The sequence below is a fragment of the Trachemys scripta genome, chromosome 9 (genome assembly GCF_013100865.1).
Source record: "Trachemys scripta elegans isolate TJP31775 chromosome 9, CAS_Tse_1.0, whole genome shotgun sequence".
Taxonomy (NCBI): domain Eukaryota; kingdom Metazoa; phylum Chordata; order Testudines; family Emydidae; genus Trachemys; species Trachemys scripta.
This window is the reverse complement of record NC_048306.1, coordinates 23,447,674-23,519,762: the sequence shown is the minus strand read 5'-3', so window position 1 is coordinate 23,519,762 and position 72,089 is coordinate 23,447,674. Positions and strand designations below refer to the sequence as shown.

At 44.3% G+C, this 72,089-nt stretch overlaps 1 protein-coding gene across 5 annotated transcripts; it reads right to left on the bottom strand.

Annotated features, from left to right (window-relative positions):
• Window positions 1–18,795: 18,795 nt before the first annotated feature.
• On the bottom strand, window positions 18,796–57,047 carry LOC117883282 (probable G-protein coupled receptor 83). Of its 5 annotated transcripts, XM_034782451.1 has the most exons (8): window positions 56,903–57,047; window positions 47,960–48,111; window positions 46,809–47,078; window positions 46,071–46,418; window positions 44,644–44,769; window positions 43,743–43,876; window positions 34,762–35,370; window positions 18,797–19,613 (listed from the first exon to the last, which is right to left on the bottom strand). In XM_034782451.1, exons 4-7 carry the CDS (start codon window positions 46,365–46,367, stop codon window positions 34,776–34,778), a joined length of 1,152 nt encoding a protein of 383 aa, XP_034638342.1. In that variant the 5' UTR covers window positions 46,368–46,418; window positions 46,809–47,078; window positions 47,960–48,111; window positions 56,903–57,047; the 3' UTR covers window positions 18,797–19,613; window positions 34,762–34,775. The 5 variants fall into 5 exon arrangements, with proteins under 5 accessions (XP_034638339.1, XP_034638344.1, XP_034638340.1 ...); XM_034782448.1 differs by having other exon boundaries at window positions 18,796–19,613; window positions 46,071–47,078; XM_034782453.1 differs by lacking the exon at window positions 46,809–47,078 and having other exon boundaries at window positions 18,796–19,613.
• Window positions 57,048–72,089: the final 15,042 nt, after the last annotated feature.

The window sequence follows — 72,089 nt, the reverse complement described above, 5'->3', positions numbered from 1 at the left end:
GTTCTCCACATCTACCAAACCAATCTGATTGGCATCCTCTGCTCAGGAATGAATCATGGATCAGGATTCACCAGGGTATGTGCTGGAGGTCAAGATCCCAGAGTATTGGCAGAACTGTTTGTGGGCCCAAGACTGGTCTAGCAAGAAGTGCTGTAAATAAGGAGCAAAATGCTTAGGCAGGGATATAGAGGGACAGCCCATCAAAATGGAACATCAGAATATGTCAGCCTGTCCAGATCCATGTATGGTGGCAGAATTTACCTGGGGTATGCCCACTTCTCCCAGGTTTTAGCCAATTCCCTTTAGTCTTTCACGGTCATGAACATTCTTCTTCTTCTACCCCCTACCCCCACTCCCAAATCTAAAGACACATTTTGTGAGTTTGGCTTCTGAGAAAAATAGGCAGATCTGATTGGTCTTGTCCACCCAAATGTGGGAGGTTACTAATAAGCTTTAACAAACAGAGACCAGCCCTAATAGGAATGCTGTGGCCAGTCAGACCCTCATGTCTGGCCCTGGCAACAAGGCTATGACTCAGAGGCCACCTGAGCTGCGCAAAGGCAGAGGAGTAAACAAAATGGGAGATCTCTAACATGGAGACTATTACTTAAAAAAAGAAAAAAGAAAAAAAGAAAACCCTCCTGAGGTTTAATTTGTCTGTCACGTTGGGAACAAAAACAAACAGCAGGAAATGCAGTTTGTCTGGGCTTCAGGCCATTCCATTCACCTCTGGCTGTAATATAAACTATCTACTGGCTGTGAGGCCAAGCAAAGTGCTGAAGTTGCCATGGTCTCCTACACCACACTATCGTTCAAGGTTTGCTTCCTTCATGAAATGCATTTTCTGGATAATTTCTGATTTGGAGGCGAATGCAAGTGCTTTTAGAACTAAACAGCCCAGGCTGTTTGTGCTCAAGCGTTTGTATCCTCCAAATCAAAGATTGCCACTGCTTTCCTATCTCACTTTTTATCCACAGAGCTCAGAGTGCTTTGCAAAGGTTGTTTAGTATCATTGCCCTCATTCTGCAAGTGGAGAACCTCAGGCACAGAGAGAGGAAGTGACTTGCCCAAAGTCAAACAGCAGGTCAGAGAACCCAGACAGCCTGATTCGCCCCATCATAGGTCCTGCCCCTTAAAAAGGAAAGTGGCTATGGGGAGAAAACACTTTATTTCAGGTTCAAATACTGAGTACATAAGTACAAACTCATAAAACACTAATACTTTCCAGGTATATGACACCTTTAAGCTGAGGAAGTTTATATGATTTAAAATAGCTTTAAAAGTCCCTATGACATGGGGAGGAATTCATCACTATATGGAAACACTAGTGTAAAGAGGGTAAGGTCAACATTTCATGAAGTGGCCACTGGTTTTGAGTACCCAGCTTGAGACATTTAGGGCTGGATTTTTCAGAAGTGCTGAATAGCCACAACCCCAATTAAAGTCAGCGGGAGCAGCTTTAACCTCTGTACCAAGGTTGCCCTTATGCTACAGGCCTGTGCAGCTTCATACACTGAGCAGTGAATGCAGCACATGGGAGCACCTTCACCAGGAGGTATCTGCCACTTGCTGGGGATGGGATTCCCCCTCCTTCTCTTCCCCTGTCTCCTGAATGGGGGAGGAGTAGCTTGTGGAAGATTGTACTTGTAGCTTATTAGTGTCTTAAGTAGCAAATTTGAGAGAACTGATAGCCTACAAGACAATAGAACTTGTGGCAGATGAAAGCAAAGTTAAGGAAGAGGGCACCAAATTGTTCTCATTAATCTCTGAGGATAGGACAACAAGCAATGAATTTAAATTGCAGCAACAGAGGTTGCCTAGGGAGGTTGTGGAATCTCCATCATTGGAGGTTTTTAAGAGCAGGTTAGACAAACACCTGTCAGGGATAGTCTAGATAATACTTAGTCCTACCTTGAGTGAAAGGTACTAGACTAGAATAGAAGACCTCTCGAGGTCCCTTCGAGTTCTACAATTCTATAAAGTAGCCTCTATGACCATTGTTAGCCCAGTGGTTAGAATACTCCCCAGGGAGTTGGGAGACCCTGCCTTAATTCCTCCCTCAGCTTTATGAGGAGAAGGGATTTGAATGGGGATTTCCCATTTCTCAGGTGTGTGACCTAACCACCAGATTATGTGGGTCTCTCTCAATCTCTCTTGTTGAAACCATTACACTTTAATTAAATATTAATTGGACCAGATAAAGCATGTGAATCTCTCTATAGTTCAGTGGCTACAGCGTCTACAGCAATCCCTGTTCAAAGCCTCTTTCCTCAGAAGGGAGAATTGAATTGGGATCTCTACGCCCCAGGTGAGACCCTAACCACTGGGCTAAAGAAGCTGGTCTCCTTCTCTTCCCCAGGCCATTTTTGTGTGGAGTGAGGTAGGCACCTAACTCATTCTTGCAAAAATTGGCTTAGGTGCCTAAACTGCCAGACTCCAGAAGAGGAGTCCTGCCTATGAACTGCTAGCAGCAAAAGGAACCTACCTGCAGTCTTAGACACCTGTGTGAGAGGGGCAGGGCTTAGGACATACTCTTCTTCTCAGCATCTCCCTTAGGTGGCCATCTGCCTAGTGTGATGGCTTTTGTAGATCCCATTCTAAGGTGCTAGTCTCTCCCTATTCATTTTATAGAGAACCTAGGCTTGTGGGTCCCATTGTTGTTCCAGTCATTTTCTAGGTACTTAAAAGTTGTGCATGGCAGTGCTGAGTGTTGCAGAGTCTATGTCCCTTTGAGGATCCTGGCCATAGGTGCTTTTGAAAATTGTACCCATTGAGGTATAGTCATTATATACCAGATTATTATATTAGAACACAAAAGCTATGAGTGTGTGGCTACAGTGCCAGGCCCTAACCTCCCATGGCTGGCTCTCCTAGAAAAGAAACTAGCTATGAGACTTAGGCCTGGTCTACACTATGAGTTTAGGTCGACTTTAGCAGCGTTAAATCGAATTAAGCCTGGACAAGTTCACACGACGAAGCCCTTTCTTTCGACTTAAAGGGCCCTTTAAACCGGTTTCTTTACATCACCTTCGACGAGGGGATTAGTGATAAAATCGGCCTTTGCGGGTCGGAATTGGGGTAGTGTGGACGGAATTCAACGTTATTGGCCTCCGGGAGCTATCCCACAGTGCTTCATTGTGACCGCTCTGGACAGCACTCTCAACTCAGATGCACTGACCAGGTAGACAGGAAAAGACCCGCGAACGTTTGAATTTCATTTCCTGTTTGCCCAGCGTGGAGAGCACAGGTAACCACGCAGAGCTCATCAGCACAGGTAACCGTGATGGAGTCCCAGGATCGCAAAAGAGCTCCAGCATGGACCGAACGGGAGGTACGGGATCTGCTCACCATATGGGGAGATGAATCATTGCTAGCTGAACTCCGTAGCAGTAAAAGAAATGGCAAAGTATTAGAAAAGGTCTCCAAGGCCATGAAGGACCGAGGCCATAACAGGGACACACAGCAGTGCCGCGTGAAAATTAAGGAGCTACGGCAAGCCTACCACAAAGCCAGAGAAGCAAATGGAAGGTCCGGGGCAGAGCCGCAAACTTGCCGCTTCTACGCGGAGCTGCATACCATTCTAGGGGGTGCAGCCACCACTACCCCAACCGTGTGCTTTGACTCCCTCACTGGAGAAACACACAGGGAATAGGGTTCGGGGAACGAGGAAGATGAGGATGGAGGTAATGTAGGTAGCTCACAGCAGCAAGGAAGCGGAGAAACCGGTTTCCCCAACAGCCAGGATATGTTTGTGACCCTGGACCTGGAACCAGTAATCTCCGAACTCACCCAAGACCCTGAGGGCACACAGGGGACCTCTGGTGAGTGTAACTTTGTAAATATTACACATGGTTTAAAAGCAAGCGTGTTTAATGATTAATGATTAATTTGCCCTGGCAATTGCTGCCAGTACAGCTACTGGAAAAGTCTGTTAACATGTATGGGGATGGAGCAGAAATCCTCCAGAGACATCTCCAGAAAGCTCTCCTTCATGTACTCCCAAAGCCTTTGCAAAAGGTTTCTGGAGAGGGCTGCCTTATCCCGTCCGCCATGGTAGGACACTTTACCATACCAGGCCAGTAGCACGTAGTCTGGAATCATTGCATAACAAAGTATGGCAGCTTATGGACCCGGTGTTTGCTGGCATGCAGACAACATCCATTCCTTATCGCTCTTTGTTATCCTCAGGAGAGTGATATCATTCACAGTCACCTGGTTGAAATGGGGTGATTTTATTAAGGGGACATTCAGAGGTGCCCGTTCCTGCTCTTCTGAACAGAAATGTTCCCCGCTGTTAGCCACGCGGTGGGGGGAGGGGTGAAGTGATCATCCCAGAGAATCGTGTGTGTGTGTGGGGGGGGTGGTTTAGTTGGGTTTGTGCTGCATGTTAACCCGGAAACCGCAGCCCCTCCTTTTACATTGAAAACCCATTTTAAATGGCCAACCCAATTCATCCTTGATATGGGAAATGAGGGCGCTGCTGTTTGAAACCATTCCCACATGTTAAGAAGGTTAAAAAAGCCAAAAGACTGTGGCTTACCATGGCTGCCTGCAAGCCGAAATCTGTTGCCTGGCACTGCGTGAGTGATCTCTCATACCAAACCGGCAGGCCCTCACTATAAGAGGAAAAATGCGACCTTGTAACGAAAGAGTGTACCCATTGTTCTCTAAAATATGTCTTTTTTAACCACCTCTCCCTTCTCCTCCACCAGCTGCAAATGTTTCTCCTTCACAGAGGCTAGTGAACATTAGAAAGAGAAAATGGAGGACGCGGGACGATATGTTCACGGAGCTCCAGATGTCCTCCCACGCTGATAGAGCACAGCAGAATGCCTGGAGGCAGTCAATGTCAGACATGAGAAAAGCACAATATGAACGAGAGGAGAGGTGGTGGGCTGAATCGCGGGATGAAAAGAGCAAGTGGCGGGCTGAAGATGATAGGTGGCGTCAGCTTGCAGACAGAAGGCAAGAGTCAATCCTCCATCTGCTGGAGCATCAAACTGATATGCTCCAGCGTATGGTTGAGCTGCAGGAAAGGCAGCAGGAGCAGAGACCGCCACTACAGCCCCTGTGTAACCAACAGCCCTCCTCCCCAAGTTCCATAGCCTCCTCACCCAGACGCCCAGTCACTCCACCCCAGATGATTGTCCAAGCATCAGAAGGCTGGCCTTCAATAAGAGTTAAAGTTTTAAAATGCAGTGTGTCCTTTTCCATCCCTCCTCCCCCACCCATCCCAGGCTACCTTGGCAATTATCCCCCTACTTGTGTGAGGAATTAATAAAGAATGCATGAATGTGAAATAACAATGACTTTATTGCCTCTGCAAGCGGTGCTCAAAGTGGGGGGGGGGGGGGGGGGGGGGTGGGTTGCAGGGAAGAAGAGGGAGGCGGGGGGGGGGGGCGGAGGGTTCGTCAAGGAGAAACAAACAGAAGTTTCACACCGTAGCCTGGCCAGTCACAAAACTCGTTTTCAAAGCTTCTCTGATGCGCACCGCGCCCTGCTGTGCTCCTCTAACCGCCCTGGTGTCTGGCTGCATGTAATCAGCGGCCAGGCGAGTTGCCTCAACCTCCCACCCCGCCATAAATGTCTCCCCCTTACTCTCACAGATATTGTGGAGCGCACAGCAAGCAGCAATAACAATGGGGATATTCTTTTCACTGAGGTCTGAGCGAGTCAGTAAGCTGCGCCAGCGCGCTTTTAAACGTCCAAATGCACATTCCACCACCATTCGGCACTTGCTCAGCCTATAGTTGAACAGGTCCTGACTCCTGTCCAGGCTGCCTGTGTACGGCTTCATGAGCCATGGCATTAAGGGGTAGGCTGGGTCCCCAAGGATCATGATAGGCATTTCAACATCCCCAACGGTTACTTTCTGGTCCGGGAAGAAAGTCCCTTCCTCCAGCTTTCGAAACAGAGCAGAGTGCCTGAAGACGCGAGCATCATGTACCTTTCCTGGCCATCCCACGTTGATGTTAGTGAAACGTCCCTTGTGATCCACCAGGGCTTGCAGCAACATTGAAAAGTACCCCTTGCGGTTTATGTACTCGGTGGCTTGGTGCTCCGGTGCCAAGATAGGGATATGGGTTCCGTCTATGGCCCCACCACAGTTTGGGAATCCCATTTCAGCAAAACCATCCACTATTGCCTGCACGTTGCCCAGAGTCACTACCCTTGATATAACCAGGTCTTTCATTGCCCTGGCAACTTGGATCACAGCAGCCCCCACAGTAGATTTGCCCACTCCAAATTGATTCCCGACTGACCGGTAGCTGTCTGGCGTTGCAAGCTTCCACAGGGCTATCACCACTCGCTTCTCAACTGTGAGGGTTGCTCTCATCCTGGTATTCTGGCGCTTCAGGACAGGGGAAAGCAAGTCACAAAGTTCCGTGAAAGTGCCCTTACGCATGCAAAAGTTTCGCAGCCACTGGGAATCGTCCCACACCTGCAGCACGATGCGGTCCCACCAGTCTGTGCTTGTTTCCCGGGCCCAGAATCAGCGTTCCACGGCATGAACCTGCCCCAGTAACACCATGATTTCCACATTGCTGGGGCCTGTGCCTTGTGAGAGGTCTATGTCCATGTCAATTTCCTCATCACTCTCTTCGCCGCGCTGCAATCGCCTCTTCGGCTGGTCCGGGTTTCGCCTTGGCATGTCCTGGCTCTGCATATACTCCAGGACAATGCGCGTGGTGTTCATAGTGCTCATAATTGCCGCGGTGATCTGAGCGGGCTCCATGATCCCAGTGCTAGCTATGGCGCCTGGTCTGAAAAAAGGCGCGAAACTAGTATCTGACGGACCAGGGGAAGGAAGGAGGGCGGGCCGAGTGACGACATGACGTACAGGTACAGGGAATTAAAATCAAGAAAGGTGGCTGTGCATCAGGGAGAAATACAAACAACTGTCACACAGAATGGTCCCCCCAAAGATTAAACTGAAAACCCTGGGTTTAGCAGGCCGTTGATTTGACGGAGGGAGGGGGAAGCAAATGACTACAGAACAAATCTATTTTTTACATCTTAAGACGACGGTGCAGCATGACTGATAGCCCTCGGCATCTTCTGGGTGCTTGGCAGCAAATACTGGGCGCTTGGCAGTTAGTGTACTAAGACTGATAGCCACATTTTTCCTGTATGATGACAATGGCCTTCAGGCCTATTGCACGATCTGCTGCTCAGGGAAGACTCTGCTAATGTGCAATGATCCAACTTGTAATAGGACGGTTACCAGTCATAATACACCATCTACTGCCAAAAGACAAGGGGCTGGTGCAATGCAGCCCTATGGCTGCCAGCCCCACAGCTGCCAGCACCCAGATCACCGGTGAAGGCTACCAGTCATGCTGCACCATCTACCACCAAAAGGCAGTTAGCTGCTGCTGCTGTGTAGCAATGCAGTCCCACGTCTTGCGGCACCCAGATGACATATGGTGACGGTGAGCTGAGCTGAGCGGGCTCCATGCTTGCCATGGTATGTTGTCTGCACAGGTAACCCAGGTAAAAAGGCGCGACTCTATTGTCTGCCGTTGCTCTGACGGAGGGAGAGGGGCCTGACGACATGTACCCAGAACCTCCCGCGACACTGTTTTGCATCATCCGGGCATTGGGATCTCAACCCAGAATTCCAATGGGCGGCGGAGACTGCGGGAACTGTGGGATAGCTACCCATAGTGCAATGCTCCGGAAGTCGACGCTAGCCTCGGTACTGTGGACGCGGTCCGCCGACTAGAGCACTTAGAGCATTTTATGTGGGGACACACACAATCGGCTGTATACAACCAATTTCTATAAAACCAGCTTCTATTAATTCAACCTAATTTCGTAGTGTAGACATACCCTTACTGATTCAGCTCAAGTGGACGTACCTAGGCTGTTAGAGCCAAAGGCTAGGGGTTCTATAACCACTGCTGATCTGTAGAAGGGGTTGCTATAACATCTATAGAAAATATATACTGAAATAAATATTATCTGCCCTGGTATCTTCATGACAAAGGGGGATTTCCTCACTGCTGTAGATCAGGATCTGTCTTCAGAGAAGCTTGTTTGAGGCAACAATATAATCATGTTAAAACACAGACTTTCAAAAGGTCCTGAAGGGGTAGTCAGCTGGTGTAAATTATGGATAAGTCAAAGGCAGAATGGCTTTCATTTAGTTTTTATGGGCTCCACACAGGTCTCAGCCTCAGGATCACTGAAGTCATTTTCAATTTTCTCTTTCTTAACTCCTACAAATCAAAGTATTTTATCTACTGCTCTGTGTCTCTGCAGGTGGTGGTAATGGTGGGGAACACCTTTAAAATGCCTGTTTTCCTTTCTCAGTGTAGCTATTAGCCTATACATGAGATTCCATCTTCAGAGCCTCCCAGCCACTTCATCTGTTTCCCATCAATAACAATCACTCCCTTGCTTCCATCCACTGAGGGGACCCTTTTCCTTCTCTTCATTAAATGGTAGCATGTGCTGCTCGCTAGGTCTGGCTGGTTGAGCACACCTGTGCTGCTCTGCCTTTTTAAAAGACATGCACTGAGGAGTGAGGTGAGGTTTTTGGAAGTAGTGCTTTATGAGGATTGAGGAGCTATGGGGGATTGCGGGTGTGTGCGCGCGCTTGAGTAGGTGGCTTTGTTTAGGCATAAAAACAGAGGGTTCAGTACCCTTCGTGGAAATGCAAAAGCTAGCGAGGACACCTGAAAGGGGGGTGGGGGGAGAGACACAGACTGTGACAGGCTCTGTTCTTCTAAAAGTGAGACATTGATTTATTCATGATGTTGCTTGTTGGGGCAGCCTCATGTGACTTACCTTGTGTTCTCAGGTATTCCCAGAGGGGCAGTAGTCACAAATACATTTCCATAGGGCAAGGTGCTTTAGTCAGTTCATCTTGATGTTGTTGCTTTCCTCTTGGGGGGGGGGGGAGGAGGGGGAAGGAGTGGAGGCTTCCTCTTTTCTGAAGTTACCTGTCTCTGCTTCACTCAGCTGAGGGAGCAAGCATGTTCCCAAGCCATGTGGGCTGATTAGTGTGTATTTTACATCCGTATGAACATCCCTTCAGGGGTGTATATGTGTGTATGCACGCTCTGGCCATGGATAGTATCTTAGCTACTGAGTCCCTGTGTGGTGTCAGCTAAGTCCCTTGACTGTCAGAGGCCTTGGACTATCCATCTGTGAAATTGAGCAAAGAGCAGACACCTGCCTACTGAGCAGACTGTTTCTAAACTGCATCTCTTATTCATGTCACCACTTCCAGTTTATACACAACCAAGCCCATGCCATACTTGTCAATGTACCCTGTGCTATCGGGGTCATCTGTCTCTACTTGCCCTGATTGAGAGAGGGTATAGCCTTTGATACTTCTTGGCTTTTCTTTGCTCTGTTAGAGAAATGCCACGAAGCTTGAACTGTTTCATGAGCAGATCCTCAACCACTTTATGCACATGAGTTCTGCTCCACAGTGTGCAGTAAATCCTGAAGAGGGTTTAATTTGAATAGGTGTGACCCTAAATACAGCAGAATATAAACTCACTGAAGCTAGCAATAGACCAGACCTGCAAAATGTGAGTCTGGATTTGTTTTATGTTCCTCATAATACATATACCAAACTGGGAGGGGTTGCAAGTGCTTTGGGGGATAGGATTATAATTCAAAATGATCTGGACAAACTGAGAAATGGTCTGAAGTAAATAGGATGAAGTTCAATAAAGGAAAAATGCAAAGTACTCCACTTAGGAAGGGACAATCAGTTGCACACATAAAATGGGAAATGACTGTCTAGGACGGAGCACTGCAGAAAGGGTTCTAGGGTCATAGTGGACCACAAGCGGAATATGAGTCAACAGTGTAACGCTGTTGCAAAAAAAAGAGAACATCATTCTGGGATGTATTAGCAGTAGTGTTGTAAGCAAGACAAGAGAAGTAATTCTTCTGCTCTACACCATGCTGATTAGGCCTCAACTGGAGTATTGTGTCCAGTTCTGGGTGCCACATTTCAAGAAGGATGTGGACAAATTGAAGAAAGTCCAGAGAAGAGCAATAAAAATGATTAAAGGTCTAGAAAACATGACCTCTGAGGGAAGATTGAAAAAACTGGGTTTGTTTAGTCTGGAAAAGAGAAGACTGATATGGGATGTGATAACAGTTTTTCAAGTACATAAAAGGTTGTTACAAAGAGGAGGGATAATAGTTGTTCTTAATCTCTGAGGATAGGACAAAAAGCAATGGCCTTAAATTGCAACAAGGGAGGTTTAGGTTGGACAGTAGGAAAAACTTCCTAACTGTCAGTGTGGTTAATAGGGTGACCAGATGGCAATTGTGAAAAATTGGGACGGGGGGTAATAGGAGTCTGTATAAGAAAAAGACCTAAAAATTAGGACTGTCCCTATAAAATCGGAACATCTGGTCACCCTAGTGGTTAAGCACTGGAATAAATTGCCTAGGGACGTTGTGGAATCTCCATCATTGGAGATTATTAAGAGCAGGTTAGACAAATATCTGCCAGGGATGGTCTAGATACTACTGCCATGAGTGCAGGGGACTGGACTAGATGACCTCTCGAGGTCTCTTCCAGTCCTATGATTCTATGACCCCCTAAGCGTATGGGTGTTCAGATCTGGGATTTTGATTTGTCCTGGTCTTTAGATAGAGGCCAGATGTTAAATTCAGTATATGTTCAGATTCCAGCCATTTCCCCACTACCCACACACATTTGGGGATGTTGGGAGACTACATTTGAATTGGCATTAGAAGATCCTGAATTCTAATCCTGGCCTTGCCACTGACTTGATGGGTGGCCTTGGGCAAATTACATGGTTTCTCTGTGCCTCAGTTTCCACATCTGTGAACTGAAGAATTGCACCATGTAAGTGAGATCAGAATCAGGCCCACAGAATACAATTTTAAATCCCAAAGATAACAGAAGAGGTGTCTGACACTGAGCCTTGTACCTCTCTGTTTATTCCCTACATCAATGTTGGGGATAGGTAGTAGTCACAGAACCTTATCATTTCAGCTGTAGCCACATAAAGTGGTAATCGTAAACCTATAATCCTCCATCTTCACACACAAAATAGTTTACAAGGGCATCAATTAGTTTCTAAACAACTTAAATTGATCTTGGCAGGGATTGATGGATGAGGAACATTGTGACATCTGGGGAATTCTAATGCCTTGAGCCAAACAATTTGAATGTTTATTTCAAGCATGCTTCAGTTGAAAAGTGCATTGCTAAATATTCATGGTCATTATTAACTGTGTTAATCATTGTGCTGTGCCCCTGGAGGATGAGAATAACATTTTTTGCATTATATGCTGCAAACTGTAGGGGACAGCATAGGTCTCCAGAGAATGCCAGTGTTTTCCATTAAATACAATGCATGAGCAATTAATATGTAGGGAAAAAATGAGGCATCATTGTAATCAATTACTTTAACCGATAGAGCAGTTTAACTGCGCAGTGAGATTCTGACACATATGGGAACTTGACTTCAGTGAGCTTTTGTGCCCCATCTGTAAAATGGGCTGAATAATCCTTCCTTTATCCGTCATGTCTAGATTGTGAGCTCCTCGATGGAGGGATTGTTTCTGATTGAGTCTTTGTGCATTGCCCAGCATAATGGGGCTCAGATTTCACAGGGGTATCTAGGTTTTAGCTGTGATATAAATAATGAAAGGGGGAAAGAAATTCAGGGTCCTTTCATTCACACTGTCTTTAGTGGCTCACAGACATAGGTGGTCTATTTAGGGGGAGTCATTCCTACCCACCTCTTAGATGGTCTATGTTTTTATTTGTTTGTTTTGTTTTGTTTTTTTCTGTATTTCTTCTCCCTTATTCTTCTGTAGCTAAGAGAATTTGCATGAAAAAAGGATCTGTTCTGTGAGAATTCTCCTGATCTGGATGCTTATAACTCCCCCCCACCACCAGACAATCATAATGTTCTTTTTAGGAAAATATGAATTAATTTACTTTATTTTTTTTTTCTTGAAATAGCCTTCTGAGATCTGCACCTTGTTTTCATTAGCTGCCCAAGAAGGAAGCAATTTTGCTTGTTACTCCAGCATCTTTCAGTACAGCACAAGCAATATAAATGGAGATGCTTCATCTAAGAGAGCAGACAACAGAACTGAAACAATTACAATTTCCATTTATTTTACACTGACAAGACTTCTAAAAAAAGACGTGCATTTCTTTTTCTTTTCTTTTCAAACCAGAGGATGCAGGTGCCTGTTTCAATGGGACAGATCCTTTATTCCAGTCGTCTGGGGTTGTTAACCCAAAAGCCCCTCACATAGCCAGCCTTCGCTCTAGGCACCTTAAAATGAATAAGTAAACTGATTGAAGGGCATAGTTGCAGCCTGCTTTGGAGAAATTTTGGACATAAATAACATTTGTATTAAGCAGTAACTAGTGCTGCCTTTGCTCAGAGAGACTAGCATTATTTACTGTTATTCTTTACTGAAGCGCTAGCAATGGTTTGGTGCAATACACAGTATACAAAATGAAGATAGTCTCCCCGCAAAAGACCTTACAAACGAAAAGACAGATATGGAGAAGAGGGGATGCACTGTTAAGGGAAACCTGGGAAAAGGAATAGGTTGGAATTGGATCACTTCTTGTGAACATTTAGGAGGAAGTGAGTTCTAGGAGGCACTTTAGCTTATTAACTTGAATGCAAAAGGTCATAATCCTGAATCGGTGTTCATAAGAAAGTGCAGACTTCCAGGATAAGTTCATTCTCTCTACTATGCCTTCTGAGGCACTTAAATGTACAGTAAGCCCATCATTCACTATGGGTAATACCATAACTAGTGGTATTCTTCCACTCTGCTTTCTTGGAAGTTCATCATTACTGACATCCGAAAGAGGGCGAGATGTGTCCCAAGACTGCTGAAAAACATAATCACTGCCCAATGAGCTTATAAACTCAGGCCTGGATGCTGCAAAGTACTTACCTTTTATGTACACGAGTTATCCCAATTTAAATTTGCTGGGATTGCCCATGTTTAAAGTTAAACTCATGCTTAAGTGCTTCGCAGGCTCAGGGCCTTAATCATTATTGAGGATGTTTCTATAACCTGAGAAGTGAATCAAAACCAATGGTCTTTCTTTTATTTAATTTTAAAAAGTACCTCATTGGAGTAGAGCCATGCCCCCAGTTTGTTAAAATCTGTCTGCTGGTGATAGCTCAGGGCAAGGATGAGGCACTGTAGTACAACTTTATGTCAGGGTGTGTGTGTGTGTATGTGTAAGATACTTGGTTGTGTGTGCGTGAGAGAGATCAAATTTCCTCCAGTGGCTTGGCCCACAGAGAGAATAGAGAATTTTATTACTACTATCAACCACTTTAAGGAAGACCTCCTTGTTGTAGAGCAGGGGTTCTCAATCTATTTCTTTCTGTGACCCCTTCCAACATGCTATAAAAATATCATAGTCTACCTGTGCCACAACAACTGTTTTTCTGCACATCCAGTAGCTTAAAAGCCAGAGCCGGCATTAGGAGGTAGTAAGCAGGGGCTCCATGCAGCTAAGTTGCTCAGACTTTGGCTTCAGCCCTGGACGGTGGGACTCAGGCTTTGGCTTCAGCCCCAGACAGCATGGCTCAGGCTTCAGCTATAGCAAGTCTAACACCATCCCTGCTCTCTGGTTTATTTTGGCAGACCCCCTGAAACCTGCTTGCAGCACCTCCCTCCCTTCCCCCCGCAATGCCCCTGCCCGGACCCCTGGTTGAGAACCATTGTTCTAGAGGATCTAGGTTTTCCTTCTGACGGAACAGTGTTCTGTGGTTCTAGCTGTGAATGTTTAGCGCTACTACTCATGATGGCCACTAGGGGCCATATAACAAGGAGGAAAGGATCTGCGTAGACCTTACCCAGCTCAGTGGGAATGTCTGTCTGTAGAGAGTGACATGTAGTCCTGTCGACTGAATGCATCCTTCGACAACTTAATGAAGCAAAAGTCTTCTCATAAGAGCGGCCATACTGGGTCAGATCAAAGGTCCATCTAGCCCAGTATCCTATCTTCTGACAGTGGTCAATGCCAGGTACCCGAAAGGGAATGAACAAAACAGGTAATTGTCAAGAGATCCACCCCCTGTTGCCCATTCCCAACTTCTGGTAAACAGAGACTAGGGAGACCATCCTTGCCCATCCTGGATGATAGCCATTGATGGACCTACCCTCCATGAATTTATCTAGTTCTTTTTTGAGCCCTGTTATAGTCTTGGCCTTCACAACATCCTATGGCAAGGAGTTCCACAGGTTGACTGTGCAATGTTTGAATAAATACTTCCTTTTGTTTGTTTTAAACCTGCTGCCTATTAATTTCATCACATCAAGACTGGATGCCTTTTCGGAGCTATGCTTCAGTCAAACTCAAGTTATTGATCTCAATAATGGATGAATTTCTACGGCCTGTGTTATGCAGGAGGTCACGCTGTATGATTTAATGGTCGTTTCTGGCCTTAACATCTATGAATCTATGATCAGCACCTGCAGTAGCATAGCACCCATTAGTAATGTGCTGGAACACTGTTTCACTACTGACTTGGAGAGAAGAGTGCCACCTATTAGAACAGCATATCCTGCTGCATTTGGATTTTTTGGGGAGGTCTCTTGTCCATATACTATCACTTGTCCATCCCCGCTTAGCAGAACTCATCAGAAATGGGGAGGGGGAGGCAACTTTTTTGTGAAAATGTTTTTAAAAATTTCAGCCAGCTCTAGTGCTTTACAAAGTGACAAGGCCTCAACCCAAGGTGATCTTGCTACAGGCATAGCTCTACTAACAAGCCATGTAATTTAAATCAAGGTGCTAGCCAACAATCTGCGTGATGATGGGCTGTGCATGCTTTAAATTGGATGAAACATTTGCTATTTTACCATTTTAGTCCCGCTTCCCGGAGCCAATCTTTCAGTGTGAATTCAAAAAACGAATGATCAGTTTCCTTATGGAAATGTTCCATATACTCACAAGTAATGTCATTTAGCAGTCTAGCCTTCAGTATGTCTCTCCCTCCCACTCCTCCTGCCCTCGAAACAGTTGGGTGCATTTGCAGAGTGAAGATCCATTAGTGACTTTTGTATTGAGGGGGAAATTATGCATATGTAATATGACAGTGCCAAACACAAAGTGCTACATTATTAGTTAATATATGGAGTTTTAGGACTGGAAAATTTACTAGTAAGGATGAACAAATGCTATAGAAAAGCTGTTTAATTTGCATAAGTTAGGCTGACTGGGTAGGTAAAAGCAGAAAAAGATATTTTAACAAGCAATCTATGCAATGGCATAATTCACAGTGGCTTCTCAATTCCCATCATCACCTTCTGGCTGCTATTGGATAATTTACTTCATGAATCCTTATAAATTCAAGGGGACAGATGATAGTGACAGGGATCAGTTCAGTAGCATTTCTCCTATGGAGATGTTAGTTACCATATAAGAGCCTAATTCATTGTGTCCCTGTGACTTGTGAAGTCATTTACACCAATATAAAAGGGGCAGGGGTTAAGCATTGTGAAAACAGAATGGTAGCATTTTATACCCACTTCACATTCATTTTGCTTGGGTGCAAATGAGCAAACACTAGTGCAAGGCAATGGAGAATCAGGCCCTAAATGTGATGAGCAAAACTACATGAGGTGAGCCAAATTCAGAGCAGGTGAAAGTGTGTTCAACTCTGTTGACATCAGTGGTTTTGCATCTACTTACACTTTATTATTTTTTGGCTATTATTATAGCAACAACTCCATGTACGCACTTTACAGACATGTAGAAGAAAAAGTACCTAGTCACAAAAACTCATGATCTAAATAATATACCCACTCTGAATCTGGCCCATTGTGTATCTAGATTTCAATAAGGAAGAGCACATTTACATGTTTCAGTTAGAATCAATTAGAATCTGACAGTTTGCCACCTCCCCAAATGTGTTAGCATTGATGGCTGTAAAATATACAGACAGTGACTTCCAGGTGAGATTACACTACAGCATAGCTCCTACCATCTCAGCCAATGGGAGAGCAGCTCTCTTCAGACCAAGAGGGTCTCATATGGATTCTCTGCTGGGTTAAAGTACAAACAGTAGCTCCTGCCATTGGGTGGGGACTGCGCTAAGTATGTCCAAGTGTCTGGTCAACAGATGTATAGATGTAACAAACTCCAAAAAGAACTTAAGTTGGAGAGACTGCCCCTCTTCTACAGTGATCCGTGGAGTTGCTTGAACTGGAGCTCCCTCAAAGCTATGGACTGTTACTTAAAATCCCAAACTATGGTATTTGTTTCTCTGCCACACTTGGTCAGACTGAATCACTCACCTCCCAGTAAATACAAGTAAATGTTTTGGATTTTGCGTCACATTTTATCCAACTCCCGGAGTTCTGATGGATATCTGAATCAGATTGAGGATCTTTCCTCCTTCTGCTACTTTAGTCACTCAGTTTGTCATTTAACAAGGCAATTCATAGAGACCGATTGCTCATCTTAACTGGAACAAAAGGTAAATCTCATTACCTAGAAACAAATGCTTTCACACTGTGACAGAATATACCCCTGGCTTCACACCCTATAGGCTACTGTATTAACATTTGTATAAAGCAGGGGTAGGCAACCTATGGCACGTGTGCCGAAGGCGGCACGCGAGCTGATTTTCCGTGGCACTCGCACTGCCCGGGTCCTGGCCACCGGTCCGGGGGGCTCTGCATTTTAATTTAATTTTAAATGAAGCTTCTTAAGCATTTTAAAAATCTTATTTACTTTACATACAACAATAGTTTAGTTATATATTCTAGACTTGTAGAAAGAGACCTTCTAAAAAATGTTAAAATGTATTACTGGCACGTAAAACCTTAAATTAGGGTGAATAAATGAAGACTCGGCACACCACTTCTGAAAGGTTGCCAACCCATGGTATAAAGTATGCCTTATGAGGAATCATTTAAAAACCTCATAATTTGATGATCAGTAATAGCATGGCAAAATGCACGTAGGTGTGTTACATGTGAAGTTATAAACATGAGCTGAGATCATGACTAAACGTATCTTTTTCCAGATAAATGTGGGCAGTGGCCAAACACATTTCTCAGAGACAAAGGCTGACGGACCATTACCTACTAAGTGGCCATTCTTTGGCAGGAAAGGGGTAGGGGAATAAATCTACATCTTAGCAAAGAAACAGCATGGAGTTTCCTTCCACGCAGACTGTCTGTCTCATTGCTCCCAACTGGGGAAATGCTTCTCAAAGAGGGGGGACAGGACTATAATAGAGGTCTATAAATCATGACTGATGTGGAGAAAGTAAATAAGGAAGTGTTACTTACTCCTTCTCATAACACAAGAACTAAGGGTCACCAAATGAAATTAATAGGCAGCAGGTTTAAAACAAACAAAAGGAAATATTTTTCACACAACGCACAATGAACTTGTGGAACTCCTTGCCAGAGGATGTTGTGAAGGCTAAGACTATAACAGGGTTCAAAAAAGAACTAGATAAATTCATGGAGGGTAGGTCCATCAATGGCTATCAGCCAGGAGGGGCAAGGATGGTCTCCCTAGTCTCTGTTTACCAGAAGTTGGGAATGGGCAACAGGGGGTGGATCTCTTGACAATTACCTGTTTTGTTCATTCCCTTTCGGGTACCTGGCATTGACCACTGTCAGAAGATAGGATACTGGGCTAGATGGACCTTTGATCTGACCCAGTATGACTGTTCTTATAAAAAGAAGTGGTAGACACTCCAAGAAACCCCTCTCTCTCTCCCTGCCCATCACATTCTTTGCACCTGAAAAGACAAAGGAAGCAGCTGTTGGACTCTGGGGGAAGGGTCCTGACCTAAAGAGTTCAACAGCTGCTACCTTTGTCTTTTCAGGTGCAAAGAATGTTGCTCTGAAGGCTAGGAAGCTTTGAATCTAATATAATTTTTAAGTTAAGTACCAGTAAGCGTTTTATCTTGTAACCATTTCTGACTTTTATACCTCATTACTTGTACTCACTTAAAATCAGTCTTTGTAGTTAATAAACTTGTTTTAATCTAATTCAGTGTGTTTAAATTGAAGACTCTGGATAACTATTTAAAATAATAAACTGTCATATTATTCCCTTAAAGGAATAACAGGCTTATTATATTTGTACTGTCCAGGAGAGAGCTGGGCAGTACAGGACAAACATTTCTGGGGGAAGATCAGGATTGGGGGTGTATTGAGGTTGCCCTGCTGCATAACCAAGGCTGGTGAGAGCCAAGGTATGGCTGGCAGGCTGTAGTACACACAGACATAGCTGGGAGTGACTTACATGCTGGAGGTTGTTTGTGAGCAGCCCAGATTGGAAGCTACAACAGCAGAGCATTATAAAGGGCACCCCAGGTTACAGGGCATGGGCGACACAGTCCCCTCCCCCCCCACTAGTCTGGATTGTGCCCCAGAATGTCTCACACACATAAAAGGAGATTGTAGAGTACTTTCTATCCAACATTTCACCTACCCTCCAACTTTTCTAATTGGAAAGGATAATTTTACTTTAGATTCTAAGGCTGGGCTTTTCAAAGCAGACAGCCACCCCACTTCCACTGAAAATCAATTAGGTATCTACTCCAATAGGATCCTTTTAAAACTTCTCATGACAGACATCACTAAAATGTGTCGGAAAATGCCAGTGAAAATAAACATCCATATTAATTTCAGCCCCATTTTCAGAACACAAAACTGGGGGAAATTGTGTGACAAACGTTGAATTTTTAATGGCATACACTGAATATAAATTTATTCATTTGAAATCACCCATAATGAGCCATAATTTTGCTAGAAAGTGTCCTGTATGGGGCAATCCGGACTTGCGCCTGGGAGCTGAACTGGGTGATCCCACAGTTTTTGTTTTTTTCTTCCATCTGTAACTTTTAACATTCATAGACAGACTTAGGGATGTGACATCTTTTTATTCATTTCACTTAATACATACAAACTTTCTATTTGTTCTAAGGCCCATTTTCTTTGCACAATTTGACCAACGAGGAACACAGTTTATTTATTAACTAAAAAGCCCAGACTAATGATGAGGAAACATTTCCAGGAACTTTGAACATCAGCTGGGTTCTTGCTGTGCCAGAAGCTCCATGCCATTATGCCCCAGTCACCAAGAGGTAACTAGGAAACATCACACAGTCATGATAGCAAGGAGATGCAGTAAATCTACAGACCAGACGGGATCCTGATGCTTTAATCTCCATTGCTGGCTTTTGAAAAAATAAAAAGTTACATCTGGACAGATCAATAACTCAGACAAGCACAAGACCCTTACTGGAAAGTGAAGGTTGAAAGTCATAATAAAAGGGAAAAACATCTGCTTCCTGCACAGCTCCTGTCAAACATTTTTATAAAGTTCTAAATCATTTAATTGTGATTTGTGAAAAGGTCCAAAAAAAATCAGGGGACAAAGTGAGGAGAACTTTTGAAGGGAATCCCTTGCTCTTTTTATTCCATTTATTTCTCCTCCTAATGGGTGCATCTTTTTAGATTCTCTTCCCTCCTCTCCAAACCCCATGATCAAAAGTGTAATTCTGCTCTTTGATCTCTCCTGTGCTTCCATTGAGTGTTGCTTGACATGGCACTTCCCACCAGAGTTGCAAAATCCATTCATCCTGAGTGAGCAGAAAATAAAAGCTGAAATTGTTAGTGACAAATATTCGCGATTCCCTCCCTCTTCTTCCCCTTTTCATAACAAGAAGACCATATACATAGATTCAAGAACAATACAGACAGGTGAGTTGACAAGTGTTTAGGCTATTGATTAGTTACTGAAATTCTCTTGGAGGTGGAGGCCAAAGACCTGGAGGGTAGATATACTCTTCTCCCAGACATCACTTCTCAGTGAAGCTGTGAACTCGAATATCAGTCATATTGTGTACACGGCTATCACTGAAGCTCAGAGGTTTACAGGACTAGACATTTTGTACATATAACAAGAGCCTCCAGAGATACACTAGATAGGATATAAAATTTAGAAGGGATATAAACTTTCATGTTTCAGGGCATAAACCGATCACTAACTTAGAAAACTTAAGACAAAACTTCCTTTATGGGCAGGTTATTCCATAATTGTCACTTATAGGGTTTTACGCGCCTTCCCCTGAAGCATCTCATACTGGCCACAGGAAACCAGAATAGATAGACCACTAGTCCAACGTCATATGACAATACCTATGTTCCTATCTGCTATAGAGACTCAATAAAGCCTGTCCTAGAGATCAAGCAGTCTTTAAAAGAAACCAACAGTCTCTTAAATAGACAGATTTCCCTATCACAAAGCCAGACCCACATTTTCTATCAGGTTCAACAAGAGGAACTTATTTGTGTGCACATATAATATTGGAAAGCTGCACTTGAGAGTCAGTTCTGTGTCCAATGATGACACCATGTTGTACAAGCAGTTTGGTTCAGGTGAAATGGGAAGTAGAGGTCAGGCTTGGCTAGTGGGAGAGCAAATTGCAAATATTTAGGGCAAATATTGTTTAAATGTATTAAATGCATCTTCATTTCTACATAAGAAAGTGCAAGGAGTGGGGAGGTAGATTTGTCTTTTTGTTTTAATTTGGGGGGAAATTGTGGTGTCAATTTAAAAAAGGGGCTAATAGCAATGACTTGAGCCAGAAATAGATGCTATCCAAGCTTTAGACAGACAGATGATATGCAAATTTCCCTCACTCAGATCTTCCAATAAGCCTCAGTTCTACTTAATCAAATTTAGCCCATGGCATGTCTATTGTGACAATCAGCATGGTTTAGATGCCAATTCTGGACCCCTTGTTATTCCAGTCCTGGTCACACACCATTACCACTGTCCATGAATCTCACTGCAGTTAAGTTCTATTCCAGTCCTCAGACCCCTACACAGCTTTGCCAATGCATCTGTCATAAAATACCTTTGAAATGACTAAGCACAGGCTGCTAATCATGGCAATCTGTGGTGGTTTTGTTACTGGGAAAGATGTCCACTGAGACTAGATTGATAACCTAACTCTCTGAAGTGTCCTAATGAATGTGTGCTGATGTCTGCTTCAATCAGAGCTGGGGTTTGGGTAGGAGTTATTATTGAAAGTGAACTAAACCCTCTTACAAGTTTCATAAGAACATAAGAATGGCCATACTGGGTCAGACCAAAGGTCCATCCAGCTCAGTATCCTATCTTCCAACAGTGGCCAATGCCAGGTGCCCCAGAGGGAATCAACAGAACAGGTAATCATCAAGTGATCCATCTCCTGTCACCCATTCCCTAGACTATCAATCTAGTCTCAGTGGACACCTTTCCCGGTAACAAAACCATTTCCTGAAAACAGAGAATAGGGACACCATCCCTGCCCATCCTAGGTAATAGCCATTGATGGACCTATCCTCCATGAACTTATCTAGTTCTTTTTTTAACCCTGTTATAGTCTTGGCCTTCACAACATCCTCTAGCAAAGAGTTCCATAGACTGACTGTGTATTGTGTGAAGAAGGGAAGAAAGAAAAAAAAGCTCCGCTTATTACAACTTCGATAGCTAAGTGCTGAGCATGAACACTGCCAGGTCAGATCAGAGTGGCACTGCTAAGCTCATGAGAACAAACAGTGCTCTGCTACAGTGCTGGGCACTGGGGCTGTCCAGCCATCCGTTATCTAGGTGGGAAAATAGAGTCTTGAACCATGGCAGAAGGACCTCCCAGTAGCTGGTACTAGTCAGCAGAGAGTGTAGTGTTGAATTCTCTCTCTCTCTTCCCCACAGCCTTCAGTGAAAGCAAGATTGCGCCCAGATACTGCAGTCAGTCCATCCATCCCTGTATCAGACAGATTTTATTTTTCTCAAGGCCTTTTTTAGTTTATTTTAGTATCTCGGTGAGCCTGAAGGCCATGAGCCCTCTTCAGGGAATAGATGCTAAAGAATACAAAGAAACAACATCTACTGAGTGTGTAACAAAACACCACTTCATAAACAACCTGGACTGAATGTTCTGACCTGTAGCTGGGCAAACTGTCAGAAGTGGGTCCAAGAGAACTCCCTCTCCTCCCCCAACAGGCTGTATCTAAGCCCTTCACACACTAGGAGGAGGATTAGGCGCTGAGGCAACAATCAAGAAGACAAGAATATGCTTTATCTTCTGTTGCAGCCCTGGACCAGGTGATGAAAGGTAAAATACTGGATTAATAAGCAAACCACTGGCAAAAAATATCTGCTGTCAAAAGAAAAAGGAGAATGCCAAGGCCTGGAACGATGTGCAGCAGATTCAGGCAGGCAATGTGAGAGAAGAATGAAAAGGATGGAAGGATTTCAATAGGACAAATTCAGAAAGAAAATAATGACACTTTATTCAGAAAGCTGGGACCATATGCCATAGCAGTGAGTGAGGGAATAGGCTTTGTATGTGTTCCGCTCATCTGACTTTCTGCTATATCTGAGCCTTCAAAGCTAGCAGACGATCCCTTAGAGCTTAGCTTCTTTAAAGAGTGTCTGAAATAAATTACATTTGGTTTAATAAATCTGCCTTTGTGTCCTTCAGAGGTTTCCAACTGGGGTTTCATCCAAAGTGTAGGAAGTTCAGAAATGTAGCTTACCTGCTGAAATTACGCCTGTGTCGCTAAATATATGATGTGAGGGCAGGGCCGGTCCACAGCATTTTGGCACCTGAGGTGGGGAGCTCAAATGATGTCCCCATACTCCCTTGCTTGGGCCAAAACTTTGAAAGGTCTCAATTCTGCCTTCTTCCTGTTCTACTCCTCTCATGGTACTGCTCTGCTACCTACCCCAATAAAGGAAAACTAACAACTTAAAATACCTTGTTCAAAAATTTTAAGTAACACTTAACTTTCAAACTCCTGAACAGCAAATGTAACTTTTCTTGTCTACATAGTAAACACTGCCATTTTTATCTGTTTGAATAATCAAAGTGGTGCTTTCCGTGCCTTCTTGGTTGCAAAGATTTGAACTGCTTCCTGCTGAAGGTCTACAGTCTAGAGCTCATGCTCTATTGAGATGGTTGCAAGGCCAACCAGCCTCTCCTGTGTCATTGTGGAGCGTAGATGTGTTTTTATTAACTTCAGCTTGGAGAAGCTACGTTCTCCACTGGCAACTATTACAGGAAGTGTTAGAAGTATGCACAGAGCAACAAAAGCATTTGGAAAGAGGGTGGTCATCTTATTTGTGCACATATATTCCAGAATAGCCTTTGGAGTTGATCCTGCTGAAATGTATCTTGAAAGGGCTTTCAGTTCATCACCTAAATCACTTGCATCAATATTGTGCATGTCATCATATGTCAACACTGTCTCTAGTGTCCTGCATTGCTGGTGTAGGTCTTCTTCAGGTATAGTGAGGAGTTTTGGAATATCATGCAACATCCCAAATATACTGCTGTGTTCCTTGAGCTGCATGAAACGTTCTTGCAACTGACTGTATTGCACAATCTAGTATCTGGTCAAAGAATTCAACTTTGAATTGTTGTTTGGGGTCTCTTATGGAATTATCCCGTGCCTCGTAATCAAAATGTCTTCTTTTCGGTGACACTTGTATTCTTGAATGTGTGGGAAAATAGCTTCAGTGTGAAGTTCCTCTGCCAACTTCTGTGCACTCTTCAGAATGTTTTGAAATCCCTCATCTGACCGGTAAGACTGTAGGTATGACTTTGCTTTGTCCAGTTGCTCCATTGCTCCAGATATATCAAGGTCAACAACTTGGAGTGTCTTGTTTACAACATTTATTTCGAACAGTATGTCATGCCACAACACTAAGCCACACAGAAATTTGAAGTTATGTATGTTTCTGGTGATTCCATTTCCCTCTGTCATTGTTCTCCCATGAACAGTTCTTGTCATAGCATTATCCTCTATAATGGCAATTATGGCATCATCTATCTTCCCAATTTGGTGTTTGACAGGCTTTATCACCTCCACTTGACTTTCCCATCGTGTGCCACTCAGTGGTTTCAGTGTCAGAGAGGATGTTCCCAGATGTGGCTTCAAAATTTGCCATCAATGAGTTGATGCAGAGAAAAATACATAGATGCTTTGAATTACATTAAAAATTTCATCAGCCTCACTAGAAGCTGATGCTGTATCACTGACCACCAAGTTCAATGAATGAGAACTGCATGGGACAAAAAAACCTCGAGGGTTTAACTNGCATATGCAGCAGCACCAGCCCCAGCAACCAGCCCTATCCCTCTGCCAGCCCCCCCTGCAAGGGGGGGGCCGGACAACTCCCTCCACCCTGTCTCTTATGCTTCCCCCCTGCATTCCCCCCACCCTGCCCCCATTCCACCTCTTCCCCCAGTGACCCCGCACTCACCGGCAACGGCGGGAAGTGGAGAAACCCGGCCCCAGCCTGCTCTACTCCGCCAGCTCCCAGCCATGGTGCTCTGCTTCCCGCCACTGGTGAAAGGATCGCCCCCAGCACTTACCAGCAATGGCGGGAAGTGGAGAGATGCGGCCCCAGCCCACTCCGCTTCCCTTGCCCCTGGTCCCAGCCATGTTGCTTGGGTTGGGGAAAGGATCGCCCATGGCTCTCACCGGCGGCGGGAAGCGGAGTGCCACAGCTGGGAGCTGGCAAAGTAGAGCGGGCTTGGGACAGGCTACTCCACTTCCAGCCACTGCCGGTGAGTAGGGAATCCCTTCCCCTAAGCGCCCTCCCCCGAGCGACACAGCTGGGGCCGGGGCGAGGGAAGTGGAGCCAATACCCCGGGCCACTCTGGGCATGGGGGGCCCCCAAAAGTGCCCCCCCACAGTTCCTGCTCCCAGACCCTGGGGGGGGGGGGGAGGCCTGGGGCCCCACACAGCCCCCCATGGGGGTCTGCATAGGGCACCCAAATGGCTAGGGACGGCCCTGGTGGGGACCTATTTATTTGAAACAGTGATTTTGGCTCTTTGTAAACTATATCTTTGCAGTTTGCTTCTGAACTGCTTGTCTGTTTGTTTCCCCTCCTCTGATCTTGATGGGAACAAATCTAAGTATGGTTACATTTGCATCTTCTTCTAGGTCATCAATGAAAAATTCAGTGTAGTTTCCTATAGTGACCCCTGTGATACTTGCTACACTTGGGACTTGAGTCAAAGCCCATTGAAATCAATGAAAATCTTTCCATTTGCATCAGTGGGCTTTGAATCAGGCCTTTGGTACTGTTTCACATTCGAAGGGCTACAATTAATGATTATACTGTTTCTCCTTCATCGGCTAATTTCTGATTCATGGTGGGTTATCTTTATTTAGCTGGCATTTTTCCTGCGTCTTTGTTCGCTATGTAGTGTGACCGTATAACGTGTTTCTGAAATTCAAATATCCTCTGCAGCACATTCCCCATTATCTATTTCATCATTAATTATGCTGAAGGTCATTAGATTCATTTGGCTTGAGCTAGTGTTAATAAATCCATGTTGTTAATTGGTCATTAGACACATCTCTCCTGAATCCTCACATATTGACTCACATCAGCCTGTGTTCCAAAATTTTCCCTGGAACAGACATTTCACCAAACCTTCAATGTGACAGGCTTGCCTTCTAGTGAAACTGGGGTACAGGAGAGGAAGTTCTGGGGTTTCCTTGCCAATGACTAATTCACCAAATCACCCATTTGCCTAGATGATTTATCATTGAGAAGTGTCAAAGGCACAGAACTCAGAACTATATCTACAGAACATGAAAAGGTCAAGATCATATAAACCTCCTTGAACGCCTCTCCCTGCCACCCCAAAACTCCACTTGAAAAGCCTAATAACTACATTACAGAGCTGCCTGCTTCCCTCAACGTCTATGCCCTACTGCACTGTATCAAAGAAGCTCTGTCCCTTGGCCAAGAAGGGGCCACTTGTACTTGGCCAAAACTGGGCACTCAACTCTAAATGAATGGCAATCATGACCAGAGAGAGTTCTTGGATTTGTATCTCTCCATCTTCCCCACCTTAAATAAGTATCCAGGACTCTATCCTGAGAAGTAGTGACTGTGAAATAGATTTGGGCATCATGGCGGATAATCAGGTGACCATGGGCTCCCAGGTCGGCACTGTGGCTAAAAGGACTAATGCAATCCATGGATGCATAAACAGGGGAATCCTGTATTTGGCACTAGTGTGATGGCTGTTGGAATACAGTGTCCTGTTCTGGTGTCCATACATAAAGAAGGATGTTGACAAATTAAAGAGAGTTCAAAGAAGAGCCACAAGAATGATTGAAGGATTAGAAAACTTGCCTTATGGCGATAGATTCAGAGAGCTCAATCAATTTAGCTTAACAAAAATAAGGCTAATGGATGTCTTGATTAGTCTATGAGTACCTACAAGGGGAAAAAAATATTTAATAATTGAATCATCAATCTAGCAAAGAGAGATATAACATGATCCAATAGGTCGAGCTAGACAAACTCAGACTGGAAATAAAGTGTAACCTTTTAACAATGAGGGTATTTAACCATTCCGGCCTTGGAATCTCTGAGCATGGTGGTAATGCCACAGCAGCCCCATTTCAAGTCACTGGAAGTCTGAAAGAAAATATCCAGACCGCTACCAACAGTAAGGGGAGATTATTATTGTTATTATTAAACATTTATATATGATAATGCCTACAGCCCTGCCAATTTGGAGCCCCATTCTGCTAAGTGCTGGACAAACATAGTAAATGACAATCCTGGCCTAAGAGATTCACTTTTGGGTCCAACAGTATCTTGATTTTTTTTATACAAAGTTGATTAAGACCCCAATTCAATAAGGTACTTAAGCACATGATTAGTCCCTCCGGAGTCATATGCTTAAATGTCAGGCGTGTGTTTTAAGTACTTCGTTGATTCAGGCCTTAGTCTGTGTTCTAGCAAGGACAGATTACATGTATTTTTCAGAACTTTAGACCAATAAAAAGGATACATATATTATTATAAAAAGTCTAGTGCATGCAGTTGAGTTTAGTGTAGATACAATTTCTTGCCACTCTGACTTTGCTAGTCAAACCAGCCGGCGTACCCTTTTTCTATCACACATTCTATCGTTAACTTAAATGTGAGAGAATTGCTGCTATCGGTGTCTTTTTTCTTTGCTGTATTAATGGGGATACCTTCAAGTGACAGAGAAGCCTCTCGCAATGGGGAAAGCCTGTTGGGTTCTGAATCTCATCCAGGCTTGGTCCTGCTAGTGAAGGCAGGGGGCTGGACTCGATGACCTTTCAAGGTCCCTTCCAGTTCTAGGAGATGGGATATCTCCATTAATTAATTAATTTTATTAAAAAGGCATCGATAATTACTGTTCCAGACAGCAAAGTAATTATCATGATTTAACAGAGCCAGTGTTTAACATATGCTCGTCTAGGGAAGCAATCTCAGCAATGAAAGAAGAGCTGACCTTGGCAACAGATCCAGGGAAGAGGTGGCCAAGTGTAATGGCAGAGAGCTGGCAAACAAGAGGGAAACAAAGTAGACAACCCACCGGTATGAGGAGGGGTATGTTATTCCTTCAAAAGTAAACATGAAGCAATTCAAAAAAAGTAAGGAATATCAAAAGGGAGCAAGAAAATAAATTTAGAAGAGGCATCAAATGTCTTCCAATACCCATGCAGCTGACAATGATAATAGAATAACTTTCATTCCCATAGAATCTTTTCAGCTGGAAGGGTCCCAAGTCATTTTATTGACTCTGTATAAGGATTACTCACTGAAATGGAAGATGTTTCTGGGTGGACCACAGCAGCCATTCTATGCCAGCAATGTTGCCTAATAGTGTCAAGCAAGAATAGTAAAGAATAACTTCTGTAGTTTAATCTACAAGAGGACTTCAGGGCAGGCACAACATAATCATGGGAATTTGAATTTGATCAGAGGACTGAGGCCAACACCCCACTGTCTACAAAGAGTGCTCATATGCTCTTTTAAGAACCACAACTAGTCAGATCCCCAGTTCTATATTTCACATGAAAGATGTCAATATTTGTGTTGTTGCTATGATTATTTTATAGTACCCCAAAGCATGATAGGAACTTTTACAGAACATATAGAAAGAGATGGTCCCTTCTCTAAAGAACTTAGATCTCATATTAGATATAATGTGATCAGTGGGGATAACAAACTGTAGAGAGGGATGGGGAAAGAAATTACAATGGTTACAACAAGGTGCTCAGATACCAAGGTTAACCACTTTAGGCGGATGCGCATCTTGGTGGGTTATTTTAAAGGGTATCTGAACATATTTAATAGTCATATATTAATTGGCTTTGGGGAGATTTTCAAAGGCACACATGGTAGTTAAAATCTCAACTCCCATTGACTTTTGGTTGTTGTGACACTCTACACCCCAAGGGAGCATCCTATAGCCCCCATATTCATCATTTGTATAGAACTGTGATATTGCATATAAAGCATGCCATGTAAGGTACCATGGGAAAGGTTATGATCTGCTGAAACCTACTGTTCCATCTAAATATGTATATCATTAATCCATATGAAGTTTTGAGAATGTGTTGTATGGTTGTCACTAAAATATGCTGTGAGTTGGGGAATTGCCCAGATATTAGAACCCCAGAGACTAGGACACAAGAGTTGGGGGAATTTGGCTGGTGCCTTTCTCTGTGTGATTCATGAGTGGCTCTGGGAGCATTCATGCAATCTAGCTGGGTGTGGGGCTCCACCTGTGGTCGTGCTGAGTGATAACAGCACCTGGAGGGGTTTGCTGCTTGTCACTAGCAAAGCATTGTGAGAGACAGCCCAGGCTGGAGAGTTAAGGGGGTACTGCAGTCCCACAGTCCCAAGCTGCACCCAGGGGATCCCATCACAGAAATGTTTGCTTAGATTAGTCTGTATTCACACAATCTTGTTTCTGTGCCATGATGGAGGACTGAAAGACACTAAAGAATAACAAATAATGAACATGTTTGTCAGGTATGGATTTTCAGAAGAATAATCCGGTGTTAAAAATCAGCAAAATGTTCAGGATATGTGAATGTTTTCACGTGGTGGTCATCTGAATATTTGTAGTAATAACAAGACCTCATTAATCACAGTGAACCCAAACTTCTTGCCTGCATTAACAAAAATATTCATTAACTGGTATTTTTATCATTCAATTAGCACTGTGTCCATATCAGAAGATAAAGGAATATTCTGTGCTTTATTTGTAGGTATGGTGCATCTCAGTCCCTCCTATTCTCTGCTTGTGGCACATAATGGTTTTGTCTCCTGAAGGCTTGGTTTAATTTCCGTTTTGGATTTAGCACACATGTGCTGTGCAGTGTTGGTGGCCTGGGATACAGGAGATCAGACTACCTGATGTGCTGGTCCCTTTTGGCCTTGAATTCTATGACTTTGTGGTGTGCAAGCAATGTTGTCCGCTGGGATCCAGTGATCTTAGACCTTGCCTTCCAAGGAGTTCTTTCAGGTCACGCTTGAGAGAAAATACAGATGTTCCTTCTAATTTTACTACTGCAGCATATGGCAAAAGCCCCTCCCTTTGCCTGTTGGGAAAATATTCTTCCATTTTGTTTTCAGCTATGACTTTGCATTGTGATCAGTGAGGTAATTAGTTTGTGGTGTGATAGATTTTATACACAACTGGGCAGTTGGGCCATCCCGTGAACTTTTCTTCTGGGAGTTTAAAACAAACAAAACTATCTTTGCTAATATAAAAACATTATCTGCTTCATCCTCTATCTGCCATATTCTCCTTTTTTAATAACACTTCCTAATGAAACTCTCATTCGGGATTTATAATTTAGCAGATTGCACTTGAAACCTGGGCACTTCACTGATACAATCTTGAAGGCTGTTTATTAAGAGTCTTCAGCAGGCAGACTTACTAAGAGGGAGAACAAAGATGAACTGCCATTTAAAGAACCTTGTGCAAGAGATAGATGTTGAGCCCTGTCACTATCAGCTGAATTAAACAGCCCCAAGGCCTGTGATAAAATATATTCCCAACCAGAAGACTATGATATGGGGGTCAGCTACTGGAAAAGGATTCTTTGGACAGTAGAAGGCATTTGCCCAGTTTGGGGGCCTTAGAAAAGCTTTAGGTCAAATGCTTAAGGTGTGTGTGTGGGAGGGGGGGAGGGGGAATCAGTTTTCTAGTTCTGGCTCTACTCTTCCACTCTATTACCTGAAGAATCCTCATCTACTTTCTCTATCTTCGGTTTTAAACCACCCATTACCATATCTTATCTGTCACTAGAGCAATTTCCTTTGCTGATTACATTGTCAAATTGGTCAAATGATATATGACCTCTGAAGGCTCCAAGCTAGTGGATTCAAACAATAGGTTTTGCAGGGTGTGATTTCAGAACTAGAAAGATAACTTTTTTGTTCTATGGTTACAAATTAAATAGATAAGAATCAAAAGGAGAAAAGTCCCCAGGTTTGGAGAATGAACTGGTGTCAGGAAAACGGAGCCCTCTCCAGATATTCTATGTCTCTGTCTCTGGTTAGCATTGTCCCTCTCTTCTACCAGTATATTTCATTCTGTTCCCTACCCTTCCCCAATCTAAAGGGAGAGGCTTCTTCTTCCAAAAAGAATTGCCTTTAAAAATATTTCTGATATACCCATTTTATGCATGCGACCCACCATACATTTTCAAGCTGTGAGCTCAACTCTGATGCTACTAAAAATTGAAAGCCTGTTTATTAGAAGTTATCTGTCTGGTTTATTGCAGGGGTTGCTCTCGATCACATTCTAGTTCCAAAGTCAAGAAACAGGGCAATGGCAGAGCTTGGATTAAAACTCAGGTCATCTTACTTCCAGGGATGTACCCTGTCTATCCACTGGACCATACTACCTCCTCTGTGGTTACAATACATTACTGGCTAAGGCTATGTCCATGGAGGATGCTGTGGTTCAGACTGATCTGCACTTTTTGGCCTAGTACAATATAATTCCCCCGTTATTGCCTTATTGATACTAGGTAAAATGGGATGTTTGCCAGAGCAAGTCTTCAGTTTAATGCATTTGTCTACCCCCTTCTTGAATAAAAAGTTCAAAAACCTATTCCCAGTAGTTAACAGAAGTGAATTGGTATTTGCCAGCGTAAGTTTCCTGCTGTGAGACACTTAGTTTACTGCAGCCTGTCTTCCTGCTCTGTTGTCTGCTAAATGAGTCCTTAATGTCGTTTTGAAATGTCTTAGTATTTCTTGGAATAATTCTTTTTTCACTGACGTTCACATAAGAAAAGCATCTCTCTCAGAGAACAATGTATTTCTCTGAGCCTAGGGACTTGGGAACAGAACTTAATTGCCTCGGGCGGGGTTTATCTGCATTGGGCAGTAAGTATTTGTATGTAGGACCAAATAAAAAAAAAATTACCCTTAATACCTGCCTACACTGAGAAAAATGTCTGTATTTGTTATTGGTACTTAGATACACTATGGTAGTGCCTAGAGGTCCCAATCGAGATCTGGGCCCAATTGACAAAGGCACTGTATAAATGAATAGCAAGGGACAGTCCCTGCCCAAAGAGCTTGGAGTCTAAATAGACAAGACAGACAGAGTCATAAAGAGGGGAAGTCCCTTGCCTGAGGCCAACTAGCAGATTGGAAATAGAAACCAAGTCTCCTGACTCAGGGTGAAGGACCTGTCCGCTGAACCACGCTGCCTCTAGGTGTCAGACAGGCAAAAATGTTTTCCTTCTTTTTGAATGCTCTTAAATCTTTTTCTTCTTTCCTGACTCTGTCACCCTGTGTCTCCCTCTCCTTTCCTGTCTCTGTAGTTCCCTCTAGCTAATGGAGTTGCTTCAGCATAGTTAGATTAATCTTTCCAAGGAAAAAATAAAATCCTCACTGTTGCTGTGCTCCTGTAAACTCGGTTGTTTAACTGAGACTATGATGTAACAGGCAGTAACGCTATAGAGTAATATAACTGTTAAGTTAATAAATGTTACAGTCCTGAGAAAACATTCATGGCCTCTAGCTTAGTGCCAGTGTAAATCCATTCACTCAATTAATGTTGTTATAAAAAATCCCAAACTATAACAAATCAAACTAGGACCTGATATTAAAGTGCAGTTCCACTCTGAAAAGTTGCTATGTAATAATGACCCACAGTCCATGGACATGCTCACTGTGTGTGTGTTCTGTGTTATATCTGCTAATGTTGCTGCCCAAATCAGTTCTGTCTGCTTTTACTCTTGTTAGATATGCAGAGCTAACGTTGCAGTGGGAGAGTGAGCTGGATTCATAGATGTGAAGGCCAGAAGGGGCCATTAGATCATCTAGTCACCTCCTGCATAACACAGGCCACAGAAATTCATCCATTATTGAGACCAAAAACTTGAGTTTGACTGAAGCATAGCTCCCAGAAAGGCATCCAGTCTTGATGTGAAGATTTCAAGAGATGGAGAATCTCCACTTCCCTTGGCTGTTTGTTTTAAGGAAGTGGCTCTCAAACTTTTGTACTGGTGACTCCTTTCACAGAGCAAGTCTCTGAGTGCGACCGCCCCCTTATAAATTAAAAACACTTTTTTATATATTTAACACTATTATAAATGCTGGAGGCAAAGCGGGATTTGGGGTGGAGGTCGACAGCTCCCGACCCCCCATGTAATAACCTTGCAACCCCCTGAGGGGTCCGGACCCCCAGTTTGAGAACCCCTGTTCTAATGGTTAATCACCCTCTCTATTAAATATTTGTTCCCTATTTCTAATTAGAGTAGGGCTGGCTTTAACTTCTAGCCATTGGCCTTGTTATGCCTTTTTCCACTAGATTAAAGATCCTTTTAGTACCTGGTATGTTTCTTCCCCTGAAGGTACTCATACACTGATCAGTTCATCTCTTGTTCTTCTTTTTGTCAAACTAAAGAGATTGAACTCCTTGAATCGCACAGAAAAGCATTTTTCCTGCTCTCAAATTATTTTTGTGGCTCTTCTCTGCACTTTCTTCGTTCTATTATTTCAACATCTTTCTTAAAAGGTTGACACCAGAGCTTGTTGCTGGATTCCATTTAACTATTTGCAGTTATGAAAATACCTATGCACTTTCCACAAGAGTTGGAGTGGAAATCTCAGCATCTGCCCAAATTCCTACACAGCTTGGATTCCATTCTGGTTCCTGCATCATTTTTAAAGTCAATTCTAATTGCAGGGATAAACTGTCCTCTTCAGTTATACCTATTGGAGATAATGCCCAAAGTCACATAGCAAGTCAGTGCCAGAGCTGCTCAGGCTCTGTCTTCAATTCACTGGTCCTGTCTTCAATTCACTGTTGCATTGATGTCCTGGTGAAATTCTACCTCTGATAAATATATCCTGGTTACCTAAATTTCCCTGCAGTTTCAATGGATCCTTCCTCACTTTCTGGTGTAACCTGTTGGCAGTGGTGTTATTAGCTGTTAAATGGCTGCCATGTTCCATCGCAAAGGTGGCTGGACCTCAATAGTGGGTGAAGTTATCCATATAATATGCACATTTCTGTTAGCTTTCAAGGGGCTTAGAGATCATTAGACATAAAAAACCAGCATATAAGGCTATTTTATTTGTCAGGATTGTGACATGGATATCTGTGGCATTCTATGAATAATAAATGTATTCATGTCAATAGCAGATACATGACATAGCTTCCTATTTCCACAGGAGTTTGGCCAGGCTCTGCTTTGTCACCATCATTGTTTAGTATTAGTATGAATTGGTTGATGGAGAAGCTTGAGGTAGCGGTGCTGGAATGGGGGGGAGGGAAGGGGCCATGCCCCGCCCTTCCTCTTCCCCCAAGGCCCTGCCCTCCCTGGACAAGCTGGAAGCCAGAACTAGGCCGGGGAGCCCGGCTCCTCCACCTGCCCGGGGTGAGTGGGGTCCGAGAGCAGCCCCTGGCCTGTGTCTCTGCCCCCTGGCCTCCCCACCCATGGCAGATGGAGGGTCTACAGCCCCCCCCACAGCTGCCCGCATGGCTCTTATCATGGCCCAGCTGTGCTCTTCGGCCCCCAAGTCCTCACCCCCAGGCCAGGCCGGAAGCCAGAGTGGGGTAAGAGCCATGCGTGCAGCTGAGGGGAGCTGCAGGCCTCGCGGTCCCCCTACTTTTAGGAAGCATCTGTCGCCCCTGGCTTGAGGAGACATCTGTCAGTGGCAGTGAGCTGAACACTATTCTGCTTCAAATAGGAATGGAGAATAACTGACTAGGCAGTGATACTGCTGCAAAAGACCTGGGAGTTATAATGGATCCAAATGGAATATGAGTCAATGTGATGTAGTTGTGAAAAAGGCTAATATCATTCTGGGGTGTGTAACCAGGAGTATTGTATTTAAGACAAAGGGGGTAATTGGCCCGCGTCACTCAGTCCTGGTGAGGGCCTCAGCTTGGAGTACTGTGTCCAATTCTGGGAGCCACACTTTAAGAAAGATGTGAACATACTGAAGTGAGTCCAGAGGAAAGCAACAAAAATGATAAAAGAGGAAAGACTGAAAAAACTGGGCATGTTTAGTCTTGAGTCAGACAAAGAAGCTCCTCTCTTGTCCTCATTTCACCACACACTCTCCCCTAGACAAAGCAGGGAAGCCTTTGTAACTCACCTGGCGGCTCCTGATTGGCCATTGCCTGACCCTTCAAGCTGCTGGAGGATCAAGTCTTGTTACTATCTGAGCCTGAGTGGCTTATCTAGACAGGTGGATGCCAGGCCAGTGATACCCACAGCAGGGGACAGTGAAGGCCTGGCATACCACATCACATCTCCCTTTTCATGTTATGCCTCTGGATCAACAATATCCATAATCTCTCAATTCCTGGCATACTTAACTCCTCTACTAAAACTCCCCCCCAACCTGTTGACACGAATAATGCATCATAAATAAAGCCCTTTGCCACCAAACCTTTTGAACTCACCTTGAATGTCCAACTCACAAATCTGTGTTGACTGTCTGCACATTTGTGGTGGAGCGAATGCTCTGTGAGGAAGGCCTCTGCTTGTACCTGGCTTGCTCGATCCATGCCTCTCGATAGGCCATGATCACAGCTGGCAACACATTGTCTTGTGTTTGTGGGACCTTCTGGCACATGCTGAGTAAGGACTTGAGCTCTGAGCGGAAGCTTTCGTTCAGCCAGCAGTAAATGAAAGGGTTATAGCAAGTGCTGCTCATGGCAAACCAGTGCAGAGCAAAATAGAGGGAGTTTTTGGTCTTGATGCCAAGGCTGGAGATGAGCACTACATAACAGTTGAGTGGGAACCAGCAGACAGCAAAGACCACCACAACCAACACCAGCATCTTGATACTCTTCTTCTTGTTCTTGTGGTGGGTGATGTACTGCTGCGTGGTGATGTCCCCAATGGCATTGCGCAGCCACAGCTTCTTGGCCAGGTGTGTGTAGGTGATGGTGATGATCAAAAGGGGCAACAGGTAGAGGAGGAGGAAGGTGGAAAGGTCCAAGTATTTCCACACCAGTTCTGCAGGCTCAGGAAAATCAGGAAGACACAAACTCCGGACAGTAGCTTCCCTTTCAAAACAAAAAAGTATTTTTTTATAGTATGTGGCCACAAAAACCTTCAAGCAAATTCCTGCATTTCCCAAACCAGCGTGGGACTTTCAGGCCACAATATAAATGGCCTGTCTGCTGCACTTGTGGATATCAAAGAGTTAGTATTGCCACCACTGCTTCCATAGGACCCAAATCTGCTAGCCTTGTGTACATTGAACCATACCTTAATATGCAAGTAGCCTCATTGCAATCAATGTGACTACTCCCATAGTAAAATACTACCAGATGGAAGGATGGCAGAACCTGGCTCATAGTAACTAATATCCTTCAAAAGGGGAAGAAGTACCTTCCCACCTCTGTCTTTCATGTCACCCCACTTCCAACCCCCCTCCCCTGACTAGAAAAAAAATAAATTACAGATGTGACTACTTATAGATACTATAACAGTGTAACTGCAAGATGTTTGTGTGCATTCTTTATTACCCCGGGCCTTATATTTGTGACACTTTTCCTTCTCCATATCCCCCTCTGTTTGTGTGTATATGCCACTTGTGTCTTCTTTTGAGCTCCTTGGGACAGAAAACATAACTTTGTCTGTCGAGCATCTTACACTTACTAGTGCTGTAAATAATAAATGATAATTGAGGGGTGGGAAAGGCTAACTGTGCAGGACAGGTTATGAAACTGAATACACAGTATGCAGAAGTGTAAAAATAGTGTGTGTTTGTGTGTATGCACGCGCACGTGGAGGGGAGTGCTGTATAATTTTGATTGTGGTATGTTTGGGCGGAGCTGCAGAAAAGTAACAAAACGCTACTTCTCTAAGGCTTTGCAGCCAATGATCTCCAAGCAGATATTAATCAAACCCTCATCACCAGGGCCGACTCCAGGCACCAGCAAATGAAGCAGGTGCCTGGGACGGCCAATGGGAAGGGGCGGCATGTCCGGTCTTCGGTGACAATTCGGCGGCGGGTCCCTCAGTCCCTCTCGGAGCAAAGGACCCGCTGCCGAATTGCTGCCGAAGACTGAAGCGGTGCGATTGAGCTGCTGCCTAAGTGCTGCCGATCGCAGCTTTTTTTTCTTTTTTTTTTTAATTTCCTTTGCCGCTTGGGGCAGCAAAAAAGCCTGAGCCGGCCCTGCTCGTCAACCCTCTGTGTTAAAGGAATATAACTATCCCTGTATTGTAATTCTGTTTATGAATATTTTACACTTCTATAGGCCTCTTTCTCCATCGCTTTCAAAGTGCTTGGCAAAGCTGGGTAAACATGATTATCACCATTTTATAGAAAAGGTAACTGATACAGAGAGGCTAATGGGACTACATCAAGAATTAATATGGCCCATGCTGCTTAATTAAAATACAGGTCCATATGTGTATCATACATGTGTAAATTAGTATTATTAAGCACAATAATAATATTCATACTATCTACTTTTACACTAAGATAAAAGTGCTAATGGTGATCTATGGTATAAACTGATTACTTGTTGGTGTCACAGCATAGTACTGCACACTAGGACGTTTATACTTTCCTCTGAAGCATCCACCATTGGCCACTATTGGATGGGCCATTAGTCTGTTGCATTATGATACAAAGGGAGGGCAGTTCCAGTACAATCATTCTAGTGTTTTCACAAAGTGGAAGATGTTAGGTTCTCATCCTGACCAAGGAGAGCAGCATTTCAGAAAAGTGTTAGACTAAATCAGGTCCTTGTATCCTAATGGGCTTTTTTGTCATCATGGTGCGCGCTCCCTTGTATTGAGGTCCACATTCCTGTTGTCAAGAGTGAATGACATGCTTTGTGTGGGTTTTTTCCTGAAGTATTGCATTATTCTAAACAAGAAAGGCGTATTAACGAAAACTGAAATCTTCTCTTGGAAGCCATTGCTGAGAAATGGGCAGTTTTGTTTGTCATGGCATGAGATGGGTCCTCACGTCCTCTCAATAAGGTAAGAGAAACCCTTGTGACCCATTTTTTATAAACAAGATATCAAAGGCTGTCTTAAAGCAAGTAACTGCAAAGAAAAGAGAGTTCCCTAAAGGAAGGACAAAGCAAGGACAAAGCCCCATCAGACCATTCTTAGGAACACTATACAACCCTCCTAGTCATCTCCCCCACACAGACCCCAAAGGGACAAACAGAAGGCAGGAGTGTCTCTCTGTAATATCCCAAGCTGTGGGCTCCACCTAATGACTCCCCATGCTTCCCCAAGCTCACAGGTGTTGCCTGTTAGTTGCCTATCATATAGGATCAGGTTATCTATTAATATAAGTTAAACAATTTCTCAGTGCCCCCCACCAGAAGGGACTGAACATTCCATCGACCAAAAATAAGTACATGTAGCTGGAACTAATGAACTATTAAGGGAGGTGGTGACACACACATTTATTTCCTGGGGGTGTTTTAAACCCATCTTTTTCTGTCTCTCTCCCCTTCTGCTTTGTCTCTCCCTACCCATCTTCTTCCTACCTCCGTCTGTACTCAGTTGCAGTCACTGCAGGCTTCTTAATCCCTGTCAGACGACTTTATTCTCTACACTTTGATTAATATCTTTAATATCCTGTTGTCAACCTCCTGCATTGACTATTATGCCATTAATAGAAGACCCTCCAGAACTGATTTCTGTGAATGTGGGATGACTGCAATCCTCAGGGGAGGTGACAAATGTCAGGTGTGTAACTAGAAGGATTTTGGATTTTTAGGGCTTGGAAACTTTTGATAATAAGGAAGTAGATGCAAATAGAGAAAGCAAACTTTGAGACAGTCCTTTCTGGCCTTAAATTCTCTGTCACGGTTTAGGGCAACTGCACTCACAGGTGCTGACTTTCCAATGTGTGAGGGGTGCTCAACCCCAGGTTCTGCCGCAGGCCCTGCCCCCACTCCATCCCTCCCCCCAAGGCCCCACCCCTGCCTCTTCCTGCCCTGCCCTACCCACCTCTTCCTGCTCTGTTCTGCCCCCTCCTCCGAGCATGCCATGTTCTCACTCCTCCCTCTCCTCCCCGAAACAGCTGATTGTGGTGGGTGGGAGGCATGGGGAGGGAGCAGGAGGCGCTGAATGGTGCGGCCCACCAGCAGGCAGAAGGTGCTGGGGGGAGAGAGAGGTGCTGATGGAGGGCTGCTGGTGAGTGCTCAGCACCCACCATTTTTCCCAGCCCCAGAGCACCCACAAAGTCAGTGCCTATGACTGCACTTGGATTCCCCCTCAGTGGTCCTGCCAGGGCATCCACTCTCTGCTTCCAGCTACCCAAGTGTTCTCTCTCTTGAGTGGAAACAAGCGTGTCTCTCCCTTCTGACTGGGGTTTTCCCAGGCTGGACAGTTCCATTGCCTTCACTCTGTCATTCCCAGCATGGACAGGTTACCTTAGGACACCTACTTGCCTTCTCTTCAGAGATGGACAATACTGTAATTGCTACAGACATAAATTCAGTTCTTTCTAGTCAAGCCTATTTTATTCTTACAGTACAAAGCATTACAGAGAAAACATATTAAAATAAATAAAAGGACCTAATAAGCTTACTAGAGTTCATCCTCACTTTATAAATTAAATTAATGGAGATATCCTATCTCCTAGAACTGGAAGGGACCTTGAAAGGTCATCAAGTCCAGCCCCCGGCCTTCACTAGCAGGACCAAGTACTGATTTTGCCCTAGATCCCTAAGTGGCCATCTCAAGGATTGAACTCACAACCCTGGGTTTAACAGGCTAATGCTCAAACCACTGAGCTATCTCTCCCCCCTTTCTTTTGAGCTCTGGCAAGTGCATCTTTTAATACCCCACCCTAGGGGCATCCTTCTTGTTACAAGTTCAACAGAGCTTCAACTCACAACAAGTCCACTCAGAACACGTTCCGTTCCCTTTTTATACAGTTCAGAAGTCTTAGAACTGGAGTTTCTGGAGGCAGCTAGTAAGTATACAAAGGATCTCTCCCTCCCCAGGGCATATCTTCAAAAGGTTGGCTTCGGAGGGGAAGAATTTGCATTCCTCTCACCTCAATGTATTTCCTAAGGAAATCCACTTCCAACACATTGTTCCAAAAAGATCTTTGAGCTTTCTCATACCTTCCAGAGATTGCATTAATCTTGTCCTTCTGCTAAAGAAGTTCCATACAATCTCACAACAGTACATAAACATTTGCATTTGTAATACAACAAACTCCAGAGGTGCTAACTTTAATTCAATAAGGTTTCACTTAATTCAGTAAAGTTTCTCTTAGTTCTGTAAGGCTTGTTCAGAATATTACAGGCCATTATCAATTCATATCATTAAAATGGGGTCATGACCCACTTTGGGTCCCAACCCACCGTTTGAGAACTGCTGATCTAGTCTAACCTCCTGCATATCACCACCACCACCCAGCAGCCAAATACTAAACCTAACAAATGAAATTAGACTTAGGTATTACAGCCCTCAGGAGCCTAAACTATTATGTGCCACAGGAAGAGATGATCCTGGAAAGCAAACTGCATGCCACACTTCAGAGGAAGGCAATTCTTCCCCCCCCCCCCCCCCCGTCACTGCCAATTTGATCCAGGGAAAAATTCCTTCACAGCCCCACATTTAGTGATCAGTTAGACCCTGATCATATAACCCGAATCTGTGCTCTGACCTACCTTTCTTACAGATACCACCAAACCCACTCACCAGCAGCTGGCACTTGTTGGGGTTACTAGGCCTGCCTGAGTCAGAGTTCTTCCATGTTTAAACTCTGTCCTTCCATGTTTAACTCTAATCCACCTTAACAGCCAAGGACAGGAATTGGAATGTGTAAACAGCTAGTTAGCAATTACGACCTTGCTCATTTCAGGTACCAAACAATAATGATGAGGTTTGCATATTTCTAGCTGGAGAAGGGGTAATAAACTAAGGGTAAACAGGACCAAATAACTGTTTAGAGAGAAGTTACTAACAAGCTAGATTTATAGCCCTAGAATGATTTAGTTGCTTAAATGTATAAACATGCCTTTGGTAGAGAGGGGAGGGGGAGTAGGGAGGTGGTAGGAAGGGGGAGAGAGGGGGGGCTTAGTTGTAAAATGTATAAAGAAGAGAGAAACTGGTTTTGCTGGTGTGCTCGATTTGAGACTTGCCTGTCTCCCTGCACCACTTTGAGATCTCAAATAAACTTTGATTGTTTCTCCACCCCGGTATGTTTATTGGCGTGAAGCACTCCGGGCAACGAACCTCACTGTTGCTGTCCTCGGGCCCCTGTGCCGGCAACACACTTATACAGAACAGTTATGCACATCTGGAATTAGCACTATAAATAGCCAGGCTTATCAGGCAGTCAGCGCACAGAGCAAGCACCCAACCTGATGTCTCTCCTGATAAATATCCAAATCTGCTAGTGAGAGCAAGGGTGGGGAACATCAGTTGCGGGAAGCAGGAGGTTCGAATTGTATTGTAAAGGAGTGTGAGGTGGGGTTATCCCATCACAAGAACTCTGAGATGGATGACTATCCTCATAGTTCACAGTTCTCTGAGTATTATCATCCAGGTACTTATCTCCAGGGATTTCTAGAAGAATGCAGGAATGCATAGTAAAAGGTTGTAGACCCTTTGTGAAAGAGCTGTTGTGAGAGCAAAACCAGGCATACCACAGTATTTTAATAAATCTATGGCCATCAAGGAACTCGGTGGTTCCCACAGTGCTGCACACTATGGCCACTTAGAACTTGCTGTTGACAGAACTTGTATCCTGCTCCAAAAACCTAGCCCACTACCACTTAAGAATCTCCAGAACTCGTTAGCAGTATATGTCTGCGACACATAGTGGTGCAGTTCTGATTCTGTCCAATGCCATCCAGAGGGCGATGATGCACATAATCCCTAACCAGTTCTTTACACTATCAAAAACTCCAGTCCCAACCCAAGGCAATGTTTCCCCTCACTGAGCTGTCTAATGTGTCAATGGAAGAGCAGAGATAGGGGCAAATGTAACAGTCTGAGCAGCATTTGTTCATTCATAAGCAACATATTTATACATTAAACATAGCTGCAAAGCAGTGCAACCCTTGTGTGGTCTAACCAGCAAGGACATTGTATAAATCAGTAAGATACTGCCCAGGCAAATAAAATGCAAGCACAAGTAAGAAAGAGAATGCAATACAATATACTACACGTTAACTTTATATATATCATCTTAAATATGAATTCCTCCCTCCCCAAAAGGGAGTGAGAAATTAAGAGGCGAGGCAAGGGAAAACAAATGGGCACTTGTATTAAAGGTTTTCTAGACAACATTCTTAATATAATAGTTTTGATGTAATAGCATTGTGTCCTCTCTCTTTTGCTGTCCATTCATAGGAGGGAAGTAGCTGTGAGCCAAGGAAGAAAGCCAAGGCTATCTTGTGTGGTTTTTGCACAGATAAGTCAGAGGGCTCTGTAAGCAAGATGAAAATCTTTCTAATGCTGATTATTATAGCCTCCACATTCTTCTCCTTGCGACTGAAATCTCAAGCAGACAATATTGCTCGCTGTGATACTATCAATTCTGAATTGCTCCAGTGGGGTTCTTCTGGATTTTTACCGACCAGCAGTATTGAATGAGAACATGGGGAAAAAATAAACCTGGTTTGTTTTCATGCATCTTATATGGCTGCATCTATCCCGAAGAGACCTTCTTTCTTTATTGGTTAGGAAGAGAGTCTCATTAGCTGGTGCCAATAGTAGACTAAGGCAGTACCTATGATCTTGACCCTGCCCCAGAGACAATGATCCCTGGATCCATCACCCCATCCTGCCCCCATGATACAATGTTTTGATGTCAGGATCCTAAAACCACAAGTCCTCAATAGCTTCTGCCCATCTATGTTGGCTATATTGCAGGTATCACCCTGAGTTTGATTTACATGCCTTTTGCTGGCACTGATCCATGCTACTTTGTGGGCACTGGGGTCAGAAATCTCTCATATAAAGGGAGAAGAAGTAGTTTAAGGCTTAACTAAGAAGAGACAACTGCTGGGTCTGGGCTTCCGCATGGTAGACTAGATAACTATCTTGAAATTTAACGCAAGATAGCTGTCTTTGGACTCCCCCTTCCCTTCCCTCCCCCAATGGAGCAAGAAGAGAAACATTTATGGATTTTGCTATGCCAAACTCCAGCTCAGAATCTTCACCTTCTTGTGGAACTTTGTGAATCTTCCTCTGAATGTGAAGTTTCACTCAATCGCCTTCACGTTTGCCAAGCAAACAGCACTCTTCACCTCCTCTTCACAGCGAAATAACCAAAGCAAAGTGGCATTAACAAGAAAGGTTTTGTTTTCCTGCAGAATCACCAGGCTGCCTTAAAAAGCACTGCCATGTGTTATGGTGCCGCTGCTTCTATTTTGATGTATTGTGTTTAAGTGTTTGTCAGAGGTGCCTAACGTGTTGAGCGAGGCTCCTCTTGTTTAGATTTATCAAACAAACAGGGCCGGCTCCAGGCACCAGCCTGGCAAGCACGTGCTTGGGGCGGCCGCTTCGGAGAGGGGCGGCACGTCCAGGTATTCGGCGGCAATTCGGCGAATGATCTCCAAGCAGAGAATGATCTCCTCCCGCCGAATTGCCGCCGCAGATCGCAACCGCGACTTTTTTTTTTTGGCTGCTTGGGGCGGCCAAAACCCTGGAGCCGGCCCTGCAAACAAATAAAACCAAAGATGCTGAAGTGAGATGATCTCGCTCACTGAGTAAATCAACTCCTGTGGCTCAGTTTGCAGAGGTTTGCACTCCTGCTGATCAGCAAGGGAAGTCGTTGTTGTGTAATGTAGTGACCCTAGATAGCTCTATGCACGGCTTAGACACGGATAGCTTTGCCTATGTAAGTACCAGACGTGTGTGCTGTGGTTTTGAAAGTTTGCTTCCTGCCTCTTTCACCTTCCCTCACAAGAATATAGGGATGGCAGGGGTGTCCTGTTTATGAACAAAAAAGTGAATGGGGAAAACAGTTGCATTCTAGCTAAAATAGCCTTCCAGGAGTGAATCTAGTGCTGCGAGAAACCACACAGTACCTCGAAGTCTTTTAGAGATGATAGAAAACCATGGGCCCGAGCACTTGTGCTCACTAAAGTTCCAAAGGCCCCAAGGTTCACAGTGGACCAGCTGTCTTGACCAGACTCCATTTTGTGTAATCACATTGGTCCAGATCCTCAAAGGTATTTAGGTACCTAACAACCATTAAAATCCATGATAGTTAGATGCCTAAACGCCTTTGAGAATCTGGGTCATTCTGTCTATATAAAAGTCCCCGTGCATTGTCAATTGGACACAGTGATCATCACTTCTTGGGCTAACCTATCCTGCTTTATGTCAGCTGCAGCTTCCCACCTAAAGAAGTAATTACATTTCAGTAGTAAGGGAAGTGATTCTTTTAAATGACTGTGTAACGTGCCATGGGGGCAGAGGAGCAACTTACCGGTAGTTGTACTGGAAAAGCTTCTGATAGATTGCGTGGGGCAGGGAGAAGCAGGTTGCCATCAGCCAGATAACAGAAATACTCAGCGCTCCTCTTGTTAGTGACATCCTTTGCTTTAGTGGGTTCAGAATAACCTGCAATGGAGACTTCACAGTGACCATCATCTCACCGGGAAAGAAAAGTCCCTTCATTGTTACCTGTGACTGATATTTTTCTTCACGTTCCAATGCTTTTAAGAAAATCACTGAATACTTACAGAAATGCCTAACTAATTAGAGTGATCTAGAGAAAACTGAAACGTAGAACTCTACAAATGGTACCAAAGAGTACCTTCAAGTCAATTTTTTTCTGGTTTGTCTTGAAAGTACGTCATACCTTAAACCATGAGTGAGCAGTAACAATTGTGTAAGATTATCTCCACTTGAAAGGATGTTTATTCTAAATAAATCAAATTAAGAAATGCCTCACACTGTAACTGAGGCAACAGAGCACACCTGGCTTGGGTAATATGAATTTTCACACAAGGTGAAGTGAGCACTTTATTTTTTGACATTATTTGTGGAGAATTTCAGGATCTGAAGATCACTAATTGCCTGATATCAATGGAAGTTTTCTACAGGGAAGGGACATTGTTTGTATGTTCCTATTCTTTTCTCTCTACATTTTGTAATGAATGTAGTGCTCACAAAAATGACAGGCTGATACCAATGGCTGTAGGCCAGAATAACACAGGCAGATGCTATATAAACTCCCCTGTCAGCTCTGACAATGCCCCCTCTTGTGACACCCCATTTTATTTCAGTTCTGGACTCCCCTTTGCTTACCCATGGTTAGATAGGGGATACAGTGGTTTGGAGAATCTGTGCCAAAGGAATCTTACAACAGTCTGGGGATTCTGTACCTGATGTCTGTCCAGAGCTATGGCTGTCAGGGTGAGTGTGGAGACATGAAGAGAGCAGTACTGCACGAAGCGGCTGATATGACACATGGCCTTTCCAAAGACCCACGTGCTGTTCACAAACCGAACCTGCAGGGAATGTAACAAACCAGCAAAACCATCAGCAGGGCACAGTGGTTCATGTACCTGAGCCAAACAAATAGAGGCGCTCTTGAGACTGCATCTGGAGAGCTCATGAACATACATAGCCTTATGGTGCTCTCTGTCACTTGGGGCTGGTTTCCTTTGAAGCCCAAGAAAACTATTGTCAACTTTAGACATTGAAACTCCTTGGTAATTGTTTATAAATAAAACTACGACTTAGAGACAAAGGTTGCGGAAGTCATGGAATGCGTGACTTCCAGCGACCTCTGTGACTTCAGCCTGTGGCAGTCGGGAACTGCACGGTCCCCTGCCACCCACAGGGGCCGGGAGCCGAAGGGGTACCCCCCCCCCCGCCTCTGGCGGCCCCTGGAGCTCCAAGCCGCCGCAGGTGGTGGGGGTACCCTGCAATTTCTGGCTGCAGCAGGGGAACCCCTGGGCTCCTGGCTGCAGTGGGCAGTGGGGGCCCCCCAAGCTCGCAGGTGGCAGGGGAACCCCTGGGCTCCCAAGCACTGCGGGCCCCCAGAGCAGTGGGCGGTGGGGGCACCCCGTAGCCCCCAGCTGCTGTAGACTGTCGGGGCCCCCCCCAACTCTCAGCCATTGGTGGTGGGGAACCCTGGTGCTCCAACACCCAACCTGCGGAGGGAGCCCCCAGAGCTCCTAGCCGCCCCATAGCTGCCCCGCAGAAAGCCATTTTGACTCACATATTTTTAGTAAAAGTCACAGACAGGCCACGGCTTCTGTGAATTTCCCTTTATTGCTTGTGACATGCCCGTGACTTTTACTAAAAATATCCCTGACAAAATCTTAGCCTTATTTATAAAGGTTAAGACTGAAATTCCAGACATTTTGCCAAATAGCAACTTCTAGGAGCTTCACATCCAGTTTAGAGCCTTCTACAGGCTTGAGCCTGTAAATCACACCCCACTTGTGAATACATCCAAAATAATTCCAATGGAGGAGTCTATACAAGCACTCACTCCATATCGCATGGAAGCTCTACTGCACTCTGGTGGTTCAATGGAAAGGACTAGGAGGTGATGTTGTTGGAGCTAATTTTGGATTTGGAAAGACTAAGTAGGGAAGGGGGGGAGGGGGAGGAAAGACCCCTCTTTTGCTTACCTGGCAGAGCTGCTGTCTATGGGCCATGACTCTGCCCAGTTCAAGTCTTAGCCCCAGAAGCATGCACTGAGTGAGTGCAGCCACCAGATGAAGCACTCTGCTGGATGGCCAAGCCCATGCCTAGCTCCGTTTTCGGCAGACATAGCAGCACGGCTTGTGGCACTTACCAGAGTGAAAGGAGTGTTGAGCAGAGTGATCATGATATCGGACACTGCCAGGTTGACAATGAAGAGACTGGTGGCTGAGTGCGTCCTCTTGTTCTTGATCACCACGTGGCAGACCAGCATGTTGCCAAACAGGGATATGATGATGATAACTGAGTATGCCATAATTAGAAGAGCTTTCACTGTCGGCTTCTGGGACTCTGGTTCATACTTGGCCAGCTCAGCAAACTTCTCCCACTCAACAATCCGACTGTCTGTCCAATTGAAGGCTGTCCTGTTGGCTGCCTGGTAGATTGACATGAGATTGGCCAAGGAAGAGCTATGGTCGAACTCCTCCAAAACTCCTGTGACCTGGGGAAAGTAGGGAAATGACTGATGTAGGGGGCGAGTCATTGTGGTTTCCAACTGGGTTAAGCTAAGAGCAGACACAGTTTAAGTTGCAGCTCCAGGAAGCGTGGTTAGTGATTGTTTGACTCTGGAGATGCTGCTCCTCTATGAGGCTAGAGGGCATGCAGTCAGCATTAGAAAAGCCAGCCTTTAAAATGTAAAGTTAGAGAGCGGCTACAGGGCACAATAAATTCTTCTGTGCAGTCAGAAAGGCAGTAGGGTCTTGTTTAACTCTGATGTGCAGCGTGGAAAGGAGTTGTGAGGAACTGCAGACTCAGAACTCTTTCATGTGGTAAAAATTGCATTAGCCACTAAGACAGGATGGAAAAAAATCCAAAACTACATGAAGCAAACCTGTAACAAACTCTCAGGTCAATGCTAATCTTGGATAGCATTTGGCACTGTCCTACTCCCACTTCAGCTTCTCTCCTTGTTCTCAGCTGTACTTATGGTTCTTTCACCCTTCTGAGATACTGTTGTGTTCATCCTCATTTCTTTATTTCTAACCACCTTACTCTTTTCTGTTGAAATGAAATGCACAGCCATTTCCAGGACTGTCCGTAAGTGCACAAATAGCTGTTATCTTCATCTAACCACGATAATTGTCCAGAGGGTATTCAGAATCTGTGAATTATATCAGAAGAACATTATAGGCTATTTTCTCTTCCACACAATAGCTGTGAATTCTACTTCCACTCTTTCATTTTTGATGGTAAATGATCTTTTCAGCTAGAGGCCTATTGATATCATATACAAATAAACTATTATGTAGACACAGAAGGACTTGAACATTCCTCTGGACTCAAAAGTTTAACTCCTAATACCTTCTGAGCCCCCCTCTAAGAGGACATCCAGATATTTTTGGCAACTGACCTGCAATTAGCAGAAAGCAATACATTTTTTGTATGCTACTGACTAACAAGGGTGGCATGGCATAAAGATGTTGTTAGCAGGAATTACTTAACTATATCCCACCATCATGTATATGTTATAGAGAGAGAGAGAGAGCAAAAAGTGTTACATGCTGTGACAGGTTGGACCCCTTGGGAAGTCACCTGATGTGCTGAGATACCACTGAGTCTACCTGTTCTGCCAGCCTGGGCCCCTTTAACCGGGCTTGCTGAGCCAGGCTCTTAAAACCTTCTCTAACACACACACACAGGCAGGGCCATACTCAGCTGCAGATCAGCTCAGGGAAGACTCAGCTTAAGGGACTTGCTCCAGCACTCAGATGTCCACCTCCCTTGGAGTACAAACCCCAAATTATATGAAATTTGCCTCTTTCCTCAATGTGGAGGAGGGTGTATACAACTTCTCCTCCCCCACCCAGTTAGAAATTACATAAACTGGGTTATATTATAAACCAGAAATATTAACTATAGCAGGTGTATTTTAAGTAGTTAAAGAGGTAGCAGACAGAACAAGGCAGAGTACTAAGAAAATAAAACAGAGCACGTAAACTAAGCTTAATACACTAAAGAAGCTGGTTACATATAAATTCTCACCCTAAATGTGGTTCTAATAATCTTCTTCACAGGCCAGATGCCCTTCCAGCCTGGGCCCAGTTCTTTCCCCCAGTTCAGCCTTAGTTGTTTCCAGCAGTCATCTTAGGTGGGGTAGCAGGGGAGAACTGATGACCTTGGATTACCTCACTATACTTTGTTCCAAACAAAACAAAACAAAAAACATTTTACATAAGTATTCAAAGTACCCTTCATTAAAACTTTAGAAAAACAAAAGTGTGGAAAGGCAGGGGCACAAGAGGGGGAAAGAGGTGGAAAGAAACCAATTAAGCCTGTCAGGTCAGTTTAAAGTACAGGCTACCAGCAGCAAATTAAGTAAACTGAGAGAAAGGAGAAGGAAAAGAAGAAAAGAATATAGTTAGCACTGAACCAAGAGTAGGCTCCCCGGGTTGAAACAGTTGGGAACCCATACCCCCAGGTTCTCGTCCTAGCTCTGGGAGAGGAGTGGGGGGTTGTTACCTGCTCCTGCAAACCCTGCCATTTTTTACTTTGAAACCTTTTCTTTTTTTCTCCACTCCCCCAGGACCAAGTCCCAGCTCCTGTCTCTAAAGGAGGTCTGTTAACTTTGCTTTTGATTTTAAACCCTGTTGTGCCAAATTATTTTTAACCACCCCTAACGACTTTACAACCCTTCAGCAGCCCTTGCTGAAACAGCACCAAACTTGAAAGATTACTGGCAGCTTCCCATAATGCTGCACTTACTTTAAACCTCTCACAAGTGGACTGAAGTGCCTCCTTTTCCTGGAAGCCATTCAGTCCCAATGGGCAGGGACCTTCTTTTACTACCCATATACCAAAGGAGGGTGGGCTCCTTAGCCACCCCCCATCCCTCTGGGTCCCCTAACACTTCCTCCATTTTCTTTTTAATCTCATCCCAGGCTGACCCCTGCACCTGGTATGGGCCCTGGTTCTTCCTTATTCATTTATTCAAAAAATCCTTTACCCTGGCTTGCCAGAACCCACAAACTACCATCACGAGAGTTCACTATACCCCTCCAAGCAGCTGCGCGGATTGTTGGGGAGGGGGACTTACAGGCTGCCACTCACCTATCCGATGTGATGCATCCGAGTTAACGGCACCAAGATGTTAGGGGGGTTATTTTTTTACCCTCTCACTTTCCTGGTCCTTCTTGCATGAACAGAGAGCAACAATACACGAAGTTCAAAGGTGCAAATAATTTGATGTTTATTGGGGTGAACTTTCAGCAAGCATGATTCCAGTTTCCTTCCTTAGTGTCCTCCTTCCCAGCTCTGACACCAAGAGCCTTGCCTGTGTCCCTGTTCCTGTTCCCATTCCCCTCCTTAGCAAAACATGATCCCATTCCCCCCTCCCCCTGCTTACTTCCTGATTGACTGCAAACTATATAGTAAAACTTAAGTTTTGCTTAGCTATACCTTAACCAATCATTTTACTGAAATTTAACTAACCAATCCTAACATACTGTAACATGGTTATTTAACCAATTATAGCCCACCACCTTAATTGGTTTACACCCAACAAAATTAATTATACAGCAGACAAAAACAATTACAGAACCAGTCAGAGATTATACAAACAAATAATAGAAAAGTAGAAACTACAGTAATAAAACAATACAAAAATAATAATTTTACATTCCAGCTATTAATAAGTAAGTTCTTGCCAGACAGGATGCTATTAAACTAAGTTTCCTTTTACATCTTCTAGTCTCTTCCCTTTCTCTAAAGGTAATAGAAACATTAGGACAAAATTGTATTTCTAACAGCCCAATAGCACCTTATTTCCATGTAACTAGTTAAAAATGTAAAAATATAACCATACACTTCCCAGTTTATGGCTGGCCTCAGCCTAAGAACCAGGCCTCAAACTGTCACACAAAAAAGGCCCTTACACATACAAAAAGTAATTTAAATTCTCTTTTATACCTCTATAACTAGCTAAGTAATAAAAATACACCTAAATTTTTAAAGTATAGGCCTTTGCAAACAGGCCTAAATATCTATATCCTAACACTTTGTTTCCTAGTTTGACCCTCCTTCCCTTACAGTGGAAAGTGACAAGTCGTCCTAGGTAATGTTTTAGTATCAGGTGACAAGACAACCTGACTCTGTAGGGCCCTTGTAGCCATTCTCCACAGGCTGACCCACAGGTTCACAGGAAGACTAAGCTCTTTTAGAACAGGAGTTCACGGCTGCTACTCTGTAAGCTCTTTTACAGTCCATTGTCCTTGATGGGCCATCCACCATGTCTGGCTTTTCCATTGTTGTACCTGAAGTGTTGGCAATGGGCATCACCCAAAGTAGCACAGTTGAAATACTGCTACATAGTCAGTATCCCTAACTTCAGATACAGAAATGATACATGCATACAAATAGGATAATCGCATTCAGTAAATCATAACCTTTCCAATGATATCTCACATGAGCCATCTTGCATAAAGTACATCTCAGTTATGTCATATTCATTATCATAAGCATATTTTCATAAAGAATATGGAATGACACGTCACACATGCTACTTAAAAGTTGCATCAGTGTTATTTTGCATATCCCTCTGCCTGTGAAACCAGATGCCTTCACTATTGTAAGTGCAACTCAACAGGCCTCAGAGGGAAAGGAAACCTTTGAAAAATTCCTAAAATAGCACACTTTTAAGGACTGTACACCTCACAAGCTTCCAGGGCTAAGCCTTAAACCATTGGGCAAGAGAGATTTCTGGCTTTCTAATGGTACAAAGACCAACTCGTGTACTTTAAACATGTCACCTAATTATTGCCAGTGTTGTGTCAGGGTAACCTGCAAAGAAGGAAACACTTCTTTGGCAGGTTGATTTTTCTTTTTCTAAAAGTGGTAGCTGTTTGAAGCTGTTCAAAGGTTTGTAGGTGGGGAAATATTCTCTCTCTCTCTCTCTCTCTCTCTCTCTCTCACACACACACACACACACACACACACACACACACACACTATAGCCCTATATTTTTTCAGGTGGTCTGGTAAGAGGCAATAGGGTGAGCAATTCGTACACTCACTGAATGATCCACTCCCCCAGCCACAATATTCCAAGTTAGACATGCAGGTATAATGGGTGGTGATTTGAGTGAATTCAAATGGCCAGTCTCTATAGGTAATTCTCCCTTCCAGGTGGTCCTTCCATTTCAACCATGAAGCAGAGTGTGAGATCAGTTCATGGGGGAAGTTTACCCTGTGCTATATCTGCTTGGAGGATAAGCAGGTGATTCGGTCAGGCCTGCCAATCTGGCATCTTTCACCACCCACTGAACTCAGTGAAAAATGTTAAGGAGAAATGTGCTCCCACACAGAGACTGTAAATCTCAAATACAATCAATAAACGCCTGTGGAAAGCAAAAATTCTAAAGCTTTGCATCCATTTTGTTGTTTCCAATAAATGTTGCCCCTAGTTGGGTTGAGGGAGGGGAATTTATTCCCCAGTGTTTCCGACCCTTTCACCAAATTGACCAAACCTACAGTCTTGTATTTCTACTGTTGTCTGCCAGTGCTGGGGGACACCCCAATACCCAAGTTCTGTGTTGTTCCCAGAGGATGATATTTCTTGCTCATTGTATACACTATCCTTTCAATGCAGCATAAGCACAGGGCACTGACTTACCCTCCTCCCCACCTCCCAGAACTGTTTTATCAGTAATAGAAATCACTGTGATAGCACCTTATATTTGCTTGGTGCTCTACAACTGTGGACCCAAATGCTGCAAGCAGGGCCGACAAGAGGGGGGGGAAGCCAGTGCAAATTACCGGGGCCCGACAGTCCAGAAGGGGGCCTGGGGCCCAACTCCCCCCTCCCCCCGTCGCCTTACCGGGGCCCGGCAGTCCGGAAGGGGGCCCGGGGCCTGGCTTCCCCCCTCTTTTGTCGGCCCTGTTTAGCCAGTCCGCCCTTGCTGGGGGGCCTGAAAATTTTTTTTCACCAGGGCCCGAACCCACTCTCGACAGCCCTGGCTGCAAGGAGCTCTACAGGGGCTGACCCTATGCCTACTGTGATGTTGTGTACACCCCACATAGGACAGGAAGGGGTTACAGTGGCCAGGGAGGCTAATTAACTCCACAGGTGGGGCTTGTATAAAGCCAGTTAGCTGGCAACAGAAGGAGGCTGCTGGGAAGTAGGATGTAGTCACTCCCTGAGCAGAGGGAATGGGGAGGCTGGCAAACTTAGAGAGGGGGGAAGTCATTAAGGTAGGTGAAGGCTCAGGGGACTAGCCACAAGGAATAGGAGTGCAGACCTTGGCTGCTGACCAGAGGGCCCCTGAGCTGGAACCTGGAGTAGAGGATGGGTTTCCCTACCAGCCACTGGGAATGTGGCACCAACTAGGCAGGGGACAGCAGATTGCCTGGGACAGTTTGTTCTTGAAAGACTTTGTTATGTGTTCCCCTTCCGGGGGTAGTGTATGGTGACCCAGCTAGAGTCATGAAAAGGAGGCTGCAGTTCCTAGAGTGAGAGGTGTCCCTAGAGCGAGGATATGACAGGAGAGACACCACCAGAGAAGGGTTCAATACCTGGCCAGAGCTCATTCCCAAGATAACCAGGAGGAGGCACCACTAATGGTGAGTCACCTTATGGTACCTACACAGAACTCCATGCAGCATTGGGCTGGAGATAACAGGAGATGTTCCCTGCCCTGAAAAAACACATGCTTTAAGCTAGATAAGACACAGGATAACAGCAGAGGGAAGGTGGGTTGTGAGGATTACTGATGAATGAAGGACTGCTGGAAGAAGTGCATTAGAAGGAGGGATATGAAAGAAGAACATGGGCGTACATGGCAGATGAGAAGAAGACCCTCTAGCATGTGAGGTAACATGATGGAAGACAGGAAGCCAAGACTGGGAGGAGAGAAAGAATACAACAAGGCAATATTTGGGATAGTATTAATTTTTCATGGTCCTGTCCCAGCTCCTAAAAGCCTAAACCTTGCAGGCTAGTTAAAGAGCCCTGAACTCCTTTTGGGTGTCATGGTACAACATTAGGACACCGCTTGGGTGAATCATACACATTATCACAGCCAAGAAGAAAACCAGGACTCTGTCTTTTATAGGCAGCAGCTCTGCCAGGTGAGCCAAGAGACAGTCTATCGTAGACCAACCTGGTAGGAGCTGTGCTTAGTCTCATCCAGAACTTTCCCTTTGTATAGCTTTCAGACCCAGGGTTGGACTGTGTTGTGTGTGTGGGGTGGGGAGGCTTCTGCTTGAGGCACTCTGATGCACAGCTGCTTGGCCCCTCTGCCACTGAAGGACTGTATGTAATGGAGCTCTGTGTTGTCCTGTCCCACTCCTGGAATACACCCCCCTTCCGTGTGGGGTGGGGAAGTAGCTGGTAGGGAAAGCAGTAACGCCGCAACTGCCAGCAGAAAGTTCCCCTATATGAGGGAAATTCCCACTGTCCTTTTCCAGCCTCTTGGAGGCCATGGCACAAACAGGCCTCTGTGAACTGGAGAATCTGGCCCTCAGTCTCTGCCAATGGTTTGACTCATGGATTTGTCAACAAGTGTGAGCTGTAACCAGGGCCCATGCTACCATTAAGGCAAACTAGGCTGTTGCCTAGAGCGCCAAGATTTGGGGGCGCCAAAAAGCGGTGCCCCAATTTTTTTTTACAGCGTTCCTACGCCTCCTCCCCGAGCACGCGGTCACCACTCAACTTCTCCCACCTCCCAGGCTTGCAGCGCCAATCAGCTGTTTGGCGCTGCAAGCTTGGAAGGGGAGGAGAATTAGAGTGGGGGCGGTGTGCTCAGGGAGAGGGTGAGCTGGGGTGGGGACCTGCCGCATGGGGGGGGGGCTGGCGGGGGGGGGGGGGGGCCTCCGGGGGGGGGGGGGGGCGGTCGCGGGGGTGGGGGTTCGGGGGGCGCAAGATGGAAGTTTCGCCTAGGGCGTGAAACTTCCTTTGCACCGGCCCTGGCTGTAACATTCCCATTAGGGCTTGTAATAATGGTGAGGTCTGAAAATCCCACCCATAAGCAAGAGGGAAATTCAAAGAAGCCGGCTAACGTGAGGGGAAAGAGAAGCTGGTACTGCTTAGAAAGACACTGCCCAACCTCAGTCTTGTTCTCAGTGGCATTTATTATTTTAATAGGAAGGAGGATGACTAGCCCAGTGGCTGAACCATGAAACTTACAAGGAGACCTCAGAGTGGTCCATATTCACCAAAGGGCTACACTGGAACCTCCCCAGGGAAACAGGCTGCAGTAGTACAACTTATCTGCAACTTCAATAGGTATTGTAGGGGCTCTGTATAGGTCCAGAACAGTGACAAAGGTGGGCAATGCTGGCTGAAAAGGGGGCATGGCTTTCTCTACGTCTGAAACACCTCCATCTTCCCCCTTAATCCCTTGATATCTTCCCCCTTTCTCCTTAGTGTTGGCCTGAGTTTCTGGAAGGTCTTTTAGGACAGTGTTAAGGATGGTCCATAAAACAAATGGATACAAATACAGGTCTTGGAAGAAAGTATCAAAGGCTAGGTCTACACTACCGGGGGGGGTCGACCCAAGATATACAACTTCAGCTATGTGAATAGCGTAGCTGAAGTTGCGTATTTTAGGTAGCCTTACCTGGCTGTGACGATGGCGGCGAGTCGACCGCTGCCGCGCCGCCGTCGACTCCGCTTCCGGCTCTTGCCGCGGTGTATTTCCGGAGTTGACGGCAGAGCCATCGGGGATCGATTTTATTGTGTCTTCACTAGACGCGATAAGTCGATCCCCAATAGATCGATTGCTACCCGCCGGATCGGCGGGTAGTGAAGACATGCCCCAAGAGATTAAAGGAAGCATGAATCCTGAAAACAGCTCATTGAATGCACTTTCCCACCTGTTAAATCGTTCACAAGAGAGAAAGATGGGCTATAGGAGAAATCCAAGAGCTTTTAGCTGCTGAAGTATAGCAGGAGTAATCAAACAGAAAAAAACATCTGATTTACTGAACACTGAAATAATACTGGGGGTGTGATTAGCCTTTGACTGTGGTGGTTATGCTTCTGCATGACACAAGAGCCAGGGCACATTCAATGAAACTGAAAGGCAGCAGGTGTCAAACAGAAAAGAAGATACTTTTTTTTTTTTTTTTTTACAAAAGGCATAATTAGCCCATGAAATTCATGTAACAAGATATCTTTGAAGCCAAGAGCTTAGCAGGATTCTAAAAGGAGTGGGCGTCTATATGGATAACGAGAATATCCAGATTTACATTCAGTAAGGATTTTACAGAGTGTGGAAAGGATATAAACCCTGTAGTAACTTTAATTTAGTCAATTCCTTGTTGTCATATTCAGCATCACTCTGCTCCCCTTTAGGCCACCACTATGTCTGACCTTTCCCTTCCTTCCCCATCTTCCTTTCTCTCTCTTTCTTCCCCTCTTTGAGAGTTACTCCTTCCTTTGCATTCCGTTCCTGCAGCAATTCCCAGCTCTTCTAGGGTGACCAGATATCCTGATTTTATAGGAACAGTCCGGATTTTTGGGTCTTTTTCTTATATAGGCTCCTATTACCCCCCATCCACTTGCTGTCTGGTCACCCTAATCTGGCCTGCAGGTCATATGTTTGACAGCCCTCCTGAAAGTGATGGGGGTTAGGAGGAAACTTCGCCTGAGGACAGGTTATTCTATAAGAATGGAATTTTTAAAAGTATCCAAGTGATTAGGCACGTGAGCCCTACTGAGTCAGTAGCACTTGGGTGTCTAATTCATTTAAGTAGGTTGGAAAATCCCACCCTAACTGGCCATTAGAGAGTTTCTTCCAGTGTCATTTGAAGTAACCAGTACTGGCTGCTGTTGGAGACTGCGTACTACAGGTCTGATCTGGGATGGAAATTCCTATTTGTGTGTGTTTAAGCTAAACCTAGATTGTGCTCCTGTCATAACTGAAACATTCTGTTTCTATGTCTGAAGGGACCTTGCGTAGCAGGCAGGTTTTTGTACATTAGCTCATAGTTCTATAGATATAGATATTAACTGGAGGAAAACTGAAGTAGCCAACTTCAGATAAACTTTTACATGTTTCTTTTATGGGGCATCACCATCTCTTTTGAATGTATCTCTAGCTGTTTAAAAACATCTTTTTTGTTTAAACAAGCATCTTCACAGTCACAGGCTGCCAGTTAAATCCCATTCTGAGCATATAAGTATTACTGAAGCTCAGCTGTTCCTCCATTGCTTTGTCAACCCAGGATAAAAGCAAATAAACTATTTAATAAAATCAGATATTAAAAGTACAAATTATGCACAGGCTACAGGCAAACTCTAATTAACTAGGAGAACAAATGACCTTGTCTTTAACTTATTTCTCATTCTGCCCTCCACTTACATTTGCTTAATTTTGTACAGAAATCCCCAAGAATTACTACGTCAGCTTTAAAAGGCAATTTCTTTAAGTACTGTCACAAAAGTGTCTCGAATTCAAAAAATAAGGTCAGCAACAGAAATCCTCTAACAATCACAGCACTATCTCCTGGATTTCTCTCTTTCCATTTAGGAATTTATTTAGGGATCTGCAAAGAAGCGATCAGTGATCTGTTTGTATAAAACGCTTTCCATTCAAAGGGTCTCTTCAGAGAGCATAGAAAATTCACACCCGGGGAAGTATTGCAATCTAGTGACATACTCTCTCTCTTTCACACACACACACGCCTGGATAGTTTTTGCAGTCTAGTCACACGCACACTCACAAAATGTTCCAATCGAGTGAAATGCCGGCCAACACTCCCGTGTGAACAGTGCAATCGAACCACAGACACACACACACACACACACACACACACAAACCCCTCGGAGATTGCAAGCTAGCGGCACACACACTGTACATTTTTTTTAAAGTGTGGGATAAAAATGCCGACTGACTACACGAGAAGCTAAATTCACAGAGCTGCTGCACTGAGCCAAGTGCAGCAACATAACGTTCGTCCTCCCTTATTTAACTTCGCTTCTTTACCCACCTGCTGCAGCGAGAGGTCTCGCAGCCACCCCGCAGCTCCTTCAGAAACCGCCGCCTGGCCGGGAGGGGCGGCCCTCCGTCGGTCCTGCTACTTTGCAAGAGGCTCGCTGCAGCCCAGGGATTTCCCTCTTTCCTCCGCGCTCGCCCGCAGCACCAGGCTGGAGCCTGTTGCACTCACACGTGGTGCCTACTGCCCGCTCCCCCTCAGCGGGCCCCACGAGCGACGCTGGCCGGCCAATCAGAGGCAGCAGCGGGCAACTAGGGTGGGGGGGCAATGACTGCTCTCATTCACAAAACAATTGGTCTGGTCCCCCGCCCTGGGTGGCACTGCCGATCTGCAGCGCCCAGCTGAGCTGGCGGTGCGGATGCCACAGCAGCAAACCCAGCCGAGCAGATTGCAGCCCCAGGGGCACGTTGAGTGCCTTGAGCAAGGACTGTATACCGATTGCCAAGCTGCCCGCCTGTCCCGCTTTCTCGCTACCTTCTCGGATGGAGCCCATCAATATGGCATCTCGCTGCTTAAATTACATTGACCTTTTTTTTGGATGGGTTATTTAGGCAGGTCGCTTTGCTTCTTCATGCTTCCGTTTCCCCAGCTGTGCTAAAGATACTCACCTTCCTTGGTAAAGTGCCTTGAGATCTGTGGATTACATGTTCTGCATAACAGCTAGGTATTATTAGTTTGCAAAATCAATCGTACAATCAACCCCTGGAGAAATCAGACCGTAAGCAGGTCCTGCTTCCCCCCTAAAGTGAATAGCTTAATTCCAGTTTGCCTGGAGATGGGCATGCAGAAGTGACCTTCTCAGGCAGGTAAAGGAAGAACACAGGGAGGCACATCATTCTGAAGGAGGTACTGGAATCAAGGCAGGAGGAAGAGACTGCCAGTTGGACTGACTTATTCTGAACTCTTCAAACTAGTGATAAAGCACTACTTCCAAGCAAAGGGAATTGGACTGAAATGCAAGCCACCATATGTTCTCTTTTTTTAAAATAGAGATAAGAAAATCCACAATGTAGCTCACTGTACGTGCAATATACACCAGCTAGAGGTGATTTTAATACTGGTTGTATTAGAGTTCTTGCTTGTAATATTACATTACTTATGCACTTCTACTCAGCCTATGGTTGTATTATTCAGCTAAACACCAAAGGAACCAATCTATGTATTTAACTAAAAAAACCCATCATCGTTTAGGGATTCTTTTGTTTGTTTCAGTGCCAGATGTCTGCATAGTGCTTTATAGACTAATAAAGACACAGCCATGTGACAAGGAAGGTACAATATGGGCTTGTCTTCCCTAGCAGTTTCACTAGAATCATGGCCCAAGTGTTCCTGTTAATGTTTGCACAGCAATTTGCCAATGCAAGGTGCTGTCTAAATGCTCAGTATTGTTATTATTATGTCATAAAATGTACGGATTAGAAAATGAGAGATTAGATACCCCTGCTAACACAAACAAACAAACCTGTACTGTAGTTCCTTTAGAATCTGAATTTTATTGGGGGTAAGAGATGTTAAGCAGAGGAACAAGGACTGAGTGTTCATTTCAAACAAGAGATTTGATCTCTACCAAAATCAATGAAGCCACATGAAACAAGTAATACCTTGGTTCCCTTCTGCCAAGAGGTGCGAGATCAGATATCCCCTGATGCTGATGACAAAGGATTGATCTGTCCCACCAATCAATTTAAAAGCCAAGGTTCTCCAAGCCCAGCTAATATGAAATGTAAGCAGCTGTGTTGCTTATTTGAAAGGAAATTCTCTAAAAGCCTGATTCAAAGCCCAGAGAACTCCATGGGAATCTTTCCATTGACTTTGCTAGGCTTTAGATTGTGTCCAAAACCAGAAAAGTTCATAGTGATGTGAAAAATTTAGTTACCCAGCTAGGAGTCTGGGTTATAATCATAGTGTTCGCAAAAAGAAGAACAGGAGTACTTGTGGCACCTTAGAGACTAACAAATTTATTAGAGCATAAGCTTTCGTGGACTACAGCCCACTTCTTCGGATGCATATAGAATGGAACATATATTGAGGAGATATATATACACACATACAGAGAGCATAAACAGGTGGGAGTTGTCTTACAAGTACTCCTGTTCTTTTTGCGGATACAGACTAACACGGCTGTTACTCTGAAACCAATCATAGTGTTGAAAATTGCCAGCAGCAAAGATTTAGGCAACACACTTCAAGGTCAGATTGAATGGGCTGTTAGCCTAGAGTGTTTTGTGATGGTGTGAAGCACTTGTGTTATATAGAAAATTTGGAAACACAATAGGAAAAAAACCCTTCAAGCCTAAACATTTTGGTTTAAGACCTTTAGTGGATATTTTTTATTTTTAGTTGCAGATTGTTCCTACTCCTAGGAACTCATTTTCCTGTTTCGGAGGCTCTTGTTATCTGATTCTGGTATCTGAATAAAATAAAGTCTAGACAAGGATTTCAAGAGGCAGTTTGAAAGTGGTGGTGCTTTTCAGATTTTCCTTCCTACCATGTGCATTTTTCTTACCTTGATGTAGTTTCAGTGTTCTATATGATAGCCCAGTTCATTATTTTTACAAGATTTTAACCATCAGGTAAAATCTACTACGACAGTATAAATTTATGGCTGGCATTAGTATTGCCTTTCCTTTCTTATTTAATACCATATGATACTCCTGATTGCACTTCAAACTTGATCCCCAAAGCTGTTCAGTGTCACAAAGGGAACTGAAAGATGACAATCCCTTTCCCTCTACAGCACAAATAGCCAAAATATGGGAAGGTGCTATTCGACAAGCTACAAACATGGATTTGACTCCTGGCAGGATGGATAAGATGAGCTGTAGTGCCTTGGCAAGTGACCTTCTGGGGAACACCAAGTGAAAATGGTGATATTCTTCCATAAGACACTCAGATAATATAGATGGCTATAAATCCTTGCGGCCAGTCCATGCTTGACATTGTTGGCTATGGATTTTTCATTGTATCTACAGTCTCATTTAGAAAATACAGAGTCCAGAGAGAGGATAAAAAAGAGTGTGTGTTCCAAAGTGTCCTAAGATTTCATTTTCCTTTGACAAATTCTGCACCATTCCCAGCCAGCCAGCTGGATTCCTTAGAGCAACAGTGCTAGCTAAACAGATGCAACTCCAAAGTAGAAATTGGTCAATTGTCTTTATGGTTAGCAGCAGAAAATAAACACTCCCACATGAAGAAGTGTTAATATAACTCATTAAAGAATGGGGCTGTGAGCCCCTGAAGGGCTGCTAGATTTCTCTGAGGAGAATCAGGGCTATTGAGCTCAGATCAGAACTAGAGTGCAGGGCAGGCAGAGTGTTTTCCTTTAAAATTAGTATTCCATAAGTGACTTTGGTGTTGGTGAAATGTGCTGGTCTGATGTCCCTATAGATCTAAGTCCTTTGTAAATCTTTACTGGAATATCATTAGTTTAAGCTTCTCTTGCACTATCTCCAGCCAATATTCTTCATCTTGACTCTGGAGAGTACCTCTGTGAGTAGGCAGGTCTCCAGCAAGATCGGTTTCCAGCCTCATTCATGTTTTTTTATATAGGAATTGAATTAATTCCATATCTGACAGGTATAAAGAAGGCAATTTGTGGGTTTATCATCTCAATGATATTTTTGGTTAGTCTTTTTTTTTTTCCATCTGTTCTCTGATTGTGATATTCAGGGGCATCTGAGTACTCCATTCATATTTTTCCTGCCTACTACATTTCGCTCTTAACATTCTAGGGGTTTATAACCATGTGTAAATTCAGGGGTGAAATCTGAAGAGTTCATAGTAACCAAGTTACAACTTAACCCCAGGCTGTCTATCTCTAGGAGCAATTATTTAATTACATATGTGTGCTCTGGCACCTTGTGAAGTACACATACAACACTAACTATTTATAAATTAAAATCCCATATATTAAAATCAGTGCATCTTACATTTCTTGGTACCTTACTGGTTTATGAAATTCATTTTTCCCCCAAATTGAGTACTCTTTCCTGAATTGGGGCCTTGGTATCTAGAAAGTAGCTACCTTTGCAAACCGCAAGCCAGGGCAAGATGATATTTCAAAGCACTTAATCATGCTCTTAACTTTAGAGCGCTTGTTTACGTTCCATTCAAGTTAATGCTTAAGCATGTGCTTAAGAAGTGGGCTGTAGTCCACGAAAGCTTATGCTCTAATAAATTTGTTAGTCTCTAAGGTGCCACAAGTACTCCTGTTCTTCTTTTTTCCTGAATTGAGGGTCTACAACTGTTTGCAATCTCAAATAAGGGAATAAAATCCATTTTAATCAAGGTAATAGTCAAAGAATGACCAGTTTGAGTTCATGTATCCTTTGAAATTATCTGATCTTAAATGAAACACTTTCAATTGTATTTATGCAGTGTTGTTGTAGCCACGTCGGTCCCAGGATATAGATATGTCTCTCTAACCAACAGAAGTTGGTCCAATAAAAGACTACCTCACCCACCTTGTCTCTCTTAAATTGTATTTGGCTTTTAAAGTTCTGTTGAAATTAAAGGGTGTGATGCTGTATGATTGAAATAGGACCATTTATATCATTAAGATTGCCGCTGTTAGACAATTGCAACAAATCTTGTACAAACCACATCATGCAAGGTGTCAATGGAAAAGTTAGGATTTGCTAAGTATGAGTATCCTGTTTATATACATGTATACTTTTTATATCTGAAGTAATAAATATTGACTATGTACTGGCATCATTCATATGTGTTGAATTCCTTGGATAACAACCATCAGGTAAAATCTACATTGAAGCCAGTCAGCTATGTGATTGATGGCCCATTAAAGACACTTAACTCTCACAATGGGCTATAGAAGAAACTCATCCTTCCGAGTACTCTTCCTGTGGATGCCTTACCACGGATATGGGCAATGGCTGCTCCTGTGAGTCAGCAAGCCATGTAAGGACATGTGATATGTTCATGTGACCCTGGACTCCATATTGTGCCAGTAACTTTCCACAAACTGGGCTGTGAGCTTTGTTTGAAACAGAAAATTTCCAGGCACATGGCCAAGGGTATAAAAGAGCCCTGGAATGACTCCTTTTTGCCTCTTTCCTGCTCTGATTCTCTGGACTGTGGATTTACAACTAAAAGGAGCACATTGAACTATGGACTGAGTACCTTCCAATCTTTTGGAAGTTACCAGAGACTTTACAAGCCAGCAGTCTATAACATCATTTCTACAAACTGGATATAAGAATATTGCAGTTATTGTATGTATATGATCCATTAACCATTTAACTCTCCTTCTTTTATTTTATTAATAAAACCTTTAGATTTTAGTTACTAAAGGATTGGCAGCAGCGTGGGTAGGATCTGAGTTATATATTGACCCGGGCTGTGTGGTTGATCTCTTGAGATCAGAACACTTTCTTTGATGAAATTGGTTTTCAGTAACCACCTATCATAGAGCCAGTGTTTGGGTGGTGAAAGTAGGGTTGGAATGCCTAAGGAGATTGCATTTTTGACTTCTTGTTAACCAGTGTGGTGACACAGAAGTTTACTGGCTTGGTGTAATCTTATGATAGAATAACCTTCAGTTTGTGGTGAATCTACCCTATTTCTCATCAGTTTGTCCTGAATCTGGCATCCACAGCTGTGACCCACCAAGGCACGGTGACAATAGGGAACTATCCCTCTTTTAAATGGTAGCTGAATTTAATTTGCAGATTTAAACTGAATAATTTCTGCCTTGATGGATGCAAAATACATCCCTCCTCTTCTTTATGCACTCCATGGAATATTCTGTTCATCAGTCTACCCCATTTTTGCTTTCATTTTGACTGCCATTTGCCTATTTTATTACCACATTGAATTAAATACTCATTTCTGGGGCTTCCAATATATCTTGTTACTGAGCAGGTTGGTTGGTTCCCCCCCCCCAGTAAAAAAATTACTTGGTTGGCTTTTGTGCATATTTTGTGGGTGTTGCTCACAGTATCCACCTGTTTCTGTGGAGCCTTTGCAAACCATAGATATCAAAGTCATCCGGTAGTTACCTTCATTTGTTGTTTTAAACTGTAGTGCGTATGGGTGATTAGATACTATAGAGAAGGGTGCATTAGAAATACCGCAGATACATAGATGTTGTAGTTTGGCGTTTCAAGAGGGCTTTCTTTTGCACCATAACTTTGAACTTTAAAATATCAATATCATCATCAAACAGAATTCAAAGTGTGTAGCTAGCAAACTAAAGTGTCTAAATGTACACCTATACACTCTGACTGCATGCAAGGGAAAAGTAGGGTGACCCAGGTGTCCCGATTTTGTAGGGACAGTTCCGATTTGGGGGACTTTTTCTTATATAGGCACCTATTACCCCCACCCTCTGTTCCGATTTTTCACACTTGCCCTCTGGACACCCTAGGGACAAATGATCTACCAGGGGATCATTATAATCCCCTTTGAGGTACCCCAAGTTGGGCACCCAAAGACTGACGCACTGAAAATCACTAATGAAAATTGGACGAATCCGAGTTCACACAGGAAATCAGTGGCAGAGCCATACGATGACTCCATATCTCCAGAACCCCAAGTCAGTGTCTTCTCCACAAGACTATTTTCCTTCTGGATCTTATTTCACCTGAATTTAGATCACTGAGTTTAGATTAAAAGCGCTTGTTACTGACTGAAAAACTGATCAATGCAGTCAAACCAGTTGTAGCCATGTATTTGAATGGGAACAGTGCCTTTCAACTCGCTATTTCAGACTGAAGTCTGCCATTAGCATATATTTTTAACAGCCTTTATATTGCTCACTAGGGAGTAGGAGAAGGGGTCAATTTCAATAGCCTTCAAACAAGAAAAGGCAAACAATAAAATAGCAATTATGCTTGATTTTCTTTGGACAGTTTCAATATGTGGTTAGTATTCAGAACACAAGTGACAAATGTGATTGTTTGCTGCCAATAATGGAACATCAGAGAGGATGGAAAAGAATAGCTTTGAAAATGGGCTAGAAGTCAGAGAACTGGTTGTAGTAAGTAAAGGCCTAATGAAGGCCCAGTATTAGGCCTGAACCAAACTAAAGTAATGGTCAAGACTTTGCTAACATAAAGCAAAATTAAGCTGTGAGCAAGAGGCAGGCCCTGCTCACAGAAGCTGGCAAGAAAAGGGCTGATGTTGCATAAATATATATTCACCTAGCAAAGTTAAACATGGTACCAAGATACACTGTACCGGAACATTCCACAGATAACATGGAACAGGCCGACCCATCCCAATGACAGGGGCAAAAGGGTAAAATGATGGATAGAGTTGTTTTGATCAAACCAACATGTACAAGGTGAGAGGCGGCACCTTGCTATGTAGAGGGGTTGCACCTCAATACGTCAGGAGTGATGTGTAACTTGTTTGTACCTGTGTATAAAAATGTATCCCTGGGGTGGTGTCTTTGTCCAGCTGAGGGGGCAGTGGAAAGTCCCGCCACTGAGCTGAGTCCATTGCCGAGCGGCACTTTCTAGCAGTATGCCCGGTAGACTAAGTAATCTACGGGGAACTGAAATTGTGTCAGGGTCGCAATAAACCTGGCCGAGGTGCCTTTCTACCTTACTAGACTCTGTGGTTATTGGGGGTTCTCGTCGGGTTTGCTGTGTCAGCTATCTGCAGAGCTGGGGCAGCACACAAAGGGAACACACGCACGCAGCCGAGTGATATCAACAGGAGAAAGAAGAAGCACCACACCGGTAGCCTCTCACAACACTGGTGTCCTTTCAGATAGATCCGCTGTAGATCTGCTCCTCATTCTGCGTTCTTTCATTCTTCTTTCATTGAAGGCCTGATCCTGAAGACACTTGTGCATAGGCTTAACATGATGCACTGGAGCAGCCATATTGAATCATATGGGACTACTCACATGTGTAGGTATTTGCAGAACTGGGGGGGGGGTCCTAATTTTCTTTCCTCTATTGTTTAGATTTCTGGGGTGAAATCTTGTGAGTTTTGCGATGACTTTCAATTCAGTTAGGATTTCACCACTGAAACTTAACCTCAGATCCAGAACTCTGTGCTTGGTCTGCATGGCTGGTCTGGGCAGATACAGAGAGGAATAGAAATTTGCCTTTCCTTCCTAGTCTGCTTTGTGGTTGTTATCAATAAAAATGTTGGTGAACATACACACAGACCCAGATACAATACCAGTGTGAAGAAAAGGACAAAAACAAGAAAAAATTACAATGCCTTTTTTTTTTTAATCAAACCACTAAATAAATAGATCAGGAAAAATAAGATTCTCTCCTCAATTCAGACTTCACATTTACTGTTCATTCAAGCCCTACTGATCACTGATATCTTTCATTTGTAAAAGTAGCTGCTGAACTTTGACCACCATGAAGGAAATCATCATTTTGTCATTTATTTGATATGCGACTCTCATAAGAAGCTTCTCCTATGAGGCTTTAATAATCAGAATGTTGGCTGTTTCCATCATCTCCAAATGAATTGCTTTGCATGTGAAAGAGCAGTTGCAATCCCAGTGTGGATTCAGCGCTGGCCTTAGGGAAAATGGTACCCTGACCTGTGTGAACATTTGGCGCTCTTTCTTTGAGTCCAGATGCACAGGGGTTGGGCAAACAGGGGAACAGCTCCCCATATAGTGGCCCCTCCCGCTGTGGCTGGGGAATGATGGGACAGGAAACTCTGTGTGTGCGTGTGTGTGTGTGTGTGTTTGTGTGTGTGTGCATGCACACGCATGCACAGAGCTTCCTGCAGCTGAAGGAGGTTCCCAGAGGTGGGTCTGACCTGGCCCCAGGAGCAGCCCATGCAGGGGAAGAAGAAGTCCCATCCCTCCTCAGCCCAGCCGGGATTAGCAGCTGGAGCACGACACAAGGTACAAGCCCCCATCTGGGGCACCCCCAGCCCTGCCCCTTTCCAGCTCTGGGCCTAGTGCTCCCTTTAGGGGCCGTGGGCTGGCTGGAGTGGGGGTGGAGTTGATCACAGTGCCCCCCTGACCACGGCACCCTGGGCAGTCACTCATGTCATCCACCCGTAAGGCAGCCCTTTGTGGATTTTTGTCTTTGTACCTTGCAGTGCTGTAGGATGCCATTATAAGTGCAGAGTGGAAATTTATTTCCCTGTCTGTAATCTAAGATGCAACATGTTGCTGGCCAGAATTTGAGTATTTTTGGAATGAGTAAATAATTGCCCAAACATTCAGCCATGTACATCTACAATTGCCCATGTAAATATGAGTGGACCTTGGCCCTGATCCTGCAAGTGCTTGTTCATGGGCTTCCCTTTACACCTGTGAGTTATCCCATTGAACTCAGCGGGTCTAGGTGTATGTGAAATACCAGCTGAACCTCTTCTCAGAGGGGTGCAAATCAGTAGTTCCATTGACATTCATGGAGTTACACTGGGATAAAACTAGTGCGTCAGAGGAGAATCAGGCCCATTGACTTTAATGGAAGTCAGACAGATTGCCCCTTAGTGATACATGTTGCTTCCTAATCTTAGAGAGACAAGGTGGGGGAGGTAATATATTTTATTGGACCAACTCCTGTTGGTGAAAGAGACAAGCTTTTGAGCTACACAGAGCTCTTCTAAATCAAAGATATTATCTTGCCCACCTTGGCTCTCTAGTATGCTGGGACCCAGGCAGCTACAAGAATACTGCTTCCCAAGCTTGTCTTGTTTATATTTTGTCTGCACAGATAGCTGCTCTGCCTAGGATCCACCTGCCTTCCCCTGTTCCGTACATATCCGCTATTTCTGGGATGGCTCAGAAAGGCGTCAATGAAGGAAGAGGCAGACTTCCCATGGCTGGGTTCAGTTCTCCTGGGTGGAAGAAAAGGGAAAGTTTAGGCCAACAGAAAGCGTCAGGAGAGCATCCTAATTGCCAACTCTGCGTCAATAACTCCTCAGCCATTCCTCACTTCTTGTCTCTTAAAGGGCATAAGAAAAATGATAGGTGAGATCTCGCCCCTCTGGACCTGAAGGGCTCCTGTTCTCCGGGCTGCATTTTTAATTCCATTGCTGAACAGCAGGAAATAGCTTACTCATCAGAAACTCAGGCAAATAGCTTCAACTTGCTGCATTATGAGCATGAGAACCAGTGGCATCCAGGAAGCGGCTTTCATCTACCTCTCGTCATTTAGACTTGGTGAGGGGAAGAAGGTGTGTGATTACTTGGCACATGGTGTATAGCATATTGCAAACACCTAATGAGGAGGCCTAACATAGTACAGTAAATCTGACTTCTTTCACAGTGTTGTTTAGTGATCACAGCAGGGGACTAGGAACCAGGATACTTGTTTTCTGCTTCTGACTCTTCCCCTAATTCTCCATATAACCTTAGGAAACTCACATGGCTCAGGCAGAGGCAAAGAATATGTGTAATTTGCACAAATTGCCAACCCACTTTTCTCCCTTTTATTCTCCTAAAAACATACATTCTCCCATCCCATCAATGAGCTCCCCAAACTATTTCTATCATGGCGTGAGAACTAAGTAGGATACAAATGACAGAACAAAATTGTGTTAATATCCCTTTGTTCCTGGCATGGCTCAATACACACTGAATCCTTGCATATAGAACAGTTACTGTTTATGAGAAGAAGGGAGGAAACCCCCCACACACACACCTTTCTTAAACAGTATAACTTCCTCTGTTCATGATTGTGTTTCTCAGACACGGGTCATAGAGAAGCCACCATGCTTTTGTTGCTCATTAGCATGTATGATTCTTTTCCTGGGAGGTTGCTGCGGAGTTTGATTGCTCTTAATTTCCATTTTGTAGCTAACAGCACATAATGACAGAAGGGGGCAGGCTTCTTTCAATAGTATATATTTGGCTGCAGAAGCTGGGTAACTGTACTGATTGCCAATAACAAACAAAATAGTCAAATGAGTACATGATGTGCAGAAAGGGTGATGTTGAGTCATCTATATACATCAGGACACCCAGGGCCACCTGGTGGCGGGGGCAAGTGGGTCAATTTGCCCCAGGCCTTCAGTGCTGCCGGAGCCGCGGAGCGACTGAAGGCCCCCCCGCCGCCGAAATGCCGCCGAAGACCCGGACCGCCACCGGGTGAGTACAAGCGCCGTAGCTCCCCCGCTTTGCCCCAGGCCCCCTGAATCCTCTGGGCGGCCCTGAGGACACCTTTCCGTTGCTGTGTGTGTTTCCTCACCCCAGAAAGAGCAGATCTGCAGCCGCCAAATTGTGTATTGCTTTCAGCCTTCCTGTGGCTGTGAAACCACAGAAACAACAGAGAACGAAAACTCACAAGTTCAACTGTAATCTAGTACCAGGGCTCAGTCCTACAAGGTCATGAGTCCTATGGCCCCGAACCAGCAAAGAGTTTATAAGGACCTCCTTAACTTTGTGTGCACGAGTAATCCCATTGATTTATGGGATTTCAACTGATTTCATGGAGATATTCACATGGTTAAAGATAAGCATATCCTTCAGTGCTTTGCTGGACTCCTCTGCAGTGAAGACCGATGCAAAGAATTCATTTAGTTTCTTCACAATGGACTTGTCTTTCTTGAGTACTCCTTTAGCATCTCAGTTGTCCAGTGACACCACTCGCTGACAGGCTTCCTGCTTCTGAGATGCTTAAAAAACCCTTGCTGTTAATTTTTGTGTCTTCTGCTAGTTGCTCTTCAAATTCTTTTTAGGCCTGCCTTATTGTATTTGACTTGCCAGAGTTTATGCTCCTTTCTATTTTCCTCACCAGGATTTGACTTCCAATTTTTAGAGCATCTCTTTGTCTCTAACCACCTCTTTTATTCTCTTATTCAACCATGGTGCCCTTCTTTTGGTCCTCTTACTGTTTTTTTTTTTTAATGTATTTAAATATGGGGTATACATTTAATTTGGCTGCTATTATGGTGTTTTTAAAAGTCGCTATGAAGCTTGCAGGCATTTCACTTTTGTGGCTGTTCCTTTTAATTTCCATTTAACTAGCCTCCTCATTTTTGTATAGTTCCCCCCCCCCTTTTTTTTTTAAATGAAATGCTACTATGGTGGGTTTCTTTGGTATTTCCTCCTCATAAGGATGTTCAATTTAATTATATAATGGTTGCTATTACTGAGCAGTTCAGCTATATTGACCTCTTGGACCAGATCCTTTGCGTCAGTTAGGATTAAATCAAGAATTGCCTCTTCCCTTAGGGGTTCCAGGACGAGTTGCTCCAAGAAGCGGTCAGTAATGGTGTCTAGAAATTTCATCTCAATTATTATTGAGTTTTCTCTTTTTGTTGCCTCTCTGGTCTCTCTGCATATTTCATAATCACTATCACCATCCCATCCTGGTCAGGTGCTCGGTAGTATATTTCTATACCTATACTCGTATTATCATGCTAATAGGTTTTACAGTAAGTGTTCAGCTCTAAATGAAATAAGGTGTTACCTGAACTGTTCAAGGACATACAACAGCTATGAGTAGAATAAGGGCCTTACTGTCAATCAAACCCTAACCCCGCCCCTTGACCCCTTAATCCCCGCCCCTTGACCCCTCGGTCCCTCCCACCTGTCACCGGAAAGTCCCACCCCATGGGGGTATTACTTCCGGGGTCAAGGTGCCACCTGACCAGAAGCAAGGTGTGTCATGTGACCCCTCTAAGAACTCCCCCCACCACCCTCTACCAATCAGGAGGGGTTTCGTGCCAAAAGGACCGCCCTGAGAGGAGATTTTGACCAATCAGGGTGACTTCCGGGGCGGGGGTGACCCGTCTGGAAGTGAGTCGTGTGACCCCTCTAAGAACTCCCCCCCCACCCTCTACCAATCAGGAGGGGTTTCGTGCCAAAAGGACCGCCCTGAGAGGAGATTTTGACCAATCAGGGTGACTTCCGGGGCAGGGGTGACCCGTCTGGAAGTGAGTCGTGTGACCCCACTAAGAACTACTCCCAAGGCCCTCCGCCAATCAGAGTGCAGCACCATTACCCCATAAATCCCAGCGCCAGACAGAGGAGGCGGCCATCTCTTACCAAGGACACGTGTTTTTGAAATCGCGGAAAGGCTGCTGAGAGGAAACATGGACTCCTTCATCACCCCCTGAGAACTTCAGACTTTGTTTTAGGCCCAACCACCTTTGACCCAGCCATTGATGGATACGTCGGAACCCGACCCCGAAACCCTTGTGAGACAGCCCGATGAACGTGACGGCCTCTCTTTGTCCACCCCCTCAGAGGTGGAAGGCGATCGCGGCTCGGGGGAGGCACCGGCAGACAAAGCGAACGGAAAAGACGGCGCTCAGGTAAAATGAATGATTAAGAAGCGGCGGTCCAGGAAGGGTGGGTAATGGGGTAGGAACTGGGGGTTGCGTAAATTAAAAAAACAAGCAGTGGGGGTGCTTACGCGGTTTCTTTTCTGAAAATCTCTCAACAGGTCGACGATGCCTTTTTAGAGGCCTTTAAGAACTTACACATTGGAAGCCCTGTGGGAGTAAACATACCGTGCGTCAGCTGCTTTTGCTCATGTCTGAGACACAGCTCTCAAGCCGAAAAGGACAAAATTGAAGAATGAACCATCTGAGACTCCCTTATGGTAGGGGTTATGGCATCCATTTTTACAGGTGGCTGTAAAAGGTTGTGTTAAACCAGGCGATTAATAAAACTTATTTAAATGTGTCAATATGAATGTGTTCCCTTTCATACTCGTGGTAGTAAAAGACGGTACCAGTAACAGTCATGTCTACACAGACGGCTCTGTTAAAGAAAATATATTACGCCCCCGGGGAAGTTGGGAGCTTCGGTGGGGTCAACCCTCTTTTTCAAGCAGCCAGAAAGCATAGTAAAACTTTAAACAGAAGACAGGTAACTGCATGGCTTTCAGACCAGGATGCTTACACTTTACACAAACCGGCTAGAATACATTTTAAAAGAAACAAGACCATTGTTTCAGAGGTGGATGCGCAGTGGCAGGCAGATTTGGTGGATAGGCACCGGTTCTCCAAACACAACAGCGGTTTTAAGTACATCTTAACAGTGATAGACATTCTATCCAAACATGCCTGGGCCTTAGGCCTAAAAGACAAGACGAGTGGTGAAGTATCCAAGGCCTTTAAAGCTATTTTCAGCGAAGGTCGCGTGCCTCAAAAATTACAAACCGATCGGGGGAAAGAATTTTTAAACAAACCTTTAAGTGGATTGTTAAAGCGGCATGGAGTTCACCATTTTGTTACCAATAATGAAGTCAAAGCAGGGGTTGTGGAGCGATTTAACAGAACTTTAAAAACTAGGATGTGGAGATATTTTACAGCCCATAACACCTTTCGCTACGTTGACGTCTTACCTGACTTTATAAAGAGTTACAACCAGAGCTTTCACAGAACTATACGTACCAGACCCGTTGATGTTAACCCTTCAAATTCTCTGAAGGTATGGAAAACGGTTTACGGAGATGGTTTTAAAATAAAACCGGTTGTTGCCCCTTTTAGAAAAGGTGACCACGTGAGACTATCTAAAACCAAAGACGCTTTTGAAAAAGGTTATGAACAGACGTTTACCAATGAGATATTCATAGTGGATGAAGCCTTAACCAGGGGCCAGAGACCTGTATACCGCTTAAAAGATTACGAGGGTGAGGCAGTTACTGGATCTTTTTACCCTGAAGAATTACAAAAAGTAAACCCCAAACGAAACAGGATTTACAGGATTGAAAAGGTTCTAGCAGAGAAAGGAAAAGGGAGAAAAAAAGCAGCTACTGGTGAAATGGTTGGGGTGGCCTGATAAGTTTAACAGCTGGGTGGAAGCTTCTCAACTCTGTGACATCTAGACACGAACAAAAAAAATAAAAGAAGTTTCCTTCTGCAAGGACAGAGAGAGAGAAAAATGAGTGATGGCGGGTTTTACATTACTTTGCCCAGCAATGCCAGCTCTGCAGTTTTTCCCCAAAACACCATCTCGAACTTTACAATACGGCTAATTAAGCCCTTGGATCTCCCGGGTGCCTGGGAGGTGGGGTTAGTGGAAATACAATACCTGCACAGCTGGAATACTATCAACGAAGACACCCCTTTCAAAATCACCTTTGGAGCTACAACGTGGAATTTCATCCTACGACGAGGTTATTACTCGACCATACCCGAATTACTGGAGCATATGAACAGCAACGTGGCTCGTCATCCCGGACCGCCTGAGGTGGTCATGAACTACGACCCTGTGGGTAGAAAAGTGATACTTAAATCTACCGATTTTATGTACGTGTTTTCTACTGATGGG

Coding starts and splice junctions, on each gene's coding strand:
- LOC117883282 (XM_034782448.1), bottom strand. CDS start 46,460: ATGACTCGCCCCCTACATCAGTCATTTCCCTACTTTCCCCAGGTCACA. Junction 44,770..46,070: donor TCAACACTCCTTTCACTCTG/GTAAGTGCCACA, acceptor CATTCCCTGCAG/GTTCGGTTTGTGAACAGCAC. Junction 43,877..44,643: donor TAGCTCTGGACAGACATCAG/GTACAGAATCCC, acceptor TCTCCATTGCAG/GTTATTCTGAACCCACTAAA.